The sequence below is a fragment of the Nicotiana attenuata genome, chromosome 12 (genome assembly GCF_001879085.1).
Source record: "Nicotiana attenuata strain UT chromosome 12, NIATTr2, whole genome shotgun sequence".
NCBI classification, from domain to species: domain Eukaryota; kingdom Viridiplantae; phylum Streptophyta; class Magnoliopsida; order Solanales; family Solanaceae; genus Nicotiana; species Nicotiana attenuata.
In genome coordinates, this window is record NC_032000.1 from 21,958,416 (window position 1) to 22,030,504 (window position 72,089).

Here is a 72,089-nt window from a genome sequence, read left to right on the forward strand (position 1 = left end):
AGGTTTGAGGGAAAACCTAGAAAACTAGTATTCTTGGATTTTGACCACGATTTTGGGTATGGAATTTAGAGAAAATCATATATTTGAGTTCGTGAGGCCATGGGTAATCTTTATCTTCGAAAATTTTTGGATTCCGGGCACGTGGGCCCTAGGGCATTTTTGTCAACTTTTCGATCGGGGTTAGGAATTGTTATAAATTGGATTATAATGAGTACCTTAGCATATATTAATGGATTTACATAATTATTGGCTAGTTTTGGAGCGTTGTGCATCGATTCGAGTCTTCGGAAGGGCGTGGAATGCCGGTTATGGACCTTCGGAGCGAGGTGAGTCTCCTTTCTAACCTTGTAAGAGGGAATTGTCCCCATAGGTGAGTTAATTGGTCATGTGCTCCTATTTGTGGGGGCTACGTACGCACGAGGTGACGAGAGTCCGTGCGTAGCTATTATTATGCTATTGTCCGAGTAGTTTAGGACCCAAAGCATGCTATTTTTTGAATATCTGTAACCTTATTGACAGCTTGAATTGCTTAAATCACATTGAATTAGTAGATGAACTTCTAAAAGGATTAAACTTCAGTTTCTTAAATTGTTAAAAGAGAAAGTGGCTTTTATTTGAATAAATATTCCCCGATAAATTCTTAATTGGCTATCTGAGCATGTATTTCTATGTGTACCTGCGTCGCATGTACGGTTCGCGAGCAGGGTGATTGTTTATCTTATGTTGACCGCGCCGCATGGAAAGTTCGCGAGCGGGGTAATAGATGCATCTATGGTTCCGCCGTTCGACCCTCGGCAGTGCACAGTTTATTTTCTGTTGGAGTGGGCCGTACGTACCACGGTGTTATTTGCGCATGCTTGTATTGCTGCCTTGAACTTATTGAAGTTGTTATTGCCTCTTCATGGCTTGAGAATATTTAGATAAATAATGAAAAGGAATTTTGGGAAAACTACCTATAAAGAAATAATTGTTTACTTGTTTCCTCCTATTGGATTAAAAATCATGTTTATAAGAGTCCACGATTTAATGAATTATTGACATCATTATTGGACCATTAGTAAGTGTCGAAGTCGACCATCTCGTCTCTACTTCTTCGAGATTAGACGGGATACTCATTGAGTACAAGTTATTTTCGTACTCATACTACACTTCTGTGCATTTTTGTTGCACAGGTATTTGTAACTCTAGTGGCCTATTGGGCGCAGCAGCACGGATGATTCGGGGACTAGGTGAGTTTCATTATTCGAGGCGGCCCGCAGCTAGTATAGTCCCTTTTAGTATATTGTGTTTACTTTCTGTCCACTGTATTCCGGACGGGTGTTGTATTATATTATTTCTTAGAAATTGCTCATGTACTTGTGACATCGGGTTCTGGGATGTATTTGGGTTTATTCATAAATTTTAAAGGTTGTTAAATGTTTCATTATTTATTCGGAGGAACTTACTATGTATTGTTTTAAATGTATAAAAGAAGTGTTTTCGGAAATATTTAAATGAGAATTTGATTAAGTAGTCTGATTGGCTTGCCTGACAGCGATGTCCGGCGCCACCACGACCCTTATTGGATTTGGGGTCGTGACATTTTATATACTGATATTTTTGGCACGGAGTTGTACGTGCAATTATGATAGAAATATGGGCACAAGGTGCCGTAAAAATATGAAAATGGGCTGAGACCCGTATTTTTATGATTATGAAATGAGGTGTCACAAGGTGACTTTTATTTGAAAGAATTATATTCAAAAATATCATTTGAAAGAATTATAGTGAAGGATATTTATTGGAAAGAATTATATTCGAAAGATATTTATTTGAAGGGAGTATATTCGAAATATATAAGTGATCTTTGACTATCAAATTTTCTTCAATTTTATTTGAAAGGATTAATCCGAAAAACTTATATCCGAAAGATTTATACTTGAAGTACTTACATTTGAAAGACGTATATTTGAGGGACTTGATTAATTGGTTGTATCTATGTTCCTTCTTCGTTTGAGCAATATTTATGGTGTTCTTGTTGCCTTGCTGTTTATATCACTGGTTGATTATTGTTGTTGTCACTGCTATTAGCTTCCTATTATTTTTATGCTATATTGCACATGTTATTAGACTAGTGAGTGTCTTGACTGTACCTCTTCACTACTCCACCGAGGTTAGTCATGATACTTACTGGGTACCGACTGTGGTGTACTCATACTACAATTCTGCACATTTTTGTGTAGAGCCAGGTATTGAAGATATCGGGCTCGGACAGAGTTAGAATGTGATCGCAAAGACTTAAGGTAGAGCTGCTTCGTCGTTGCAGTCCCTTGGAGTCTTTCCATTTTAGTGTCCTGTCTACTTTTATTCGAACAGTATTGTATATTGGATCGTTGAGATTAGTACATGTATTCGGTTAGAGTTCGTGAGTTAGTAATACCAGTCTTGGGAGGTTGTATCACCATTTTCGCTGTTGGTTTTTACACTTGTATCAAATTCTATTTCAAAAAAATGGCTTGAATTGTTATTATGATCGGCTTACTTAGTCTTAGGGACTAAGTGCCATCACGACGCCTGTGTTGGGATTCTAGGTCGTGACAAAAGAGATTTCTGAAGATTTGATCTTGCAGTCAATATATGACGTTGAATGTTTTCACTGTAAGAAGAAAGGGCATTGGAAGAGAAACTGCAAGGAGTATCTTGCAACTCTAAAGGATAAGAAACAAGGTAAGACATTACTGAAAAATATTTTCAAGGATTCTTTAGCTACTAATAATTCTTCACTATGGGTATTAGATACTGGCAGTGGTAATAACATCTGCAATATGTTGTAAGGGTTCAAGATAAGTAGGAGGCTGAAGAAAGGAGAAGTTAATCTACAAGTTGAAAATGGTGCAAAAGTTGCAGCCATAGTTGTTGGATCAATTTCTTTAATAATGCCTTCGGGCAAAGTACTCATGTTGGATGATTGTTATTATGTTCCTAAATTTGTTTTGATCAAAATTTCAGCTTCTACGTTGGACAAGCGTGGGTTTCGCACATAGGCAATGGTATTTGCTCTATTTATTATGGTAATAATTTATATGTGAATGATTATCTCCAACATGAAGTTATGTCTTACCTAATGTGAATGCAAATTCGATTGTGCATGTTTTTAATCTTAAGAGAAAAAGAGATGATCAAGTAAATCATACATACCTTTAGCATTGTAGGCTTGGTCATATTGGAGAGAAAAGAATTAACAAGTTGTTCAAGGAAGGGTACCTTGACAAGTATGATTTTGAATCACATCCAACTTGTGAATCTTGTCTCAAAGGAAAAATGACCAAATCTCCATTTACTCGAAGTGGAGAAAAAGCTTCTGAATTATTGGGGCTAATTCATTGTAACGACCCGACCGGTCATTTTGAGATCTAGAACGTGATTCGGCGATTTGAGGCCACGAGCAGCTACACTTCAGGTATTACGATTTGTTCGCGTGGTTGAAATTGAAATTCAGGAAGTTCGGAGTTGATTTAGAAAGAGAATTCTCATTTCGGAAGCTTTAAGTTGGAAGATTCTGACTAAGGTTGGATTTTGAGTAAACGACCTCCGAATCGGGATTTGAAGGTTCCAACAGGTTCGTATGATGATTTTGGACTTGGTGTATGTCTGGATCGGGTTTTGGATGACCCGGGAGCATTTCGGCACCTATTGTGGAAGTTAGCATTTTGTAAGAATTTCATAAATTTGGGTTGAAGTGTATTTCAATGTTATCGTTGTCTGTTTGGGAGTCCGAGTCTGGAAATAGATCCGTATGGTGATTCTGGTGTTGGAAGCGCGTACGGAAGTGGATTCGGAGGTCCGTAGGTCATTTTGGGGTCATTTGGCGAAAGTTAGAAATTTGAAGGTTTTTTAGGAGTTTGACCGGAAGTGGACATTTTGATATCGGGGTCGGATTCTGATTCTAGAAGTTGGAGTAGGTCCGTAAAGTCAAATTTGACTTGTGTGCAAAATTTGAGGTCAATCAGACGTGATTTGATACTTTCGGCAACGAATATGGAAGTTGGAAGTTCTAAAGTTCATTAACCTTGAATTGGGGTGAGAGTCATGATTTTGATGTTGTTTGATGTGATTTGAGGCCTCGAGCAGGTTTTTGTTATGTTATGGGACTGGTTTGTGTGATTGGACGGGGTCCCGGGGGCCTCGGGTATGTTTCTGAGGTGTTTGGGTTGTATCGCGCTCTTATGTGATGTTTCAACGTCATTTCTTTGGGCATAAAGGGCACTATATTGAGCAAACGACTTTTTATTTGTGATTGGATTGAACCATTAGATCCATATCGTAATTACGGAGCCATAGCAACAAAAATCGTTGAATTTCGATGTCGTATGAGAGAGTTATGCCCATTTTCGTGTCGGACAAAATTGCTGGTTTTTGGGTTTATTGAGTTATGCCCGAGGGTTGACTTTATTGAGTTTTCGAGCGGGGTTAGGAGTTGTTACAAAATTGATTTATTATGAGTATTAGAGTATATTTTTATAGTTTGCACATTGCTTGACTAGTTTTGGAGCAATGGACACCGGTTTCAGGTGTTAGAGCGATATTGGAGCCGGTTATAGAACTTCGGAGCGAGGTAAGTCTCTTTTCTAACCTTGTAAGAGGGAATTTACCGCATAGGTGAAATGATTCGATTTGTACTTCTATTTTTAGAGGCTACGTACGCACGAGGTGACGAGAGTCCGTACGTAGCTACGATTCCTGTTTATGTCCGGATAGTTTTAGGTTTACACCATGCTTTGTGGACACGAGGATTTTTAAGGATTTAAAAGTTTCAAGTTGAATTGTCTTTATTTTGAAAAGAATCAAGAAAGGGTTATGATTTAATGATAAATTTATATTTGACCGTGTCACAAGTATGATCCGCGAGTGGTGAAACTCCTTAAATTTATATTTGACTGCGTCGCATGTATGATTCGCGAGGGGCGTAATTACTTAAATTTATATTTGACCGCATCGCATGTACGATTCGCGAGCGGCGTAAATAGATGAATCTATGGTTCGTGTCGTTCGACCCTCGGCAGTGAACAGTTTAAATATTATGTTGGATCGTGTCGTACGACCTCGGCATGATTTGCGCACGACTTAATTGACTATTTTGGAATTTTTGATAATTGACGTGACCTCATTGGCCGGAGATATAAATTGTTAAAAGATGAAATTAATTTTGGAAATCTCCTATTAACAAAAGAATTGTTTACCTGCTTCATGTTATTGAGTTTACGGTTGCCTTAAAGAAATTCATAATTTATCATATTATAAGTATATTATTGTTGGCTATAGTAAGTGTCAGAGTTGACCTCTCGTCACTACTTCTTCGAGATTAGACTGGATACTTACTGGGTACTCATTGTTTTCGTACTTATACTACACTTGCTGTACATTTTGTTGTACAGGCACATGTACGTCTAGTGGCCTTGTGGGCGCAGCGACGTGGTTGATATGGGTTCTTAGGGTAGCTGCATCTTATGAGACGATCCGCAGCCAGCAGAGTCTCTTTCAGAGTACTTGTATTTTTCTTTTCTGTCCAAGTTTATATTTCGGACCGTTATTGTATTTTATTTTAATTCCTAGTAAATGCTCATGCACTTGTGACACCGGGTTCTGGGATGATTATGGGATATTCAGTATTGAAATTGGAAACTATTATTATTATTCTGTAAAGGTCATCTTTTACTAGTTATGTTGAAGGAAATTTATGACCTTAAAATATAAAAATGAGAGTTTAATTAACAATTTAGTGTTGGCTTGCCTGACAGTGGTGTCCAGCGCCATCACGACCTTTAACGGATTTTGGGTCATGACAACATGGTATCAGAGCACTAGGTTCACTTAGGTCTCACGAGTCATGAGTGAGTCTAGTGGAGTCTTGCGGATCGGCACGGAGACGCCTGTACTTATCTTCGAGAGGCTACAAGGCTGTTAGGAGCACTTCCCTTCTTGATTCCTCATCGTGCGAATTGATCCTTTTGAGGCTTGTAACTTTATTTCTTTCCTATTCAATCTTATACGACGTGAAGCGCTTGTTATGGATTGGGAATCGAGGAATTGTCATGGTACTACAGATATGGTGCAAGATGTTTCTACCTGCATATTCGATTGGGCTATTACCGTCGTCTTTCGGAAGGTCGTCCTGTCGTTTTAGCTCAGCATCAGTATTACCTAAGGTTTTGAGATTTTGCATTGATTGTTATTTTCACGACCCAAGTTCTCCCTCTGTGAATTGTCGTGACGGCACCTAGTCTCTACGACTAGGTAAGCCTAACAATTTACGAAAAATGAAATAAAGATACGAAACTAACAATTAACAGGGTAATTATAATAAAGGAGTTTAAAATGCCGCTTGGCATATACATTAAACACTCTCAAACTAAACATAGCACTCCCAAAACCCGGAATATCATGAATCACAAGCTAAAGAAATACATAGTGTTCTAACTCCAAAAGTCTAAACGAAGAAAGATACAAGAAGTCCATAACTGAAGGGAGAATAGAGAGGGACTTCTAGGTCTGCAGACGCGGCAGATATACCTTGAAGTCTCTGGATCGCCTCGCCTCACGGATAGTGTGGATGAGCAGAAGAACCTGGATCTACACACGAAAAACATGTGTAGGAAAGGGCATGAGTACACCACGGCGGTACCTAGTAAGTGCCAAGCCTAACCTCGGTCGAGTAATGACGAGATCAGGTCAGGGCCCTACCGGTTATACATATATAACAAGGTAAAACAGTATGAAATATGGCAGTATAGTTAAAATACTAACAGTCAATGAAAAAAGGAATCACAGAAAGAATAACTCAGTACACAGAGATAGCAACAGGGGATCTCCCAAGATAACGTCCCGTAGTCCCAAACGTAAATGTACAGAGGATCTCCCGGGATACTGTCCCGTAGTCCAAGTCGTAAATGTGCAGGGGATCTCCTGGGATACCGTCCCGTAGTCCCAAATATAAATGTGCAAGGGGATCTCCCGGGATACCGTCCCGTAGTCCCAAATATAAATGTGCAGGGGGATCTCCTGGAATACTGTTACGTAGTCCCAAAGTAAGCATGCAGGGGAATCTCCCGGAATACCGTTCCGAGTCCCAAAGTAAATACACAACCAAATCAATATACATAACAGTCTCAGCCAGAAAGTCTACAGTTCTTTTCAATTTCGTATCAAAGAAGCAGGTAATTCCTACCCTAAACATGCTACACAGAATCCAAGTAAGCAGTTAAAACAGATAAGACAGTTAAGGCACGTAAGCATGCTTTCCTAAGCTAAATAGGTGGTTACATGAACTAGTATTTCTCAATTCAACACAGATATTTACTTAATGAAAATGGGCGTTTTCAACAATTAGCATGTGTACGCACTCGTCACGTCACGTACACGGCATTCATATAACAACAGTACCAAAATCCTAAGGGGAGTTCCCCCACACAAGGTTAGGCAAGCCACTTACCTCAAACCAAGCTCAAAATCAATCTGATATCACGCTCTTGCCATGAGTATCCAACTCCGAGTGGCCCAAATCTAATAAAATAAATAACATAACGTAAATATAGCTACAAGCAACTAATTTAGCTAATGAATTTAACGCTACGGCAAGAAAATAGGAAAACGTCCAAAAATCCTCCCCGGAACCACATCTTGAAATCGAGTAAAAGTTACCAATTTAGAACACCCATTCACCCACGAGATCACTCGTCCAACAATTATTCAATTCGAACACCTAAAACCTGATCAAAACCCAAAAACTCGATTGGGGAACTTTTCCCCCAAATTCCCATTTTTTCCACTCAAATTCCTTGGTCAGATTGAGAAAATTACTAGAGATTGATGAAATATAAACTAAATAGGGTTAGGAATCGTTACCCACTGATTTCGTCTTCAAAAACCTCACAAAATCGCCTTCTCCCGAGCTAAAAATCGAATTTGATGTTATGAACTTCAAACCCTCAAAATTTCCTTTTTCTGCCCAGCGATGTCCGCATCTGCGCTCCCAAGACCGCACCTGCGGTCAGGGCTCCGGATCTGCGGAATTTCATTGATTCCCTAAGCACCGCACCTGCGCTCAGTTCTTCGCAAATGCGATTCCGCTTCTTCGATTCTTGAGTCGCATCTGCGACAACTGGTCCTCTTGCCTCAGACCGTACCTGCGACCTCCTTCCTCGCTTATGCGGGGCTACACCTGCGGGTTCCCCACCGCAGGTGCGAAAATACCAAAAGCAGCCAACTTCAGAATTTGCCTAAGTCCACATTCTCATCCGTTAAGCATCCGAAACTCACTCTAGGCCCCCGAGACCTCAACCAAACATACCAACCAATCCTAAAACATCATGCGAACTTAGTCGAGCCCTCAAATCACATCAAACAATGCTAAAACCACGAATCACCCTCCAACCAAACCTAATGAACTTGAATTTCCAAAATTCTACATCCGTTGCCGAAACCAACCAAATCACGTCCGATTTACCCCAAAATTTGCACACAAGTCATATTCAACACTACGGACCTACTCCAACTTCCAAAATCGGATTCCGACCCCGATATCAAAAATTCCACCATCGGCCCGAAACTCAAAAAATTCAACTTTCGCCATTTCAAGCCTAAATAAGCTACGGACCTCCAAAACATGATCCGGACACGCCCCTGAGCTCGAAATCACCCAACGGAGCTAACGGAATTGACGGAATTCCATTCTGGAGCAGTCTTCAAACTGTTCTGACTACGGTCCAAATTTTAAGTCTTAAGCTCACATTTAGAGACTAAGTGTCCCAAAACACTCCGAAAGTCAAAATGAACCATCCCAGCAAATCACAATAGCAGAAATAGACACGGAGGGAGCTGTTAATAGGGGATCGAGACGTAAATTCTCAAAAAGACCGGCGGGGTCATTACATCCTCCCCCTCTTAAAACATTCGTTCGTCCTCGAACGAGCATAGAGACATACCTGAAGTGGTGAAAAGATGAGGGTAACGGCTGCGCATATCCTGCTCGGTCTCCCAAGTCGCCTTCTCGATCGGCTGACCCCGCCACCGAACCTTTACTTATGCAATGCTCTTTGACCTCAGCTTTGGAACTGCCTATCCAATATAGCCACTAGCTCCTCAACATAAGATAGATCCTTGTCCAACTGGACTGAATTGAAATCCAACACGTGCGACGGATCACCGTGATATCTCTAGAGCATCGACACATGAAATACCGGGTGAAATCCTGCCAAACTGGGAGGTAAGGCAAGCTCATAAGCAACCTCCCCAACATGCCGCAACACCTTGAAGGGACCAATAAACCTCGGGCTCAAGTTTCCCTTCTTTCCAAATCTCACAAATCCCTTCATAGGCGAAACTCGAAGCAAGACCCGCTCGCCAACCATAAATGAAACATCGCGAACCTTCCGGTTCGCATAAATCTTTTGTCTGGATTGAGCTGTGCAAAGTCTATCCAGAATCACCTTATCCTTTTCCAAAGCGTCCTGAACCAAGTTTGTGCCCAATAACCTAGCCTCCCCCGGCTCGAGCCAACCCACGGGGGATCTACACCTCCTGCCATGCAGAGCCTCATACGGTGCCATCTGAATGCTGGACTGATAAGTGTTGTTGTAGGCAAACTCCGCAAGCGGCAAGAACTGATCCCAAGAACCTCCAAACTCCATCACACACACGGAGCATATCCTCAAGAATCTGAATAGTGCGCTCGGACTGTCCGTCCGTCTATGGGTGAAATACTGTGCTCAACTCCACCCGAGTACCCAACTCATGCTGTACGGCTCTCCAGAACCGTGATGTGCACACAGTACCTCTATCTGAAATGATGGAAACTGGAATACCATGCAGACGAACAATCTCCGAGATATAAATCTCCGCCAATCGCTCTGAAGAATAGGTAATACACACAGGAATGAAATGTGCGGACTTAGCCAGCCGATCCACAATCACCCAAATGGTGTCGAACTTCCTCAAAGTCTGTGGGAGTCCAACTACGAAGTCCATGGTGATCCGCTCCCACTTCCACTCCAGAATCTCTATCTGCTGAAGCAAGCCACCAGGTCTCTGATGCTCATACTTCACCTGCTGACAATTGAGGCATCGAGCTACAAACCCAACTATATCTTTCTTCATCCCCCTCCACCAGTAATGCTGACTCAAATCCTGGTACATCTTCGCGGAACCCGGATGGATGGAATACAGCGAACTGTGGGCCTCCTCTAGAATCAACTTCCGAAGCCCATCAACATTGGGTACACATATCTGCCCCTGCATCCTCAATACCCCGTCATCACCTATGGTCACATCTTTGGCATCATCATGAGGGTCATCATACTGACGCTCCCTAATATGATCAAACAAGGAAGACTGAGAAACCACACAAGCTAGGACCCGAGTGGGCTACGAATTATCCAATATCACAAACTGGTTGGCTAAGGCCTGGACATCCATCGCCATGGGCCTCTCTGCGACTGGTAGATAAGCCAAACTCCCAAACTCTCCGCCCGGCGACTCAAAGCATCGGCCACCACATTGGCCTTCCTCAGGTGGTACAAGGTAGTGATATCATAATCCTTAAGCAGCTCTAACCACCTCCTCTGATGCAAAATAAGGTCCTTCTGCTTGAACAGATGTTGCAAACTTCGGTGATCAGTGTAGATCTCACAAGGAACATCGTACAAATAATGATGCCAGATCTTCAAGGCGTGAACAATAGCAGCTAACTCGAGATCATGAACAGGATAATTCTTCTCATGTACCTTCAGCTGTCTGGACGCGTAGGCAATCACCCTACCGTCCTGCATCAATACCGCTCCAAGGCTAATCCTCGAGGCATCACAATAGACAGTATAAGACCCCGAACCTGAAGGCAATATCAATACTGGGACTGTAGTCAAAGCTATCTTGAGCTTTTGAAAGCTCTCCTCACACTCTTTCGTCCACCTGAACGGAGCACCCTTTTGGGTCAGCCTGTTCATAGGTGCTGCAATAGATGAAAATCCCTCAACAAATCGACAGTAATAACCCGCCAAGCCAAGAAAACTACGGATCTCTGTAGCTGAGTTTGGTCTGGGCCAACTCTGCACTGCTTCCACTTTCTTCGGATCCACCTTGATCCCTTCACTCGATACTACATGACCCAAGAATGGTTTCTATTTTTATCCGTGTTTAGATTGTAGAAATTAGGATTTTGAGCCCCAAAGTTGAAAAATGGTAAATACTTGATTTGAGGGTTGATTCATGGACAAAATTGGATGAATTTCTGGATATAGACCATATGAGTTATGGGTAATATTTATTTTCATTAATTTTCGAAATACGAGCATGTGGGTCCGAGGATTGACTTTATTGACTTTTCGAGCAGAGTTGGGAGTTGTTACAAATTGATTTACTATGAGTATTAGGGCATATTTTTATTGTTTGCACATTGGTTGACTAGTTTTGGAGCTACGGACACTGGTGTTGTGGTGTTAGAGCGATGTTGGAGCCGGTTATGGAACTTCGGAGCGAGGTAAGTCTCCTTTCTAACCTTGTAAGAGGGAATTTACCCCATAGGTGAAATGATTCGGTTTGTACTTCTATTTGTGGGGGCTACGTACGCACGAGGTGACGAGAGTCCGTACGTAGCTACTATTCATATTTATGTACGGGTAGTTTTAGGTTTACACCATGCTTTGTGGACACAGTTACTTGATTGTATTTGTTAATTGTATCAAATGGAACTAAGTTGAGGATTTTTAAGGATTTAAAAGTTTCAAGTTTAATTGTCTTTATTTTGAAAAGAATCAAGATAGGGTTATGATTTAATTTTAAATTTATATTTGACCGCGTCGCAAGTATGATCCGCGAGCGGGGAAACTCCTTAAATTTATATTTGACCACGTCGCATGTATGATCCACGAGCGGAGTAATTTCTTACATTTATATTTGACCGCGTCGCATGTATGATTCGCGAGCGGGGTAAATAGATCCATGTATGGTTCGCGCCGTTCGACCCTCTGCAGTGCACAATTTAATTATTATGCTGGATCGGGCCGTACGGCCTTGGCATAATTTGCGCATGACTTAATCGACTGTTCTGGAATTTTTGATAATTGATGTAGCCTCATTGGCCGGATCTATAAATTGTGAAAAGATGAAAATAAATTTGAAAATCTCTTATTAACAAAAGAATTGTTTACCTACTTCATGTTATTGAGTTTACAGTCGCCTTAAAGAAATTTATAATTTATCATATTATCAGTATATTATTGTTGGCCATAATAAGTGTTGGAGTCGACCACTCGTCACTACTTCTTCGAGATTAGACTGGATACTTACTGGGTACGCGTTGTTTTTGTACTCATACTACACTTGCTGTACATTTTGTTGTACAGGAATATGTACGTCTAGTGGCCTTGTGGGCGCAGCGACGTGGTTGATATGGGGACTTAGGGGAGATGGATCTTATGAAACGATCCGCAGCCAGCAGAGTCTCCTTCAGAGTACTTGTTTCTTTTCTGTCCAAATTTATATTCCGGACAATTATTGTATTTTATTTTAATTCCTAATAAATGCTCATGCACTTGTGACACCGGGTTCTAGGATGATTATGGGATATTCAGTATTGAAAATGGAAAATATTATTATTATTCTGTAAAGTTCATCTTTTACTAGTTAAGTTGAAGAAAATTTATGATCTCAAAAATATAAAAATGAGACTTTAATTAACTATTTAGTGTTGGCTTGCCTAAAAGTGGTGTCCGGCGCTGTCACGATCTTTAAGGATTTTGGGCCGTGACATTAATACAGATGTTTGTGGGCCCATGAAAATTCAAGCTAGAGGTGGATATTCTAACTTCATCACCTTCACTGATGATATGTCAAGATATGGATTTGAGTATCTTATGAAACAAAAATCTGAATCTTTTGAAATGTTCAAAAGGTTCCATAGTGAGGTTGAGAAATACACTGGTAAAAGTGTTAAAGTACTAAGGTCTGATAGAGGTGGAGAATATCTTAGTGAAGATTTTACTAGGTTTCTCAAAGAGAATGGGATTCTTTGACAGTGGACACCTCCAGGAACACACAACACAATGCTGGGTCTGAAAGGAGAAATCGAACCTTATTAGATATGGTGAGATCTATGATGGGTTCATTGATCTCCTAATAATTTTATGGGGATATGCTTTGGAAGCAGCAACATACTTAACAAAGTTCCCACTAATTCAGTCTCTACAACACCATATGAGATATGGAAAGGACGTAAGCCTAACATTAAACACGTTAAAGTTTGGGGTTGTCCAACTTATGTTAAGAGACTATAGTCTGATAAACTTGACTCAAGATCTGATAAGTGTAGGTTCATTGGGTATCCCAAAGAAATGATGGGATATTATTTCTATCACCCTTCTGACCATAAAGTGTTTGTGGCTGGAGGAGCAACCTTTTTGGAAAGGGAATTTCTTTTAGAAGTAAATTATAGTGGAGAAATAAAACTTGTTGAAGTTAAAGAAACTAATGAATCAACACAAAATCAAGATCATGAGACACATGTTGAAGAACCTTTATTGGACATTTTGAAGTTGACAAGGAAGTTGCCATCTTCAACGGTTGAAGTTCAAGAACTAAATATAGTTCAAGAATAGGTTAATGAACCAGTTCCAAACCAAATTGAACAACAACCAAATCCAACACAATGTGAACAAGTTGTACAAGAACCTCTTAGAAGGTCTACACGAGAACATTATATATCAACTAGATTAAATCTAATGGTACAAGATGATGTATCAAATGAGGTTGATCATAATGATGATGAACGTAAGACCTATGAAGAGGCTATACAAAGTTCTGACTGTGAGAGATGGCAAAAGGCCATGGAATCCGAAATGGAATCCATGAAGGAAAATAAAGTATGGACTTTAATTGAACCTTCAAAGGATATAAAACCTATAGGTTGTAAATGGATTTTTAAGAAAAAGATTGGAGCAGACGAAAAGGTAGAGACCTACAAATCCCGTCTTGTTGCCAAGGGATATCGTCACAAAGAAGGAGTAGACTATGACGAGACTTTCTCTCCCATGGCAATGCTCAAATCAATTCGGATTTTGCTTGCTATAGAAACATACTATGATTATGAAATATGACTAATAGATGTGAAAACAGCTTTCCTTAGTGGTAAGATAGAAGAGGATGTGTACATGACACAACCTGAAGGTTTCACATCTCCGTCTGATCATAATAAAATTTTCAAGCCACAAAGATCCATTTATGGACTAAAGCAAGCTTCTCGAAGTTGGAATATTTGTTTTAACAACAAAATTGAAAAGTTCAATTTTGTTAGATGCGAAGAAGGGCCTTGTGTGTACAAAAAGGTTAGTGGGAGCATAATTATATTCTTAGTACTGTATGTTGATGATATATTACTCATAGGAAATAATATACCGGCATTGCAAAGTATCAAGATTTGGCTATCTGAACAGTTCTCCTTGAAAGACTTGGGAGAAGCAACTTATATATTGGGAATAAAGATCTATAGAGATAGATCGAGGAAGCTGCTTGGACTTTCCCAATCTTTGTACATTGGTACCATCTTAAGGAGGTATAACATGGATAATTCCATAAGAGGCTATCTTCCGATAGACACTGGAATTACTCTCAGTAGGGAGGATTGTCCTAAAACATCAGAAGAGATAGAACGCATGAGTAGGATCCCATACGCTAGTGCAATGGGAGCTATCATGTATTCCATGACATGTACACGTCCTGATGTGGCTTATGCAATTGGAGTGACTAGCTAACATCGGGAAAATCTTGGTGAGGAACATTGGAAGGTGCTGAAGACCATTCTTAAGTTCTTAAGAAAGACTAAAGACCAATTCCTTATCTATGGAGATTCTGAGTTGAAACTTGAAGGTTATACTGATGCAAGTTTCGCTTCAGATAAAGATGATAGAAAATCTATTTCTAGTTATGTATTCATCTTTAAGGTGGTGCAGTGAGTTGGAAAAGTTCCAAACAAGCTATAGTAACTGATGTAGTGACTGAAGCAGAGTATGTAGCAGCTAGTGAAGCTGCTAAGGAAGCTGTGTGGATGAATAGGTTCTTAATTGAACTTGGTGTGGTTTCAATAGAAGGTATAGTCCTATTATTGTGTGACAATAATGGAGCCATTGCTCAAGAAAAAGAACCAAGATCACACCAAAAATTTTAACACGTTCTGCGAAGGTATCACTTGATAAGAGAAATTATTGAACATGGAGACGTCGAGATTCAAAAGGTTAATGGAAAAGAAAATGCTGTAAACACATTCACTAAAGCACTTGGAGCAAAGGAGTTTTCCAAGCACAAGTGAAAATTGGGAATGAAGTACAAGAGTGATTGGCGTTAGTGCAAGTGGGAGATTGTTAGGGATATATTAGATATGCCCTAGATCCAATCTCATATTTGATGATTTGAACATATTTTTCTGAACGTCATTTGATATAAAAATATATCGCATCTGATATTCTTTTATCATAGTTATTATTAATTGCTTGATTAACTTGATAAGGTCCTTGATTAAATTTTGAGGCTTGACATTGTGATAGAGATCATGATAATGAGAGTGAAGTTTCTTATAGTTTAATCTAAATTTGTTCTTGATCATATGATTATTAATTTGGACATTAATAATCCGGTTAGATCAATATTTATGTGATCGTCTTTATTGTATAAAGATTAGTTGATCTAATTAACTAAATCACATAGATGGATGATGCATATAAAGATATGATCATTGAACCGGCTCATTGGATAATTCTTAATGGTTATAATTACCATAAACTGTCAATAGGATATTCTCTTGAAGAATGTGATGTAAGAGTTTCCTTTGACCTAAGATTGTCATAGTAATTGACAAGTTATTTATTGTGCTTTGATACCAGACACCTATAGTCCTAGGGCGATAGTTGAAAGGATATTGGGTGTGATTAAATGCTTGTAGGATTAATGATTGATCAAGATGGGATCTGTCAACTCTTGGTAATGAGTTTAAGCTCCATGTTGTCATGAATTATAAACGACTAAATAAGACCTTGGCCAGGGCAAGAAGAAAAGAGTTTCTTAGGTTATTCAATGGTGGATTATACTTGACATGAGCACATAGTTGATCGCCTATTAGGATTTGACAGTTGAACCATATCCCAGGGTGACCTAGAGCTATAAGGACAGAAGGAATTACTACATTATTCTTCTACGGGTTCTTTAGAGTAAATTTTATACTTTATGTTATCCGGGCGTTAAGGAGTGTTGCTAGACGCCACCCTTGATTAGTATATTGATGCGATCAGTTTACTACCGGCTTAATATTGGATCTATGGGGTTGTACACTAACGAGTGTTCTGATCTTTGTAAAAGGATTAATTACTTTGTTATTTGATAATTAAATTAAGAATTTAATTAGTCAAATAAATTTATTTATTAGTCCAAATGAAATATTATTATATTCTTTACCAGCACAGAGGATATAATTAATATTGTGAACAAATTGAACTTTTCTATTTGGAATAGAAAATTGAATTATATCTCTTGGTTGAAATATATATATAAATATATACGATATATATCTAGTACTCATAATTAACATTTATATATACAATGATGTATATAATATTAATAAAGATATTTTTATCCAAATTGGAGTTGGACATGGAAAGTCCATGAAGGACGCGCACTTACGTTACGTAAACCCATTAAGAATGGGATTTGTAATTTTCCATAAAATTTAATTGTGGAATGGTCTTGGAAAAATGTAAACTACTTTCTAACCTTTTTATAACCTAATGGGAAAGTGTTGGTGATTAACAATATATACATATATATGTATCATCAAAAGAAACGGAGGTGTACAGAATATTCGGTAGAATCAAAAGACCAAGAGAACAATATTCATTACAAGAAAAAATACTATACTTACATTAAGGCTGAAGGTTTTTTGGAAAAATTTAGCACTGTATTTTTCATTCAACTTGTTCGCGGGTTTTATTGATCAAGGAGTTGATAGAAAGGATCGGTCTCGGTGTGGATACGCATAGAGTCTTTGCACTATTGATGAAAATTCTGAAACGAGGATCTCTTCACCAGGTACGTCTCAGATTCGATATTTGACATGTAAATAAATTTTAAACACGAAAAAATCTGCCTAGGATTGTTATTGTCTTCCGTTGCGTATTACGAACACCTATACGCAATCCTTCAATACTCGCCCTGCATCACTTGGAAACAAGGCAAAATTTGTCAATTGATAAGACTTGTAAACTATTTAGCAACATAAGTAGAATTAAAAAAATTATTCCAAAACTATGCCCCGCTCAGCAAATCTTATGAAAGATTAAATTTTTCACTCTTCGGGATGTCTAGTTCCGACATTATTTTGGTACATATTCCTTAAAGAGGAAAAGCCCAAAATCATACATCATCTATAGCTTTAGACTTAAAATAATACATATTCTTTAACATGGTGCACTAATAGTAATTTTCTTTAATAAAGTGGTGCACTTTTAATCACAACCCTAAATACCGTTAATTTTTTAACGGGACTCACCTCACGTGCATGTCACATGATTTATTTTCCCTCCAAACGAATAGGTACTTTGTCTCTCCGTCTTCCTTTCTTGCGAAGAGAGTAATACCAAGCCCTGTTGGAGCTAAAACTCCGATCGCAAATCATACCTATCCCTAATCGCATCTGTAGCAGAATCAATTATTAGGAAGTAACAATGTTCTTAAGGCGCAACACTGGAAGAGAATCACCTCATTTTTATGGTGAGAGTTTCCTCTCGATTTTCATATTGAAGAATTTTGTTGTTACAGTACGAGCATTGCGTTTCTCATCTTGATTTTGTTAAACCTTTTTGTATTTCTCTACTCTTGCTAAAAGAACTGTTCAATTGTTAATTTTGCTGGTTCGTTTTCGACAAACAACTATTTTGTATTATTCTTGTCTACAACAACACCTTATGAAATTTACTATTTGTAATTTCAGATTTGATAACCGAGGCTTCATTTGTGACTATGAAAATATATCATGGGGAAATTATGAAGCGTATACCAGAGAAGCACTATGTTGGAGGAAACATAGATTACATTGATTATGTAAATGCCGCAAAACTGAATATTGTTGAGTTCAAGAAGATGGCAGAGCTATGTGATTATTTGAGTGATTCAATAACTTTTTGGCGTAAGTGTGAAAGGCCTGGTAGTAGATGGAAGTTGATCTCTACAGATTTTGAAGCCTCTACAGTTGGTAAAAGCATCCAAAAGGACAATGTGCTTGAGATATACTTTGAACACTTGGACTCTTATTTTAAAAATCGACAAAGTGGATTCAATAATTCAATCCAATATTAAAGTAAATAACAAGCATCAGCTTATGTGTGAAAATTTATCTTTTGGTGATTTTAGTGATTGGGAAGCTGATTTATCAGATGATGTGTTGGTTGATACACATGAGAAGAGGAACCAAAGCATTTTGGAAGAAAGGGAGCTCCTTAGTGACGAAATAAAAAGAAAGAAGGTTGATATAGAAGGGGATCCTGATTGTGTTAATTCTGAAGACGTGCAGAGTTTGGATAGTGTTTCTGAAACTGAAAGTTTTAACTTTCCTAAGTTCAATCTAAAGACCGATGGAGATAACCCAGTATTAGGTTTAGAATATACCTTTGGGAAAAAGCAAGAATTTAAGAATGGAGGCACGTTGATTACATCATCCAGAGTGTAAATGGATAATCATGGCTTCTAGAATGCAAAGAGACAAGGCTTTCCAGATTAAAACTTATAATCCCATACATACTTGTAAGGAGTGGAATCATGAAAATAGAACGATCATATCATCTTTCATTGCAAGAAGATACCTCAAAGAAATTGGATCAAATCGGGACTGCAAAGTGGCTGAATTTAGGGATAGAGTAAGCGTTGAACTAAGAGCTCAATTGACGTTATCTCAAGCTAAAAGAGCTAAGGTGAAGGCTATCACATTAATTGATGGTGACATTAAAGATCAATATAAAATGATGTGGTATTATTGCAATGATATTGATAGGACAAATCCAGGCAGCACAGTTTACATGAAGTTCATTAATAACGAGATTCCCATGGGTAGACTTCAAACAGGTAGACTTTTTCTCCCTCCTTGCTGGAGCAGGTTTATATCTCAAATCTCTCTTGCACCAAAATTTAATACACTTGCTAAATGAGACCTTTGGATCATGACTCCCCCCTTCTTGAAGTTGGTCAAAGGCGGTAAACAGGTATTCACAAGCTCGAGGAGTAATCTTTCATTCTTCTCATTAATACCTATGAGTTCGATAGCTTCGGGCATAAATTTTTCGTAGGGAGAACCTCCAATAGGTAAACCACCAATGGTATGTAAATCCAAAAGAGATATTAATAGTTCTCCGGCTGAAGTAAGTAAGGTATTTGTTGAGGGACACCAAGCTTCAAGACATGCTTGCAAGATGTTTGAATTTCGATCATATGTAAATAAAGAAGCATAGACGACATCATAAATTCTTGTTGTCTCTAAAGCATGTTGACTTCTGCCAACTATGTCTTCATCCCATTCCCAGTATCCCAAGACATGATGATATTCACCGTCAATTCTTAAAGTAACTCCCCAGCGTATCTCCCTTTGAATCGTACGCCGTCCTAGGCAAGGAAGGGTACTCGCAACATTAAGTTTTCGTTGGTAAGGAGTTTGAAGAGACCAGATTTTAGTTGACTTTCGATTGTGCTCTGATGTCCAATCTACCAAATGGAGGGAATTCTGTAGAGGTGGCCACAAATTTGCGTATCGACCAACTAGTGGAGTGTAAGTCAACAACTTGGTTATAACACCACCATTCTTAGCATCAATTATGAGATACTTGCACTTGGAGGATGGAGATGTGTAGTCTCTGAAGTGAACCATTTCTTCAAAAGTGCATAAGCGAAAGAAAATTAGTAAATATTAAGTCGACAACAATTGACGAAAGGAAGAGAAAATTCTAGTCCTTTGTGCTTTAAGCTAATTTCTATATGCGATTAAGAATTTTTCCTATATCTATTCCACCTTACGGAATGGCACCGGCAGAATTGAAGGAGCTAAAGGAACAATTGAAGGATTTGTTAGAGAAGGGTTTCATCCGACCGAGTGTGTCGCCTTGGGGCACACCGATTCTCTTTGTAAGAAAGAAAAATGGATCGTTACGGATGTGTATTGACTATCGACAGCTCAACAAGGTCACAATCAAAAAAAAGTACCCACTACCAAGGATAGATGATTTTTTTGATCAATTGCAGGGTACTAGGTACTTCTCCAAAATTGATTTACGGTCCGGATATCACCAATTGAAGATCAGGGAGCAGGATATTCCGAAAACAGCTTTCAGGACCCGGTATGTGCACTTTGAATTTCTGGTAATGTCTTTTGGGCTAACGAATGCCCCGGCAGCTTTCATGGATCTTATAAATCGAGTCTTCAAGACTTTTCTTGACTCCTTTGTGATAGTTTTCATTGACGATATTCTTGTATATTCACGAAGTCGGGAGGACCACGCCGATCATCTCAGGGCAGTTATGTAGACTCTTCATCAGCACCAATTGTATGCGAAGTTTTCATAATGTGAATTTTGGCTTGAATCTGTCGCGTTCTTGGGTCATGTCGTCTCCAGAGAAGGAATTATGGTTGTTCCTCAAAAGATTGCAGCAGTGAAGAATTGGCCGAGACCTACAACTCCAACAGAGATTTACAGTTTCTTGGGCTTAGCAGGGTATTACCGGAAGTTTGTAGAGGGTTTTTCTACTCTTGCCTCTCCATTGACTAAATTGATGCAGAAAGCGGTTAAGTTCCAATGGTCCGATGCCTGTGAAAGGAGCTTCCAGGAGTTGAAATCAAGATTGACTACGGCACCGGTGTTACCCTGCAAGAGGGCACAGATGGGTTTATGGTATATTGTGATGCTTCAAGGATCGGGCTTGGGTGTGTATTAATGCAACATGGAAAGGTTATAGCTTATGCTTCTAGGCAACTTAAGAATCATGAAAAGAACTATCCAACACATGACTTAGAACTTGCAGGGGTGGTATTTGCGTTGAAGATTTGGCGTCATTATTTGTATGGGGTCCATGTGGATGTATACACGGACCATAAGAGCCTTCAATACATTTTCAAACATAAGGAATTGAATTTGAGGCAGAGAAGATGGCTTGAGTTGCTCAAGGATTACGACATTGATATTCTGTATCACCCGGGAAAAGCCAATGTTGTGGCGGATGCTCTTAGCCGGAAATCTATGGGTAGTTTGGCTCACCTGAAGGCATGTCGAAGGCCGTTGGCCAGGGAGGTTCACTAGTTGGCTAGTCTGGGAGTTCGTCTTGCGGAATCTAATGAAGGAGGGGTAATTATGCGGAATAGGGCTGAATCATCACTTGCGGCAGAGGTCAAGGAGAAACAATACAATGATCCATTGTTGGTACAGTTAAAGGAGAGGATTCATAAACATGAGACTATGGCTTTTACTCTTGGCATGGATGATGGTACACTAAGGTACCAAGGGCGGCTATGTGTTCCAAATGTAGATGGTCTTCGGGAAAGAATCATGGTTGAAGCTCACACTTCTAGGTATTCCGTGCACCCATGTTCTTCGAAAATGTATCATGATCTCAAGGAAGTCTATTGGTGGAATGACATGAAGAGGAATGTTGCGGACTTTGTGACAAAATGTCCAAACTGTCAGCAAGTGAAGGCCGAGCATCAAAGGCCCGGTGGGTTGGCACAGAATATAGAAGTTCCAATGTGGAAGTGGGAAATGATTAATATGGACTTTGTGGTAGGACTACCGTGCACCCCGTGCAAGTTTGACTCAATTTGGGTGATTGTGGACCGACTCACGAAATCATCACACTTTTTGCCAATTAAATCTACTGACACGGCAGAACAGTATGCTCAGTCATATATCAAGGAAATAGTCAGGCTTCATGGCACTCCAGTTTCCATCATTTCCGATCGAGGGGCTCACTTCACGGCCAATTTTTGGAAGTAATTTCAGCAACGTTTGGGCACTCATGTAAATCTTAGCACAACCTTCCACTCACAGACCGATGGGCAAGCAGAGCGGACTATTCAGACGCTTGAGGACATGTTGCGTGCTTGTGTTTTTGATTTCAAGGGTAGCTGGGATGATCATTTGCCACTCATAGAGTTTGCTTATAACAACAGCTTCCATGCTAGTATTCAGATGGCACCATTTGAGGCATTGTATGGTAGGAGATGCAGATATCACATTGGGTGGTTCGAGATTGGGGAAGCTGAGTTGATAGGGCCAGACCTCGTGCATCCGGCCATGGAGAAGGTTAAGATCATAAAGGAGCGGTTGAAAACTGCTCAGAGTCGTCAAAAATCCTATTCAGATGTTCGTCGCAGAGACTTAGAGTTCAAAGATGATGTTGGGCATTCTTGAAGGTTCCCCCCATGAAGGGTATAATGCGGTTTGGAAAAAAAGAGAAATTGAGTCTGAGGTATGTCGGGCCGTACATAATCATTCAAAGGATCGGTCAGGTGGCATACAAACTTGAGCTACCACCAGAGATGTCATTAGTACACCCGGTATTTCATGTGTCTATGTTGAAGAAGTTAGTGTGAGATCCATCGGCTATTGTGCCAGTTGAGACCATTGAGGTTAATGAAGAACTATCATATGAAGAGATTCCAGTTGCCATTCTTGATAAGCAAGTCCAAAAGTTGAGAAATAAAGCAATTGCCTTCGTAAAAGTGCTACGGCAAAACCAACAGGTTGAATAGGCTACTTGGGAAGCCGAGGAAGAAATGAAAAATAAGTACCCTCACTTGTTTAAATAGCCATGTAATAGTTCTATGAAGTTACTTCCCAAAAATTTTGTATCACTTGTTCAGTTGATGTAAAGGTGTTCCTTTTTGGTTATATGTTGCTTATGAGTCCACGGTTGGTGTCGTTTTGTATTATATTACGTCATTTAATCATATATGTTGTTAGGGTGTGTTTTATGGGGTTCACTGGTAGGTGGATAGGCCCAGTTGCAAGGGAGACTCTGGCGAAATTTTTGGAAAATATGGGAGTTAGTCAAATTCGGGACTGTGGGTGTGTGGTATGAAAAACTAAGTTGCATAGGATTCTAATAATGAACCTTGATCCTCATTCGAGGACTAATGATCTTAAGTGGGGAAGGATGTAAGGCCCCATAAATTTTTTTTCCTTAAAACCCGGATTTCGTGATGCCGAAGTAGACGTAGAGGTTAGTAGTAGTTGAAATTCTTCGCGGCAAGCTTGCGAGCCATGGTTCAAACTTTTTGGAGTGAACAGTATGCTGGGGAGTTTAAGGAAATACTTTTGCAGAAGTAGGCATTTCTGCGGCCCATTATGCAGCCGCATAATCACTCTGCGGGCTGCAGAATGACCGCAGAGTGAAGCAATCTTTTTGGCCAATTTTGAGGTCAATTTCGCGGCCAATTATGCGACCGCATAACCATTTCGTGGGCCGCACTTTGGTCGCATAATCGTCCTTGGATTTTTGCGGAGGGAGGTTCTGCGGCGCATTGTGCGACCACAGAACAGGTCTGCGGGCCGCAAAACAGCCGCAGAGTGAAGCTGACCAGCCCAGTTCCCAGGGCCACCTTACGCGTTCATTTCGCGGACCGCATAATATGCAACCTTAGAACCTATTCCGGAGCTTCATTTTGGGGGTTTTTAAACCTGGCCCTATTCCGTTAAAACATCCACCTTAGACCATTTTAAGCCTATTTTCTGATATCTTTAGAGTGAGAAAGAGAATCCTAAAGGGAGAAAGTGTTCTTCATCAAAAATTTCTCTTCAATTCTGGCTTAAACCTTGGAGATTATCAAGGGAGGCACCTAGGTCTTCTTCCCAAGAGGTAAGGTTCTATCACCCAAACTCCTAATTTCAAAATGTAACTAGAATGGACAATTAGTAAGGTAATTCATGGGGATGGGAGTGCTTACCTTGCATGCATGTATTCTTAAGGTATGTGGGGAGGTTGTGAGTTAGAGATGGAAAAGAATGGGGTGTGGGTTGGTGTAGTTATTCGTAAAGAGGGCCATGAAACCTTAATGCACACCTAGTGTTTGATAATGTGCTCAAATGAGCTAGAATCATGATCATCTTTCTAATTTTTGGTTTAACTTGTTATATTCTTAAAATATATTGAAGTTGCTAAGAGTTCCGGAATATTGTAGAATTTAAGGAAGCTCTATTGAGGTATGTATGGCTAAAACCCCCTCTTCTTAGAATTGAACCCCTTGGTATTCATGCAATCGGTGTAAGTCCCAAATTGACGTTATAGAAATTGTTATTCCGAATGTGCTTGCGTAGAAAAATATATGTGCAATATGTTCCCGTGCTTTCATCATGTCATCTTATCAATTGAGGATGTGTTAAAAATATGAGATATGTGCTACAAATGCCTAGACTTTTCAAATTTGAATGAAGATTGTTATGCCAAATTGTGTGAAAAGCCTCATGTTCCTTATATTCTAAATTGCTCACGTGTGTAATCAAAATCATGAATAAAAGGCCTTATTGCTGTTGATATGATAATAAGGTGGAATGTGGAAAAGAACTTGAATTATGAAATGCGGCCAAGTGCCAAGTATGATATAACAATTGTGGCTACTAGTGCCAATGAACTGAAAAACATGAAAGAAGTATGAAATGAGATGATTGATAGAAAATGGTAATGTCTCGGGCGAGACGGCCTAGCTGATCGGGCCGTGATCGGACACCATGCCGTACACATGGTGGTAATTGTGCTGGAAATTAAAACTAGAATTTGAGACTGAAATTATGATTATGGTTGGTGTCTCAAATGAGACGACCTAGCCGATCAGGTCGTGATCGGACTTCGCGTAGTATTGTGGATGATGGTGTATCTGTATCAAAGATATCCTAACCTAAAGCTATGGAAATTTACTTGAAAGCTTATGTGATTCTAATTTGATGTTGTGGTGTTGTTTAAGGCTGTTATTGATTTTATGATTTTTTCCTTCTTGTATTATTGTTCATTCTAATAAGACGGTGTTTAGTTATACATAGTAGTACCATTCAGCAGTACTAACGTCCCTTTTGTCGGGGGCGCTGCGTCTTAATTTGATGTTGTGGTGTTATTTAAGGCTGTTATTGATTTTATGATTTCTTCCTTCTTGTATTATTGTTCATTCTAATGAGACAGTGTTTAGTTATACATACTAGTACCATTCAACGGTACTAACGTCCCTTTTGTCGGGGGCGTTGCATCTTAAATGGATGCAGGTGGTTCCATAGCAGGCAGTGCCGATCACCGTTAGCGGTACATCCTCCTCCCAACAGTCTTGGTGAGCCCCATTTTATTTCGGGGTCATACCTCTTTTGGTTCCTTATGTACTGTACTGAGGTATAGTCGGGACCTTGTTGTTGGCACTTTTGTAGTACTCTTTTGTATCTATTTAGAGGCTCCATAAACATAGCATGAGTTATATGTATATGGGTGCTAGGAAGGTCAAACGAACCATGTTGTGTTTGGATCATTTATTCCACTTCATACTATGAATGGTGTGTATTTTAAGACATTAAATAATGAATTAGCTAAGGAAAATTAATTGGAATCGTATACATGATCTCCTTAATATCTAATTAATAAAAATATGCTTTCTCTTAATGCATGAGCGAGTTTGGTAGAAAGAATCTAACATCCTTGCTTAGCTAGGTTCACCCGGTTGAGCGCCGGTCACGCTCCCCGGGTTTGGGGCGTGACAATAAGTTCAATATATATATATGGACTTAATAAATTAGTCCAAGTTAATTGGGCTAAAAGTGATGACCCACTTTATTAGGCCCAATATGTCATCTTCTTAAAGACCCAGTTTGGTGCCACGTGTCAAATGACGTAGCACACCAGTCAAACGGAAGAGCAAATAGGATCATGCCACGTGTCAAAACAAAAAGGCGTGCCAAGTCAAATTAAAAGGCCAATGAAATGGCACCACATGTACAAGTGACATGTTCTGGCCAATCAAATGCGGCCTTATCACGCTTCAATCTGATTGGTCGGAAAGAGTTTGTTCTCATCACAATTCTTCCCTCCCACAATTATAAATAGGGGTCTTCATAACTCAGAAAGATATAAGAAGTTATAACAAGAAGGCACAAGGGAGCTCGTGAATCAAAGGTCACAATTCTCTGCAAACTGCAAGTGTTCAAGCATTCAAATACTTCAGCACAAATTTCAAGCATTCAAGATCAAGAACGAAGTCAAATCAAATACAAGGCATTCAAGATCAAGACTACTTGTTCGTGATAGAATTTGTGACGACCTCAAAGCGTTCGCGGCGAATAAATCAAATTCGCATTCAAGATCAAGCTCAAAGGCCGTTGACTTTATATTGGAAAAGTAGAATCAAAGGATTCATAGAGATTGTAACACTCAAACTATTTAAAATCAAATACTACGATTGTTGCAATATCTTTCAGTCATGATTTTATTTTCTTGACGCAATTTTATTGTCTACAATGTGATTATTCGACCATTGTGTATTGTTTGGTTTGTAGATCGATCGTCATATATACCAAAATGGAACAAATTTGTTTATTGTGGTATCACAAATTAACATGGTTGGACTTGGACGCATATACTGTTGGGATCTTTACACAAATAGCGGTCGAATTCATTGTTTACTTTCTTAATCCGTATATATAGTTATACACTAATTATGCATGATTATAAATTAATTATACATATAATATTCAAGGAGAAATTAAAAAATAACCATATTTACAACTGGTCGTTCAAAAATAGCCCAGTTTCAAAAGTAATCGAAATTTAGCCACTTATCATGTAAAGATAAATCTGAGCGAAAACACTATTCAAAACCCGAAAAATACGCCAGTATATTATGCTGGAGTTCTAGCATAAGTATACTTGAACTCCAGCATATTATACTGGAGTTCCAGGATAAGTATGTTGGAACTCCAGCATAATATGATGGAGTTCCAGCATAAGTACACTAGAACTCCAGCATAATATACTGGAGTTCCAGCAAAGTATAACGGTCCAGTATAATATGCTGGAAGTTCATACACAATTGGTCGAATCTCCAGTATATTATGCTGGAACTTTCCGTGTGTTGGAGTTCCAGCATAATATGCTGGAAGTTCATACACAGGTGCACCGAACTCCAGTATATTATGCTGGACCGGTCTCTGTTGTAGCAAAATAGTGGCTATTTTTCATTGACTTGGTAAATGCTGGCTATTTTTGAATGACCAGTCCGAAAACTGGTTAGACCGTGCTATTTTTACTAATATTCATCCTACAACTATTTTTTGTTTAAGCAGCTGGATGGACAATTATTTAAACTAATTCTTATATACTGAAGTCAAATAATTTTCCTTTCCAAAGCAAACTATTGACCTCGGGTCGCAACTAAACTTGTCGCTCGTTTCATAGGCCGATTGTCAGACTGGGCTTGACACTGAACTTCAACACTATTATTGTCCTTTGAGAGCTATCCTCCACATATTAGCCCACCAGAGGGTGATTTACACACACAGGATCTTTTGGTATCACCATTTAAATTTTGACCCCGCTAGAAAAGTCTTGGGGGAAAAGCTTCCGTGTCGGATTTGCAAGTATGCTCGTGACAATCACTATGTTCTTAAGGTGATCATCAGGATTTTTAATCAAAAAGTCCAATTTGCCATAAATTCTAAGCAATCATCGGAACTTCTTGTGTTGTGGTTGAAAATTCCGGTGATCGTCACGTTTCCTATTACCATAAAATTTTAACGAGCGCACTTTAAAATTTTGACGCGAGGTTATTTTTCATATCATTTTTAATGGGATGAAAATATAAATGGTAGTTTTGAAAAGATCCATCCAGTGTAATTTGGTGCCCACAAGAATGGTCAAGAATTCGGGTCGATGTCAGCCCAATCATAGAGCTCCTTTGTCTTCATCATAATCAGCCCAAGCTATCGCGGAAAGATAACAACGAAGAAAACACTCATTTTTTTCTTTTTATAATATAGTTAACGGGGAATACAAATTGCTTAATTGGCAGTAATAGTCTCATGGTTATAGGGATTTGAATATTGCAACTTGAGTATTGACTCTTAGACATTAACAGGGAATAGAAAATGATGAATTGACGCAAAGAATATATTGCATGCATGAATGTTATAGAAGCTTTCTAATTTGAAATTTTGGATCAACCTACAACAACAACAATAACTAGACGCTTCATGCTCAAGCAAATTAAGATAGGATATATAGGAATTCTCATTATACATATCGCACCATTTAAGCATGTCTCGGTCTAAATTTTGGATCTACGTACGGCCCAAAGTATAAAATTCTCATTAAAAAAAAAAAAATGTGGAACAGGAAGAGTATTTACAGTAATTCTGAGTTCCATCTGACGGCTAACAAGCATTACCAATCTACGCTCAAAGAAATAGTATTGGAAGACACTTCTAGAAGCAAACAATTAAAGTAATCCCACAAAGATAAATTAATGAATATAAGGATTATTGCTCAAAATAACTTATCAGCATAATGGAGGCTTTCTTTAAGTATACTTAACGTGTATAGAGTTAGTATTTTTCTTACGATCGCACTGGAGCTGACAAATTAATAGCTAGAAAATGTTTGTTTCTGAAGCAAATATTGATAGATGTCTGCTGGACAGCTATCTAATAGATCTAGATGACACCGTATTTTAAACCGCTCTATTTCGACTTAATTATTCTCTTTTTAAAAGAAAATAAATTCAATTCAATGAAAATGATCTAATGAGGTTTAATCACGCTTCCCTCTTAAAGAACTTATACGTCCCAAATTCTATCACTTTCAACATTTTCTTTATCTTACTGAATATGATATCAGATTAACACAGTGCAAAGTAGACAAATGTACAAACATATGATAATTTTTATATTTTGTTGTTGTTGAAAACATATTATAGTTAGCTAAATGTAAAACAAGACATAGTGAGTGAGGTTTCGAGAGTAAACAAAAATCCAACATCACGAGTGGTCAAATCTTTAGAGGAAACCATTAATTGTGCCCTATGAGTATGTCAATCTTGTCTTCTAATGCAAATTCTATACTATAGACATTTGTTTGAAAGCGTTTGTCGCGAAGCAGGACACAATATGTTTCCCGACACATTATTTTTTTAATAACTGGTAATATAATAGAGGAGTCAATTGCTCACATGGTCACTCAACTATCTCAAATTATCTCCTAAAGTCACTTTTCTTTTGTTTGTAACAACAAAGTCACTGAACTATGCCTATTGCACTCAGAAGGTCACTCAGCTATATTTTTCAAATTTTGGATTGCCAAATACCTATTTTACCCTCTAAATTATATCTTCTTTTATTTATTTTTTTAAACTTTTTAATATTATGATTTTCCCTTTTTCATTTATATTATAGACTTACTTATAGAATAAAAAAATATTATTTATAAATTTAAAAAATAAAAAGTATTTAAGCATCTATAATGCTGGAATAACAAAAAAATGAGCATAATAAATTAGTATTAACAACAAAAATTCAAAAATTTATTCACACAATTCAAAATGAAAGAAAATAAAGGTTATAAAATATATATTCGATGCACGTAATATAAAAATATTTTTATAATATACATTATATATTCTTGAAAATTATGCTCAATTATATTATATATTTTCCATGCACAACTTAACATAGCATATTTTACCCTATACAGATAGTCCCTGCTTTCCAGTAACATAACTTTGTGTCTTCGGAAAGTTGGTAGAAACATAGTGATATAATTGAGCATAACTTTCAAGAATATATAATGTATATTATAAAACTACCTTTATTTAAATAATTAGTTTTATATTACGTGCATGAAATATATATTTTACAACCTTTTTTTATTCTGAATTGTGTATATAATTTTAGAATTTTTATTGTTAATACTAAAGTTATTATTACTAACAAATTATTCTAATTAATGCTTTTTTACTATGCTCATTTTTTTGTTATTCCGGCATTATATATGCTTAAATATTTTTTATTTTTTAAAATAATATTTATTTATTCTATAGGTAAGTCCATAATATAAATTAAAAAGGGAAAATCATAATATTAAAAAGTTTAAAAAAATAAAAAGAAGATAAATATTTATAATTTAGAGGGTAAAATAGGTATTTGGCAATCCAAAATTTAGAAAATCTAGTTGAGTGATATTCTGAGTGCAATAGGCATAGTTCAGCGACTTTGTTGTTACAAACGAAAGTAAAGTGACATTAGAAGATAATTTGGGATAGTTAAATGACCATTTGAGTAATGAACTATATAATAGAGTCGAAGTCAATTGCAAGTTTAATTTGTGACTTGCTCAGACGTTTGGGTTGTTTAGTTTAAGGTTTAATTATGCGGCGATATAATATAAAGATTATACTTTATATAGTGAATAATAATGTAAAAACTGCCATGAGATTAATTATTATGTGTGAATTGGTGCGATCACGTGGAAGACCAACTTCGTTCTTCTTATTACTAATTGTATGGGTCAAAATCAGGCTAAAGAAATTCGGCACGCAGGAATGATTGTCATGAGTTACTTGCAAATCAATGTGGGCAGTTTGGCCGAGGTTGATCACTGATCAACAGAACAAACTGTTGAGCGGTTCATCAGCGTCGAGGTTGAACAGCATAGATAGAAGTAACGGCTAGTTTTGCATTGGCATCTTCAAAGGGAATATTCTATTGAATATTCTCTCTGTTTGTACTTTTTAGAATTCTTTGGGAATATCACATATAAATAGTATGAGGAATAAGGCAAAGGGCATCCAATATTCTATATGATAAGAACACTTTTGAAAACTAAGCTCTCGAGATAAATACAAAAGAATAACTTTCTGAAGAGATTCGACCCTTTTGGATTATCCATTGCTATTTCCACCAGATCCGAGAAAGTGCTCGACATTCTCTTATATTCTTGTCATTCATCATTGTCAGAGAGAGGAATCATTCACATCATTCAATATTGGGTGAATCTTCCTCCTTATTTACATTTATTGCCATTTATTTTTCATTTAATACTTGATACTTCATGCACATTATTACCTTCGATATATTTATTGTTAGCACACTAATTTCATTTCTTCACTGCTCATACCTTTCGTACTGTCAACTCAAGATCTGAAGTTATAAGCTTTAACTAGGATTAACCCTCCTTAATAACTGATTAATTAGTTTAACCGAAGATTATCATTTTTTGGTCAAACAATTTGGCGCCGTCTGTGGGAATATTCTAGTTAAAATCCTAGTTTCTTTCAGATCTAAAAGAAAACAACACAAAACCTTGTCTTTTATTGCGTGCATAGTAGAACATGGCAGGTAATGGAGAGGAAAGAACGAAGGCAGTAGCCAGTCTTACTAATTTTAATAATTAATAAAAATATACACCGACCAACTTTGATCGGTAAAATTAAATTAATAAAATATGTTTCCGATCAAAGTTGGTCGGTAAATCATTTAAATTAGTCAGATGGTCGTTTTAAGCTACTGACCAACGTTGGTCGGTAATTTTCGACCAACATTGGTTGGTAATCCATTCCGACCATCAAAATACCGTCCAAGCGAATATGGCCGCATTTTGGTCGGTAATTGGCCATAACCGATCAAAGTTGATCGGTTTTTCTGGTCGGTATTTAGCGAATTTCTAGTAGTGAACCTCTCTATAACAGCCTCGTCTGCTCCCGAATATTTTTGGATGTTTTAGTGAAGTTCTGTTATAGAGAACATATATTATAACAAAACATAAAAATTGGTTCCGAAAAAACTAATTTTTATAGTGAAGTTGTTATATGGGGGTGTTATTACAGAGAGGTCTGACTGTAGTATCCAACATTCTCCCCTAATTCAAAGTTGTACACATCTGACTTTTATTGTTTTAGAGCACATTTCTCTAATTTTTCAATTGTTTTTAGGAATTTTTACCTCCTATAGCAAAGGTTAACACCTTATTTATTTTAAATAAATACCATTTAAAAAATTATATTTTATAGATACCTTTTAATGTTTATAGCAAAATATCTAATTTTGGTAACCTCCTACCCTTAAGCCACTAAATACGCTATTCAGTTACACTATTTTCTTTCTCTCTCTACTTTGATACATGCCATTCTCTTCACCCATTCCCTGAAAATACGATGCTCAATCTCAAAATCTCCTATTTCTTAGAAGAAGGGGAAAAGCTTACTAATGGAATAGCTGAATAAGATCGGCGGGAGGAGTATAAAAACCAAAGCAGTCAGAAAAAGGAATCTGCGTAAAACCTAAAGGGAATGAAGGAGCTTATATAAAGAGGAGTAATAAACGTTAGGGTTTTATTAGAGGCGAGCCCTCAGCCCAGCAGCCTCCTTTTAAATTGGAATTTTTACCCCAAGCCAAAGTTTGCGTCTTTGGGAACTATATTCAGATTCTTCCTGCCTTTCGTAATGGATTCCAATGGTGCTGAAGCATCTCGTATTCGCGAGCAACTTGATTTTCTGTTAATATATTTCAATGTATTTTCAACGTATCATGCTGTATTTTTATGTATTTCATTGTATTCATTGTCTTTTTTTTATCGTAATTCAATGTATCTCGTTGTATTTTATTGTATTCACTATCTTTTTTTCATTGTATTTCAAGGTATCCCGCTGTATTCTATGTATTTTATTGTATTCATTGTCTCGCTATATGCCATGAATGTATTATTATGATTTTTTAATTAATATAATTTATGTATTTAGATGTATTATATAATTTCTCTGAAGATTGCTATATTTTTTGGGTATTTTTCGGTTGAAAATCTTTTTTATAATTGGAAACACAAAATTTGTGTGTTATAATTGAGTTTGTTAAGTTATATTAGGAGTCTATTATATTAATTGATTCACTTTCCGTTTAAAAACAGTGTAATCCCCTGTTTCGCGACGTAAATACAGTCGAATACAATAATCTGTCCAGCTGTAATCCCATGTTTCACGCCATGAATACAGTCGAATACACTCGAATACAACAACTGATTAGCTGGACTTCCCTGATTCACGCCTACTTTTGCTACTGTATTCATGAATACAGTAGCTTAAATACATCTAATACATCTTATCACAACAGAAAACGTATCTACAATCCGTAATATAGCAAATGGTATCTATAGATAGCTAATTACCGCTAAAAGATAGTGGTTTATGAATTATCTTGTTTTTATTGTTGTGTTGGAGTACTTCTTGTTATTTATCTGTATTGCTGTAAGTAAGGCTGTTTGGTGGGCCGGTCTGGTACCGGGACCGGACCGGGCCCGCGGTCCTAACGGGCTAAACGGTCCCGGCGGGCCGGTCCTGGTGGGCCGGTCCCTTAATGGGTAGGAAGCCCGTGACGGGCCGGTCTTGTACACGAGGCCAACGAGACCGGGACCGCTAAGCCCGGGACCGGCAGGCGGTCCTGGGCCGGTTCAACCGGGCCTAACGGTCCTAACGGGCTCCAACGGCTATTTTTTTTTAAAAAAAAAAATTTTTTTTAAAAAAATAGCCAACGGTCAGATTTTAAAATCTAGCCGTTGGCCTTTAATTTTCAACCGTTTGGAACTTTAAAAAATAGCCATTTGGCCCCCAAACTTTATTTTAACCCCAAACTTTATATAATTATACTTTTCCCCAATTCTCAACTATAAATACCCCCTCATTCTTTCATTTTTACTCACCAATTCATCAATCTATCTCAATCTCTCTCAATCTATATCTAATTTCTCTTCTATAATTGCTTATTTTATTATTGCAATTTCGTGAAAAATTGTGAAGTTGGTGAATTGAAGTATTCAAGTCTTCAAGTCTTCAACGATTTTCAATTTTCAAGAAATTGTTCGGTAAACTCGCTCCAACTCTTAACTTTTAAGAATATATTTTTGTGTGTTTAGTTTGCATAATTGTAATTAATATGGCATTTTCTTTGAAAAAAATATTTGGTGGTAAGGGAAAAGCTAAAATTGGTGAAAGTAGTCTCCAACCTACTACCCTTCCCCCGGCTCCCCGACCCAGACCTATTACCCGTCCTGCTGCTCCTATTATTCTTGATAGTGATAACCCTTGTTTTCAATTTTCCGATAGTGAATTTTGCCATAATGTTGCACAAGGTGAACAATTAAATGAAGAAGTTATGAATGCTCTTTATCCTAATCAAACTATCTTAGAAAATGATGAGGAAAATGAGGATGTAGATGAAACCTAACCGGATTTAGATGATTCATCTACTAGTCCTGTTAATAACCCAACTGATGCCCCGCCCGACCCACCTGTAGAAACCCCTACTTTTAATAGACAACCTTCTAAACGCCTAGAAACATCAATAGTTTGGAATTTTTTTACTCAAGTAAGAGAACAAAATAAGGCTAAGTGTAAAACTTGTGGGAAATTGCCGGCGCATAAATATACTGGAGACCGTAGCGGTACGGGTAGTTTGGCTAGGCACATACAAACACACCCTAGAGATAAAGTTAAATATTTACAAATGAAAGCGCAGCAAGAGGGGACAAGTGTAGATACTGCGGTTAACCCTAGTACAGGTTAAAATCTAGTTCAACCAGGAATTAACACTGTGACCGGTGGTATTTTATATTACGATCCTAATAAAGATCGTGAAGAATTAGCAAAGATGGTTACCGTTATGTGCTTACCATATACTTTTCCTTCTAACCCTAATTTTGTGTATTATATTAGAAAAGTTTTTAATCCTACTTATAAAGGTTGGCCTCGCGCAACAGTTAAGAGCGATATTTATAAATATAAACATTGAATATGAACAATATTTGCGGTATTTATTTACTCATATAACTAATCGGATTTCCATTACTACTGATATTGGTAGAAGTAATAATGACTGTGATTATCTAACTGTTACAAGTCATTGGATAGACGAGGAGTGGATAATGCAAAAACGCATTATTGCGTATAGAATAATTAATTCACGTCACACAGGTAAGTTTATTGCTAACACCGTTGCAGATATTTGTAGATATTTTTGCATTAGAGATAAAATAATGGCAATTTCTATGGATAATGCTTCTAGTAACACTAGTGCTATAGGCATACTTACAACAACACTAAATCCTGCATTTAGTAATTGTTTCCATGTGAGATGTATTTGTCACATTTACCATTTAATCGTCGGTGATGGTATGAGAATTTTAAATTTAGAAATTGAAAAGGTTAGAATGGCTCTTAATTGGCTTTTTTATTCAAACCGTAGAAGTAGACTTAGAGAGTATTTTAAAAAATGTGATGAATTTGGCCTTAGAGAAAGAAAGGTTCCTAAACCTTGTCCAACTAGATGGAATTATATGTACGAAAGTTTAGTAGTTGCATATGAATATAGAAACCCAATTAATGCAACGTTTAATGCTCGTGTTGGTGGTGAGGATGATGATGAAATCCTTACAAATCAAGATTGGACGAATGTCAAAATTCTTATAGATTTTTTAGAACATTTTCAAATTGCTACAAATGCATTTTCTGGACAATATTATCCTACTATTTCAAATTGTTTAGTTTATATTGCAGCACTATGTGATTTGTTTGTTGAATTTTCGGAGGGTGGGGAAATTTATAAACTTGCTATAAATGCAATGAAAGAAAAGTTTAAAAAATATTTTTTCCCTATCCCCCCTATTTATGGTGTTGCTGCATTGTTAAATCCTACAATGAAATTAGGAGGTCCTCACTTTTGGTACACAAATATTTATAAGGCTTTAGATCTTTCAGTTGAGGAATTTTCTACACTTGCAGAGGCAAAAGCCTCAATTAAAATAAATGCTCAAACAATTTATAATGCTTATCAACTTGCGTTAGATCATGCTAGGCCAAATGTTCCAACCCCTACTTCGTCTAGTTCACAATCGTCTAAAAGAGCTGCGAGCCTAAAAGCACTTAAATCTTGGACGGAGTTTGGGGGTTCTCAAGGTGATAATTTTGATGAGACTTCACATCTAAATGAGCTTCAAGTTCATTTGTCGCAGGGTCTTGAAAAGGAGAATCCAGACAGCACCTTTGATCGTTTGGAATGGTGGAAGGCAAGGGAAAAAAAATTTCCGGTTCTTGCAAGGATGGCTCGGGATATTTTATCTATTCAAGCTTCAACAGTTGCATCAGAGAGCGCTTTCAGTCAAGCAAGACTTCAAATAGGTGATCATAGAGCGTCTATGAGGGAGAGCTTGGAAAAATCAGTACTATTCAGAGATTGGATCCGCTCGGAAAGAAGAAACTTTGGACTTGTAGAATCACAACCGGAGATAGACGAAGCTTATGAAGAAATGATAGCGGAACTTGCGGAGGATGCTGTTTCGCCCGGAAGCGGTGATGAACAAGCTTCTTTTCCGCCACCACCAACGGAACCTCCTCCGAACCTTGAAGGATTTATGAGATTTGTTAGAGATACAATGTAGATTATGGTGTAACTTGTACTTTGGCATATCTTCTTTAGTTTTTTTTTCCTTTTAATGGTGGTATTAGTACCTTGTTGTGCTCATTCCATTGGGGGGAAGAAGACTAAGAAAGATATGCCATTTTTGGTAATAAAAATTATAAAACATACCCTTGGCCTTGAATATCTCTTCGCAATATTTTTTTGTCTTTAACTTGCAATTATTTATAAGCTATAATATATATACATAACATACAATATATACTACAACAAATTATATAATTGAATATATATACATAACATATAATATATACTACAAGAAAATATATAAGGGAATATATATACATAACATATAATATATACTACAAGAAATTATATAATGGAATATATATACATAACATACAATATATACTACAAGAAAATATATAAGGGAATATATATACATAACATACAATATATAGTACACTATACTAGTATACTATACTAGTATACTATATATATTATATTTACATGAAGAAGTAGTACTATATATACTACAAAACAAGATTTTTCAAAATGAGGGCCCCACCCCCAATGACCACCAACGGTCATATTAATTGCACCAATGACCACCAACGGTCATATTAATTGCACAAATAGCCGTTTTTTTTTAAAAATTTACAAAACTAACCTTCTCTAACACTATAAGTACCCCCCCTCCCTCTTCTTCATTTCAATACTCAATACTCAATTCTCAATCTAAATTTCTCTCAATCTCTCAATCTCCAATTTTCAAGACTTCAAGTCTCAATCTCAATTTTCAAGTTAAATCATGCCTCGTTCGGAAAGAGTGCGCTTATTTGTGTCGCAATACTATGAAGTGCTTGAAGAAAATGAAGAAGGCCAAATATTAAAGTGCAAGAACTGTGGAAGAGTCTTAAATTTTCGTTCAGGGTGTACCACAGGCATTTTAAGGAGGCATATAAAGTATTGTGTTGAGGGTATTTATCCGCAAATTCGTCTTTAAGATTTTTCAACAATTTGTGTTATTTTAAAATTATTAGACGTATTTATGCTTCATGTTGTACTTTGTTATTAATTTATTATGCATGCCAATTTAGTTTTACTATTGATTTGTTATTTTACATTTTCGTCAAACACTTTAATAATTAGATTTCTATATTATATATACCACACATATTTATATAGCCATGCATAAGAGCAATTTATATATATACATACACATATGGTTTACAAGAAATTGCCCTAAATAAAAAAAATTTAAAAAAAAAAGGCCGGAAATAAAAAAAGCCCGTTAGGCCCGCTAAGCCCACGAGCCCGGCCCATTTAGCCCAGGACCATATGGGCTTAGGCCCGTCACGGGCTGGTCCTACCCGTTGAGCCCACGAAGCCCGGGACCGCCAGAGCCCGGGACCGCTAAGCCCAGGCCCGTTTAGCCCGGCCCGTTAAGCCCATTTAGGCCCGGGCCCGGGACCACATACAGCCTTAGCTGTAAGTAAATAAAATAGTAATCTTTCTGAAAAATAAAACAGAAAGTTAGTAGAAATAATTCTGGAAAATAATATTCGAACTTCAAAATAATTTTTGAAACATTGAAGGAACAAATCGAGCCCACTGAATACACAGTGTGTCCTTAAGGAAATTATTCCCCTCAAGTACCCGAGGTTTTGGAATATATCCTCCCAGGATAGAACGATTTAACTCACCAGTGTATCGGTACCTAAAACTCTAGTGATCGGCGAACCACTCGATGGTCGTAAAACACACTGGAATATTTTGTGCAGAAGAAGAAGAAGATTCAGAAAATTTTGTAAGTAAATATTCTGGGATTTGAAGGTCTATTTATAGCCAACTTGGTGATGTTTCTGAAGAGGTTTGCAACCTTTCAGAATAGTCATGACTGTTGGAACAGGTGTGACCCTCTGAAGAGGTTTGCAACCTTTCAGAACAGTCATGGCTGTTGGAAATTTTTGCGGGAGATTTAAAACGAATTTAAATTAATCCGGGAAAGAAAAACGGGCTAGACCGGACCGGGTCGCGGGTCATCCCTCCATCATTTTCCATTCACACCTCTTTTGTTATTATTTCCTAAATAACAAACCCAACAATCCCCCACATGAATGGGGAATGGCTATAAACTCAAAGGAATGCACGGACGTGTGTGTGTTTTACAAGCAAGAATTGATTGCCTCTGGATAAGTGGGTTTCCCTTTAAACTTTCCGTAGTGAACTTATATCGGATATACTCGGTCAATCGGTAGATTTGATATCTTTGAACCGTCGAGCTTTGTTGTATACCTAGACAACATAAGTCACACAATCAATCCTTAACCATCTATGGTTCTCATGGTTGTGTTCGTTTCAGCCATGAACACCGCCTGGTTTCATGAGTGCTTAGAGAATGGGCCTTTACTTTCATTCTCCTTGAAGCGGCTTACACTTCACACTCACATAGGTGATTCCTAAACGTGTAGTCCTAAAGACACACTATCTGGTCATATCCTGCCAGACTTAGCAAATCATTAAAAAGCTTTAAGCTTTATTGACTCATCAAAAAAGCATTAATGCTTTACCTCGTTTTTGAACATTGTCTTCATCACGAGAATGGGTTGAGTTAGTTGACAATGTTGAACCGTCATTCATAACTTTGTTTGATCTCTTTGAACCTAGCTCTTGGGATCTCCAGTCTGCTAGGTAGAGTTACCGCCATGATGACTTGTCCTAGGCCTTTAACCCCATTCCCTTTGATGATCTTTCAACTGCCTCTCTAGATAGGCCTTTTGTAAGTGGATCCGACACGTTATCTCTTGACTTTACGTAGTCAATTGTGATAACACCACTAGAGAGTAGTTGTCTAACGGTATTGTGTCTCCGTCGGATATGACGAGATTTTCCGTTATACGTAACGCTCCCTGCCCTACCTATTGCCGCTTGACTATCACAATGTATACATATAGGTGCCAAAGGTTTGGGCCAAAATGGAATATCTTCCAAGAAATTCCGGAGCCATTCAGCTTCTTCACCGGCCTTGTCTAAGGCTATAAACTCAGCCTCCACCGTAGAGCGGTCAATGCACATTTGTTTGGACGATTTCCAAGACATCGCTCATCCACCGACAGTTTAGAATCGGTTGAACCGGTGATCTAATTTGCATCACTATACCCCTCTATTATCGTGAGATACTTATTGTAGTGCAAAGCATAATTTGGAGTATATTTCAAATACTTCAAAACTCGTTTCATTGTCATGAACGTTCAATGCAAACTTCCTTATGTTGTAGACTAATACGTCTCGATTTTCGATTGCATATCAGATTATTGACTACACTTAATGTAGTAATTATAATAACAGCGGGAATGATTGGCATCAGTTGTGGCCACAACCTTTTAATATATAACACATTTCGTAATCATTCCGCCATTTTCAAGCATTTGTATGCTATTCATTCATATGTCTATATGATATGCAAATTATAGCACCTCCATTCATGAAACAAATCCAAGTTGCAATGGATTTTGGTCATGTTCATCGGTTAGTTCACCTCATTATAGACCAACGTATTAATATATTCGTTCATGAACGGTCATGTCTATACAGACGTATCTTTCTATGAAAAGTCACAACCTTCAAAGTGACATTATTTCATAAAAGAACTAAACAATATAAATTTTCATTAAAGAAAATGACCTTTCGAGAAAGGCATGTGACCAACTTCCGAATTAGTAGTTTCATCAACTAGTCTTTATTAAGACTAAACAACTGATGACTTTACCAACTACTATATCAATGGAGTTCAAAAATTATATAATTTAGACATTACGTCTAACATTGGCTTTTGTCATGCATAAGCTAAAAGCCCCCACATTTTAAATATTTCATCAACATATCATATATAATCAAATAATGACTATATGATTTGAAGTATTCTTAATGTAAACACATTTGTTTACACTCATTAATTTTTGAAACCATTTGACAATATTATTTGGTCAAATCTCGCATGTCATTGTTTACTAAACAATTGTATCCAAACGTTACGACTTTCCCGGTTTCCCGGCCGGAGGAACAGCAGTGCGGCGTGACGAGGCTATCGTCGTTTGCACCAACAGTCGCAGAAGGAATTCCATTCTCATTTGCCATTTCTTACAGTGAACAACAGAAGAGATCAATTAATGGCAAAACCAAAACAGTAAATAATACTGTAATTAATAAACAGTACGTAATAAAAATAACTGAAGTTTTTATATACTGTTTTACAGAAAAAATGATGAAGTTTTTATGTTCTTCAAATCGTTTTCTGAATTTCAATACCCTGATGAAGTTTTTATATCTTCAAATCAGAATAGTAAAATTCAGACAGAATACAGAATATAATAAATATAATTTCCTTAAGATTGTTATTTATCTGTATTGCTGTAAGTAAATAAAACAGTAATCTTTCTGAAAAATAGAACAGAAAGTTAGTAGAAACAATTCTGGAAAATAATATTCGAACTTCAAAATAATTTTTGAAACGTTGAAGGAACAAATCGAGCCCACTGAATACACAGTGTGTCCTTAAGAAAATTATTCCCCTCAAGTACCCGAGGTTTTGGAATATATCCTCCCAGGATAGAACGATTTAACTCACCAGTGTATCGGTATCTAAAACTCTGGTGATCGGCGAACCACTCGATGGTCGTAAAACACACTGGAATATTTTGTGCAGAAGAAGAAGAAGATTCAGAAAATTTTGTAAGTAAATATTTTGGGATTTGAAGGTCTATTTATAGCCAACTTGGTGATGTTTCTGAAGAGGTTGCAACCTTTCAGAACAGTCATGGCTGTTGGAACAGGTGTGACCCTCTGAAGAGGTTTGCAACCTTTCAGAACAGTCATGGCTGTTGGAAATTTTTGCGGGAAACTTAAAACGAATTTAAATTAATCCGGAAAAGAAAAACGAGCTAGACCGGGTCGCGGGTCATCCCTCCACCATTTTTCATTCACACCTCTTTTGTTATTATTTATTAAATAACAAACCCAACACTTCTCTCAAAATCCTAGTTGTTGATACACTTCCTTCAATTATTGGAACGCTTTGCTTCTAACCTTCCAATTTGTTGTTTCTTTTCTCTTAATTTTTAGAAAAAAAGTTTCTTGCTCTTGTGCCGTATTTACTAGCACCACTCTAAATTTGTAATCCTTTTGTTTAATCACTCTAGATGGTTGTCATTATTATCAATTAGACTTCTCTTTTCTATCCCGTTAATTATGCAAGTAAAAATAAGGGTAAAGATCACTTCTGGTCTGCGGCAAAACTATTTATATTCAACAATCGTAGAAGTACGTACACACACACACACACACACACACACATATATANATCTCTCCGATCTTAACCATAGATCTCAAATTCAGAATGAAAAAATATTACTTCCTATGTTCCAGATTATGTGAACCTATTTCCTTTTTGGTCTGTTCCAAAAAGAATGACCCCTTTCTAAATTTGGTAACAATTTAGCTTAAACTTATAATTCTACCCTTAATAAGAAGCTTTTATAACCACACAAATACTTTGGGCTCCTTTTTGGCTTGTTTAGGACCACAGATTCCAAAAGTCTTCATTTTTTCTTAAACTTCGTGCCCAATCAAACAGGTTCACATAAATTAAAACTGAGAAAATATTATTTTAAAAGCGGTTATAAAATGTCATTTATCCAAACAATAAGAACACAAAAGTTATGGATAAATTTTAGTGGAATATTACCGAATATTTTCCACTTGACAGACCCCTATGAAGGGGAAAGTATGACGGACACGGAGAAGAATTCAACAACATATATAGCTTAGACAAAGCTTATTTTTCAGATCCAACAGTTGATATCTTACAGCAGTGGTCCAACTCAGCAACCAACGTGTCATTAATTATTTTATCCCACACGTGGCTCAGAAATTCCGAGTCGCCTCTATATATTTGCTACTAAACCTCTCTTACTTTTGGCTTACTTCTAAATTTAAGTCTATTCTCTCGTTCTCTCTTATTTTCACAAAACATTCAAATATATCCATACCCCTCAATTTCTTAATATCTCTCCCTCTCTTTCCTTATATCTTTTTCCTCTTAAAATTGTTCTAAATTTGTTCCTTTAATTTTAGTCTCTTCATCCGATATTTATTGGGAAAGAAAAGAAAAAGATGAAGGGGAATACAGGAAATCCACTAGCTTTGACATCCTTGAATCACATATCCCTTGTTTGCAGATCAGTTGAAGAATCCATTGATTTTTACAAGAATGTTCTTGGATTTGTCCCCGTTAGGAGGCCTGGATCATTCAATTTTAATGGCGCTTGGTAATTTTATGCAACATTCATTTTTTAACATTAATTATTTTAGGGACTGGAAGCTTGAAAAAAGTAAAAATATAAAACAGCACGATTGATATGATATGATATGATATAATCCGTTTCAATTATAAATAATTAACCATAGATCCTTGTCAAAATTTTGGTAGGTTGTTTGGTCATGGGATAGGGATTCATCTCCTTCAGTCTGAAGATCCAGAAAGATTGCCAAAGAAAACTGAAATTAATCCCAAGGACAATCATATATCTTTCCAGGTTATTATTTTTTCTTTTAATATTTCATCTGTATATTTCTAATAGCTTCATAGTATTGATGCATGATCGTGTTATTTGTATAATGTTAAAAGTTTCAACCACTCTGTCGATAATGCCGTGTGCTGTTAATTACAAGAATTTGTGATTTTTTCTAACACAAATTGTACATCTACTTGTTGATGTACACGCCTCTAATTCTCTACAGAGGAGTAAATAGTTTTCGTCCAAACGGAACTACACAGGGAAAAAGAAAATTACAGATTGAATTGTCATCTCCATTCATAATAAATAGAAATCATAAAGAGGATATAGAACAGAGAAAAGAGAAAATGTGTGAATAATACGTATTGGATTTAGATATTAGTACTGTTATTCGACTAGGGATAACAGATGGGAGGATAAGATTGAATTTGAACATGTTAAATAAATGAGCATGTCATTAATCCGCCAAAAAATTACTTGGACTGAGACAGATTTGGTTAATATGAACTAAATAATGAATCATAGCTAACTAGACATACAATAACGAAAAGTAACTTTTTATAGCAAGTTTGGTAAATGGGAGAGTAGAGTAATTACATACTCCTTCTGTCCAATTTTTAGATGTCCGCTATTACTCGTCCAGATTTAGAAAACCAATGAATAATTTACCTTTTTTTACCCTTCTTATTAAGTACTACTTATTTTTAATTTATTTTTCAACGTATAATAAATAGGAGAAAATAGTAAAATTATCGTGTTATTTATTATTTCTTAAAGGGTGTGCCAAGTCAATAGTGGACAAGTAAACTTGAACGGAGAGAGTACTAGCCAACTGCATTATTAACATAAATTATTTATACGTACATAGGAGTGCTAGCCAACTGCATTTTTAACGTATAAATTATTTATACTATCAGTATATATATATATATATATATATATATATATATATATATATATATATATATATATATATATATATAACTCAAGCTCATGTTTTAATTAAAGTTTGATTGATTGATAAGCAGTGTGAGAGCATAGATGCAGTGGAAAAGAAGCTCACACAAATGGGGATAGAGTACGTTAGACAGCTAGTGGAAGAAGGTGGAATATACGTAGATCAGCTATTTTTCCACGACCCAGATGGTTTTATGGTTGAAATTTGCAACTGTGACAACTTGCCTGTGATTCCATTGGTTGGGGAAATGGCTAGATCTTGCTCCAGAGTTAATCTTCATCAACCTCAGCCAACACAGCAACAACCCATAGTACATGTCCAAGTCCAACCTTTAATTAAACTAGATTAATGTTCCTAGTTTAAGATTATAAGTTGGTTACTTACAATGTTTGTTACAACAGCTTTTTCTTTTTCAGAATGTTGTTGCTTTCTTTGTATGATAGTTTTGGTAGCCCTATTGATTTGAAATGTGTGTTCTGGATTTAGGTCCAAGTGTACAACCTTTCGATTAATTGGACAAAAATACCTGAACTAACTTTGTCAATCACGTGAAAACTACAAAACCTAGATGAAAACAGAAATGAGAAAGAAAAAAAAAACATGTAAAAAGATTAAGTTAAAAAGGAAAAAAGGGAAAAACAGAGATACATGTGACACTTCAATATGTTTCAAGCTTTTCGGGGAGAAAACAAAATAGCAAAATATAAAATTGGCTCGCGACCGAACTAATAACATTTGCTAGCCAAAAAATATATAAAATACGTATATTTTATATATATATATAAGAAAAAGCTCAAGTGCTTTTTTACCTTTGATTCTAGTCATGTTTGACCAAAAAATATAGATCTTGGTTTAATTAATTAAATTTATGTAAATGAGGGTCAATCTTAGTTAACAATAATATTTCAAAGTTGAAGTTCTCAGAAGTGCCCTAAATGCTACATAGATATATTTCAATAGCGGCGGCAGCACATAACCAATATTTAAGAAGTCAAACGAAATATTGTAGCATTAAATATTGTTGAATAGCAATAAATGGCATTTAAGTAAATAGAATGAATGAGTCATCCAAGAAAGGATGGAGCCGGTGAGTGTTTTTTCTGACAATATGAGTAATGGACAATCCTTTAAATATCTGAGTTATTCTCGGATCTGGTGGAAAAGTGTAGATGATGATAGGCTATAATAGCATATTTTAGTCGCTTATTACACTCGAATTTACTGCACTTTAATTGAGTTTGCGCTTTAATCGCTAGTGTTTTGCACTAATTGTGTGTTTTATGCGTTGTAGGTGTGATTCCGAGCTATATAGATGTTATGGAATGAATTTAAGTGATTTGAAGCTTTGAAGTCTGAGTAAAAGCTCAAGGAATTAAGCCGGGATCGTGTTCGGAGGTCAAATGATAATTAAGTACGAACGAAGACTTGAGGAGGCATATTGCGCATTGTCTAGTAAAATAGATATAACTTTTTTCTCAGAACTCCATTTGGGCTCCACAATATATGGTTGGAAACCTAACTCAAAGGGCTACAACTTTCATGTTTTACGTTTTTCCAAATTCCAAACGGTATAGGGTGAAAAACCGCGGTTTTTCCGCGACCGCGGCAGAACCGCGGCAGAGTGTACTCGCGGACAACTGAAGAATCAGAGGGCATGTTTGGCCGCGGTTCCACCGCGACCGCGGCAAAACCGCGGCAGGAAGCGAAAATTTCAGGGACTAAAGTGCAAAACATGGGATTTTAAGTCCTAAACCCTATATTAAACAAAGGAGGCCGGCCAAGAACAAGAAGAGGACATATTTTGGACACAAATTAGACCTAAGGAGGCGGAGAGACACTACTTTAGGGTTAGACAACACCCTTGGAGGCAAGAACACTTGGGAGCAAGGCGGAGAATTCTTCTACGAGTTTTTTTCCTTCCTCTTCCTATTTTTAATTGTTGGTTATGACTTTTAGTATTGTAGTTTTACATACTATTATGAATAGCTAATTTGTTGTCTAGAGTTTTGATAGAACCTTTTGTAGGATAAATTCTTGTTATGTTTTTATATAATGAGCCATAGCTTTTCTCTATTTGTTCAACTACGTTTATATTCTGGTTGATTGAAGAGCTCTCAATTAGCTGTGCCTATTTAGTATGCATAACTCGGGAGAGAGTGCATATTTAGGTAGTTGTTAAACAACACCACTCCCAAAGTATATGGGGGATCAATAACCGAGGGTTTAAAGGCGGGATTAGGGATAACGAAGCCTTGGGTGCGATCTGAAGTGAGCTGTATTAAAAGCCAGCTAGCGTAGCTCGGGAGAGTGCGTCTAGTAAATTGTCGTAATAGCTCGGGAGAGATTTACGGTAATAAGAGTGCTCATGATCGGTAGAGAATACTTAGGCGAAATTATAGAAGACATAGCGGGAAGGATTCCGACAATAGGGGAAATCATAACTCTAGACCTCCTTAATCTTTTCTATAACCCTCAGTATCGTTAGTTGTTAATTTACTATTTTAATTTGTTAGTTAAGTAGTTAAACACAAGAATCTTAATATCTACAAGTTAGAAATTGTTCAAGCTTGTCTTCTTGGTGATAGTGAACAGCTGTAGCTAAACCTTAGTTCTCTGTGGGATTCGACTCCGGACTTGTAAACCGGATTATATTTGCAGCGACCGCATTGTCCTTTTTATAAGGCATAGTTGGGAGTGATCAGTAGACAAGAATCTTTGGCCAAAAAGTTATGTTTTTCTCCTTGCAATAAGTTCTAATTCTCCTCTTTAAAGTCAAAGAGTATTTTACACATGAATATCACATGTCCCCTATCATTGTGTCTCTATCTTTTTTATAGATAACATGTTCCTAGAACCCTAATAGTATAAGTGCGGAGAATATCCATTAGAATATTCTCCTTAGGTCCTAGCTTAAAGCTAGTCGTTATAACTCTGTCATAGGCCCACGACCTCGGCAACGGTATTGACGACTCCTCGACTTCGATCTTTGCTGACTCTTCGACCATGGCCTTCATTGTTGATTAGATCACTTCGACCCATGGCAACATGAAGATGCTTTACCGATATCATTTTGACTTATATTCTAGAGATAGATTTCGACCCATACAGTTAGTTCCTCCGCTTATTGAGGCTAATTTTGCGGGCAGGTTCGATGAGCGGTTCATGTTGTCGGTGGTCGAGCTAATCGATTGTACCACACGAGTCATGGTTATTATGACGAACAGGTGATGTGGCCTTCTGTGAGGCTAATATTTCAAAATGATTCGAATTTCTCGGGCAATTCGTTGGAGTTATATCATCCACAGGCCAGGATGATGTCATAATATCATGTGTCATTATGACACATGTTCCCGATGCATTGCTTTGTTTTTCGTGTGTCCTTTGATTAGACCTGCAGCTTCGGTTCTGAAGCTAATGATGAACCATTTTCGGTTTCGGTGCCATGACCTTTATAAATAGAGATCATTGAATCCGATTTTGGAGTTTAAACTTTCTAGCGTTTTTAAGACACCTTATTTCTTTCGTGCTTTCTTCTTCTCTAAATTTCTTCTGTTTTAAGTGACCTATATTCTTCTTTATTCCTTCTTGTTTGTTACTTCACTGCATTGAATCATGTCTGAAGTGCCTTTTAACGATGGTGAGGGGAGCTGTGTTATTCCCTTGGCAGTGTTATTCCCTTCTCGTAGGGAGAGTGTTTCCACCACCGTTGAGGATGAAACTTTCCTGTCGGTGGAAGAAATAGTCTCACGCAACCCTAATTCCATATCCGATTTTACCAAAGCTCCTGGGGCCGTACCTGGAGATTTTCGATCAGTATGATGATAAAGGAATTAGCGGAGTTCAAGTCCAAATCTATCCTTCCTGATCATATCGAGTTGATCCCTACTAAAGGGGACGCGGTACAGGTCCACCGTCCCGGGTATTGTGACCTCCATGCCTATCCTTTCCAAGTTGGCTATTCTTTTCCTCTCTTTCCGCTGGTCGAGGAGTTCTGTCATTACTATAGCATTTGGCCAGCTCAGCTTGCGCCGTACGTCTATAAAATTATAAAGATGCTTACCAATTTTGCCGAGCTAGCCGGGGTCGAATTGACACTTTGGCATTTGATACACCTATATTCCCCTAGCTTTTATAGGGAAACGATGTTGAATCTTCATCACCGAGGGGGTAAATGCTTGGTGGTGAAGATGGATGACAAGGCCAACGATCAATTCTAGTTCAACTTCTTTTTTGTCAGAATCGAGAATGTGGTGGCCAATGTTGACAGTTTTCCTGAGGCTTAGAACTATACTTGTAAGTACCTGGTTTCTAGAGTTTGCAGCGGATATATGCCTTTTTGTTGTAGTCGTTGAGGTCTAATTGAACGGGGTCATGGTCTTCTATAGTCGAATCCGCAGCCTCGACCATTTCGGGATCCATGATGACGTCCCCGGTCATTCCTTGCGTCGACCTCGGCCCTGTTGATTACTATGCCTCTTTTTCCTTGTATTTTCTCTGTTAGGTTGTTGTGTTCTCTATGGCAATTTGGTAGCATTCTCGAGACATGCGCTATTCCCGATGTATTGATAAATGGGGATTTTGACTGCTTATTAGCACCTTTTAGCCTTTGTTTTAGTCCGAAAGTATTGAATTGTGTTCCCGAAACTAATGAAATTGTGCAAATTGCAGGAACGCTGGAAGTTTGGTCTCCCACAATGAAATCCAACTCAAAAAGGAGTGTTCCGAAGCACAAGGAGATAAAGGGCGTAGAAGCTAAGATGTGCGGTCCGCATAAGGAATTCTGCATCCGCAGAAGAAATTGCGGATCGCAGAATTCCATATGCGGTCGCAAGTCAAGCAGCAAAACCCAATAGGATTTTTAGCAATGTGCGGACCGCATATGAATTGTGCGGCTGCAGAGCTGGGCTTTCATTGACAAAGATTCAAAGTTCAGAGAATATGCAAAAAGACCAAGTCCTGAAGCCTTTGTGAAGTCTCGCGGCCGCAGTCCAAATGTGCGGCCGCAGAACTCACCTTCCTGCCAGCTGAAGAAATTTGCGGACCTTACGTGGAATTTTGCGGCCGCAAAACCTCCCGAGAGGCATTTTTGTTCGCGATTTTTGGCCCTGTATAAATACACGAGTTTCACAAATTTAGGTCAAGCTTGAACATTAAAAGTTGTTGTAGCCGTTTCTTTTTACTACTTTAGGAAGTTTTACATTATTTTGATGTTTAAACATTAGATTTCATCATTTAATCTTTCATTATGAGTTTAATTAGCTTTTCTTCTTTATTTTCTTCAGAATCTGCTATGAGTAGCTAGATTTTTACTAGTGTTGTGACCCAACCCTAGTGTGTAAATCTTATGGGTGATTAATTTAATGATTGTTGATGATTGGGTGTTGATTATTTAGCTTAGTTCATGCTTCAATTTTAGAATTAATGGTTACAAACATTGATTCATGCCTATTTGACTTAGTCTTTACTTGAGAAAGAGGTACCTAGTCTAGGACAACTTGGCTAACAAGGGATTGGTTTAATTGAGAAATTGATTTACCTAATTAAAGGGTTCAAACTAGAGATAGTAAGAACTCGACTTGAGCTCATATCAACTATTTTGTTTGATACCCATTTGGACTTGAGAAAGCCAAATTGGGCAAAATCACTCTCTGACCGAGAGGTATTGAGTATGTAACGTAGAGTTGAGAGATACAATACACCCCAATCAACAAAATAAGTATTAACGTCTTTATTCCATTAGGCAAACACCTAGGTTATGGTCACATCCCTAGGCCTTTAAACTATTTGGAAAACATCAAAAAACATTCATCTCTTGTTTATTTACCTTAGCTTGCAATCATTAGAGTAATAGTAGAAGTAGAAATCAAAACTCTGTTTGGAAGTACAATTTAGGTAGTCCATTCACTTGCTTCAAATATATACTCCTGACACCCCTTATTACTCCCAGTGGATTCGGCCCCGACTCATAGTTGGGTAACTATTATTGCATACGACCGTATCATATCTCTTATTGAGGTGTGTTGTGGATGTCATCAATTTTTGGCATCGTTGCCGGGGAGTTAAAACAGTGTTAGCTATATATTTGGGTGTGTTTTTGGAATATCTTCTCTTTCTTATGTGTTACTAACTTGTGTGAGAAATCGTAGGTACAACCATGGCAAACAATAAGCTCGGAAATTTTCCTTTGGGGGATGTGGACGTCGAGGATAAGCAAGTTTATGAGGTTCCTCTTGAACCTCAAGCCAATAGAAGAGGCTAAGTGCCTCATGACAATGTCCCGCTCCAACCCCACCTCCACCATGAGTGGCTCCACACCGGATATTACCCAATGAAGGATATGCAAGTGCAATAGTCCCTCCCCGTATTAGGCGGGCAACTTTCAAATCACCAATGTGATGCTCACTTTGCTTGAGCAATGGGTTTCTTCACCGATGCTCCAACTCAAAATGCGTACAAACGTTTGAAGGGGTTTGTGGATACTTGTTGGGGGAGAAAACAAGCAAATGTCTCAGAGGATGCATTGAGGCTAAGGCATATTCCCTTCTCTCTACGGGGAAAAGCTTTAGATTGGTTGGAATAATTGCCAAACTAGTCCATTCACACTTGGGATGAGTTGGCAGAAAAGTTTGTTTCTAAGTTCTTCTCTCCGGGGCACATGGTTACACTTCGAGATCAGATTTTGGCATTCAAGCAAGAGCTGAATGAACCACTATACGAGATATGAGAACGTTATAGAACAATGGTTAAGGAATGTCCCAACAACGATATGACGGAGAACGTGATTCAACAAACTTTCTATAGGGGGATTAACACAACCAACCAACATGTAGTGAATCAACTTTCCGGTGGGAATTTCATGACTACGCCTTATGCGGAGGCGTGTGAGATTTCGGATGAGATGGCGGAAACGTCATCGACTTGGCAATCCCGTGCCAATGTTCCACAAGGTGACCCAAACATGATCCACCTTCACAAAGAATTGCAAGACCATGGGCAAGCCATTTCCTAATTGACAACTACCATGACGCACTAGCAAAGGCCCAACTAAATCAAGTGCAAAATCCAAAGCAAGTCAATGCCATGGAGGGAATGAACATGATGGCGAACAAGAGGAGGACCAAAGGTCCACGAGTGCAAAATCGAGTGGAGAATTATGTGCAAGAAGATAATGGTTTTGAGCAAGATGATTCCTATGGTGAACAAGAAGAGGAGGTGCAATATGTGCACAACTTTCAAGGGCAAAGAAACAACTTCCAAGGCCCAAACCAAAACCAATGGCGACCTCAAAACAATCAAGGCAATTGGAGCGGAAACAACAATCAAGGAAATTGGCATAACAATAATCAAGAAAATGGAGTCGAAATAATCAAGGAAATTGGGGGTAACAATCAAGGCGGATGGAACAACAATCAAGGGAACCGGGGTTCGGGTTTTCAAAGGCCCCCGATGTATCAACAACCGAGCAACCCGCCTCCTTATCCTTCCCATGGTTCAAGTTCTTCAAACAACGAGATGGGGCGTATTGAAAATATGTTCAAGCAAATGATGGAAAAGAATACCGATTCGGATGCCCAACTTGCCTCACACAACACATCAATCCGCGACTTAGAAGTTCAAATGGGGAAAATCTCTCAAGCTCTAAATTCTCGTCTAAGGGGGCACTGCCAAGTGACACGGTAGTAAACCCAAATGGTGGAAACAACACAGGGCATGCCATGGTCGTTACTACAAGAAGTGAACGAGGTGGGAATGCACCCACCTCAAGTTAAAGGCAACTTGCGGATGATGATCAAGTGGTGCAAGAATAAGAGATCCCGAACAATGTGGTGCAACCTAATGATGAATTTTGGATTGATATTGATGATAGTGTGGAAGATACTCAAGAGGAGGTGAACTCGTCTAGGGAACATATTATTGACATAGCGGAGCCGGTAGTGCAAAAGGCTAAGGCACCATTGCCTAAGCCTCCACCTCCATACCCTCAAAGACTTGCCAAGCAAAATAGTGAGAATCGATTCAAGAAATTCATTCAAATGATGATGAGTCTCTCAATAAATGTGCCATTAGTTGAAGCTTTGGAACAAATGACCAGTTATGCTAAGTTTATGAACGATCTCGTGACAAAGAAGCGGTTTATGAATTTTGAAACTATCCAAGTCACTCATCAAGTGAGTGCAATTTTGCATTCAATGGCTCCTAAGTTAGAGTATCCCGGTGCTTTCACGATTCCTTGTACAATTGGAAGTGCCAAGTTTGCTAAAGCTCTTTGTGTTCTTGGGGCAAGTATCGATTTGATGCCCTATTCAGTTTTTAAGACTTTGGGGATTAGACAACCAAGACCCACCTCTATAAGTTTGCAAATGACCGATCGTACTATGAAAAGGCCTTTGGGAGTGATTGAAGATGTCTTGGTTCGTGTTGATAAATTTATTCTTCCGGCGGATTTTGTCATTTTAGATTGTGAGGTTGAGTATGAAGTGCCGATTATTCCTGGGAGCCCTTTCCTTTCTACGGGAAGGCTCTTTGTGATGTTGAATCCAGAGAACTTACATTCCGTGTTGGTTATGAAAAAGTGGTATTCCATGTGTGCAAGTCCATGCGGCAACCAAATAGCAATGAGGTGTGTTCTTTTGTGGACTTGGTGACCGATGTTATTGTTGATGATACAAGTGCTACAATCAATATTGGTGGTATGTTGGAAGCCGTCTTGATCAACTTTGATGATGATGAGATGGATGGCTTCATGGAATGTGTGAACTCTTTTCAAGGAATGGGGTTGTACAACTATGCACCCCGAAAATTATCTTTGGATCTTGAAAATAGGACAACTCCTCCTAGAAAGCCTTCTATTGAAGAGCCTCCTACCTTGGAGTTGAAGCCCTTGCCCCACATCTTCGGTATGAATTTCTTGGCCCTTGTTCTACTTTACTGGTTATTCTTTCCTCTTTTTTGACTAACGTGCAGGTAGATTTCACATTTGTGGTGCTACAATAGAGAAAGAAGGCTATTGGGTGGACATTGCCGAATATTCGGGGGATAAGCTCGCCTTTTGCATGCATAAGATCAAATTGAAGGATGGTGTCAAACCATCTATTGAACATCAAAGGAGACTCAATGAGGCTATTCAAGAAGTTGTCAAGAAGGAGATTATCAAGTGGTTGGGTGCCGGGGTTGTCTACCCCATCTCGATAGTTCATGGACTTCTCTGATTCAATGTGTCCCATAGAAGGGGACATGACTGTATTCACCAATGACAAGAATGAGTTGATTCCTACAAGAATGGTGACCGGATGAAGGGTGTGTATGTACTATCGCAAGCTCAACAAAGTATCAAGGAAGGATCACTTTCCACTTTCTTTATTATATCAAATGCTCGATAGATTAGCCGACCATGCTTTCTATTGCTTTCTTGATGGGTATTCGGGCTACAACCAAATTTTTATTACTCCGGAAGACCAAGAGAAAACAACCTTTACATGTCCCTATGGTACTTTCGCCTTCAAGCATATGCCATTTGGTTTGTGCAATGCACCGGCGACTTTTCAAAGGTGTATGATGGCTATCTTCACGGACATGGTAGAGCTGCCTTGAAGTTTTCATGGATGACTTCTTGGTGGTTGGAGATTCTTTTGATGATTGGGAGAAATGCCATTTCATGGTTGAGGAAGCATTGTCCTTTGGCCACAAAATCTCAAAGAATGGAAATGAATTTGACAAGGCAAAGATTGAGGTGATTTTTAAACTTCCACCTCAAACTTCGGTGAAGGGTGTGCGGAGTCTTTTAGGCCACGCGGGGTTTTACCGGCGTTTCATCAAAGATTTCTCTAAGGTGGTGAACCCGTTGTGCAAGCTTCTTGAGAAGGATGCTAAGTTCAACTCAATGATGATTGCATGAGGGCTTTTGAATTGTTGAAGTTCAAGTTGACAACTACTCCCATCATTACCGCTCCAAATTAGAGTATCCCTTTTGAACTCATGTGTGATGCAAGTGACATAGCGGTTGGGGCTGTTTTGGGGCAATGCATCAACAAAAAATTCCATTCAGTCTACTATGCTAGTAACACCATGAATAGTGCCCAAGTCAACTATATCATTACAGAGAAAGAGCTCTTTGCCATTGTGTTTGCAATTGAGAAGTTCCGCCCGTACTTAATGGATGCAAACGTCATTGTCCACACGGATCATGCGGCGCTTCGTTATCTTATGATCAAGAAGGACTCCAAAGCTCGGTTGATGAGATGGGTGCTTTTGTTTCAAGATTTGATATTGACATCCAAGATAGAAAAGGGAGTGAAAACCAAGTGGTGGACCACTTGTCTCGTTTGGAGGAGGAGGGGAGGCCACATGATGGACTTGAAATCAATGACTCCTTCCCCGATGAGCAACTCTTGGCTATTTCAATAAAAAAGGTGCCCTGGTTTGCAAATCTAGCAAATTTCTTATGTGTGGAATCATTCCGGATGAGTTCTCTTCAAACCAAAGGAAGAAACTCAAACGAAATTGTCAAGATTATTATTGGGATGAACCATACCTTTTCCGGATTTGTATAGATGGTGTGATTAGAAGATGTGTACCGGACGAAGAGCAAGGTGAAATTCTTGGGGCTTGTCATTCTTCTCCATATTGTGGTTATCATGGTGGAGCAAGAACGGCGGCCAAAGTGCTTAGTTGCGGCTTCTATTGGTCCACTCTTTACAAGGATGTAAGTGAGCTAGTGAAAAGATGTGATGAATATCAACGGGCTGGTGGAATATCAAAGAAGAATGAAATGCCTCCTCACAACCATTCTGGAGATTGATATTTTCGATGTGTGGGGTATTGACTTCATGGGCCATTTTGTGAGTTCTTGTGGAAACACCTACATCTTGGTCGCGGTTGATTATATGTCTAAATGGGTTGAAGCCGTTGCTTTACCCAACAATGAGGCCAGAAGTGTGGTGGCTTTCTTGAAGAAGAATATTTTCACAAGGTTTGGTACTCACGTGCTATTATAAGAGATGGGGGGTCACATTTTTGCAACAAGGCTTTCGACACTTTGCTTTGCAAGTATGGTGTTACTCACAAAGTCATGACTTCTTATCACCCACAAGCTAGTGGGCAAGTGGAAGTATCCAATCGAGGGATAAAGAGTATCTTGATTAAAACGGTGAATGCTAATCAGATAGATTGGTCCAAGAAGCTTGATGATGCATTATGGGCTTATCGGGCGGCTTACAAAACACCTATGAAAATGTTGCCATACCGGTTGGTGTTTGGAAAAGCTTGTCATCTTCCGGTGGAACTAAAGCACAAGGCCATATGGACTCTGAAAAAGTTGAATCTTGATTGGGATGTAGCCGCTAACTTGAGGGTTGCACATTTGAATGAATTGGATGTGTTTCGGTACCATGTTTATGCAAGTTCGTCCTTGTACAAAGAAAAGATAAAATATCTTCATGACAAATACATTTGGAACAAAGAGTTCAAGATGGGCGATCTTGTATTGTTGTTTAACTCAAGGTTGAGGATGTTTCCTGGGAAGCTAAAGTCTAAACGGAGTGGCCCTTTTGAAATTGTGGGTGCAACACCTTTTGGTGCATTAGACTTGAAGAACAAAAACAACGAAGTATTCCGAGTCAATGGTCACCGGGTGAAATACTATTTGGGAAAGGTTGGAGATATCCACATCATGGCAGTCATTCATTTCAATTGATGGTATTCTGTGTCGTGTCGCGACGTTAAATCAGGCACTTCTTGAGAGGCAACACATGTTTATTCCTTTTTTTATTTTGCAGTCAAGGGTAATTTTTGTTCTAACTTGATTTGAGGTGTGCTACCGGGATGAGTGTGACTTACAGGAATTGTGGACCAAAAATTTGGCTAAGTGCTCTAAAAATTGTGGACCGTAGTTGATTTGTGCGGACCACACAATTATGGGTGTTGTAGCAAAAGTGCAATGCGGCTGCAATATTTTCTTGCGGACCGCACAAATGAGAGGTTGAAAATACCCACTCTCTGAAGTTTAGCCCGTCAGAGAAAAGGTCGATGTGCGACCGCACAGGAAATCTGCGGCCGCACACAAAATTGTGCGGACAGCAAATGAGATGTTGAGATGAATTCACCAGGTAACAGAGTGATCGCACTCGCTTTTCTTTCCCTTAGCAAACCAACTGTATAAATAGAGGAATAGGGCCATTTGTACATTTTTCACTCTCTGAACAAAAAAAAGTGTCCCCTTGAAATTTCTTGGTGATTTCATCTGTCCACACACACAACATCTTTGATTAGTTTTATTACACTCATCCATCTGGTATGCTTCAATTTCATGTTAATCTTTTTCTTTTAATTTGTAGATTTTTATTTTTTTAAGGCAATTGGTCATTAGAATTCAATTGTGTATCCATGTGGGGGTAAATTTATAATGGGTTAACTAATACATGCTCTATGGGGACTGGGTTAACATATTTTTATGTTTCTATGATGTTGCCATGTCAAATTGTGCAAGAAATTAAAAAACCTAGATAGAAAAAATTAATCTGTTCGTAATTTTTGAATTTTGCGGCTGCACTTGAATTTGTGCGTTCCGCAGATTTTGCTTATAGGGCAACATAGTGAAAAAAGGGATCTGCGGCCACAAGTTAAAATGTGCAGAAAGCAGATTTACCATTGCGACCGGAGAATAGTACTTTTATTGTCATGAGAGAGTTGGCATTTGTTGGGTATCAGAGGTGCGACTGCAAATAAAATTGTGCGGACCGTACTTCACTTTTGCGGCCGCAAAACAAAATTGTGCGGTCCGCAAGTCTTCATCTGCGGCCGGAAGAAAAAATTGTGCGGACCGCAGTTCTTGTTCCCTACAAGCATGCTTTGATTGAACACCATCACTGTGTAATCTGGTTATCCTTTACTTGTATATCTCCTATGTATGTCTGAACATTTATTTGCAACTAACAATCGCCTTTGTTGATATAGACAATGGTTCGATCTAGAGGACGCGGCAACATATCAAAAGGGAGAGGTGAACCTTCTCGGGTCGAGGCAAGAGTTCCTTACCCCTTGGCCAACAAAAGACAATTAGAAAGAAAGCAAAATCCCGTAGAGGGAGAGGTGCATATCTCTTCGAGACGCCACATATGTCCCGTCTAGGGAAGCATTAGAGGGAAACTCAGCCTCTGTTCAGGAGCAGTCGGCCGTACAGTCAAGGCCGGAAGGGACATACCAACTCAGGGACGAGCCGTCCTCATCTCATAGCACTTCCGAAGGATTGGAGAGTGCTAACCAGGCTTCAGAGCCATCGGCTACACCAGTCCCTAAGGCAGAGGATGCACCAGTTCAGGATATCCCCAATGATGGTAAAGGGGGAGATGCTACAGCTGTCGGTCTTGAAAGATCAAAGAAGAAAAAGTTTTGGGAGGACCGCTTTGTTAGCCTGGCAGCCTTCATCAGCTTCCGTGTGTGGTGGCTAGTGAGGTCGCTAACTCTTGAGCGACAACTTTTTATTACGAATTTTGAGAGGTACAACCCAGCCGTTTTGAGACAGTACAGGAAATGCAAGGGGTGGATGTGGTTCACCCATAGTGTAGTAGATGCCAAAAGGTACCTTGTCCGTGAATTCTACACCAACGTGGATCATATCAAAAAGGGGACGAAGGTGACCAAAGTACATAACTTCTAGGTGAGGTTTGATCAGCATACACTCAACATGTACTTGGGCTTCGAGGATGTTGAGCCAACGGAGTATTTGGAGAAATATGCACTAAAGGAGGCAGTCCATCCTTGGCTAGCTGAGATTCTTGCACCACCAGGACCACCACCACCACCACCATGGATTAACACTGGAGTTTCTATCAGCCAGAGCGCTCTGTGTTTTGAGGCGATGGGGTGGCAAACCTTTGTCTGCAGCAGACTAGACCCGAGCTAGAATCAGACTCACCTTCCGATTCCTCGGGAAGTTCTAGTTGCTTCTATTATGGCCGGGTACCCTATCAATGTGGGTGTCGTGATGTCGACAACATCTTAGTGATTTCTCGACAAAATGACTCGTCCTACCCGTATCCCAACACTGTTATATAATATCTCACTGATGCAAAGGTAGAGCAGAGGGATTATGACAAAAAGGTGAAGCCGAAGAAGCCTTTTACTCGGTATTCACTAATGGATGCGAACAATCCGAAGAAGAAAGTTCAGCCTCCTACCACCGCAGGCCAGTCTAATGAGCCAGTTGTGGTAGTTGTTGAGGCAGTTGATGTTCCATCCACTTCAGACGAGCCTTCCTCCAGTGCCGCAGCTATGCCTCCATCATCTTCCACAGCCCCTACTGCAGCTCCTGCCACAGCTCCCACCTCGGCTTTGAAGCCAGTGCCCGTGCCTCCTCATCGACTATCTGTACTACGAGTCCCCCAGACATTGGTGAGCTCAACAACTGGATGCAGACAGCCACCGTAAAGCTGTCTGACTTGTCTAGTACTATTGCAGCGCAGTCCACCTCACAAGCATCACAGGTTCCTTCTGACATTGAGGAGACATTAAAGAAAATCTTGGAGAATCAGAAGACTATTATGGACACCTTGGTACAACATGGATCGGTGATTGAAGAGTTGGGAAAGGAAGTAAAGAATATGAGGAAGTCCCAAACCAGCTAGGAGTCAGTGGACGAGCTCCCGAGAGAGGTGAACAGGATTGCTACAGCCGGAGATCTCCCATTTGATATGCTGCTTGACCACACCATTCCGCCCCAGATCCTTCAGCACCATCTGCACCGGTGGCACCAACTCGCCAGTCTGTAGAGCTAGACCTTGCTGCCGACACTACTGAGGCAGTGCATCAGATGTTCGCCAACCCTGCCATACCTAGAGTTGAGGATGATGAGATTCAGTTGGTTGATCCTAAGGGAGATGACATTGCTGGGGACACAAATATTTCCAAGGAGCCATAGGGAGTTTTCTTCACTCTTCCCTCTTTTACTCTTATTTTGCTAAGCATTGGAGACAATGCTTATTTTTATTCGGGGAGGGGGTGGAGTTTATTGACACTTTTGGTACTTTGATACATTTGGCCTATAATAATTTGATAATATTCTCTTTTTATTTGTATGTATATATCTTCTCTCTCTATCCTACTATGTATATTCATTCTATCTTTAGTAGTTTCGCTCATTATCTTCTTTATCTTTGTTTTTGCTTATTAGCTTCTTTTTATGTTTTAGTAGCGTATTAGCTCTTGTTTTTTTTAGTAGCTTCTTTTTATGTTTTAGTAGATAATAAGACTTTGGTTCTTAATGCCACGGTTCTCTCCAAAGGTAGTTGTTGTGTGAACCGGGTGACTCATCCCAGCGATAGATGGCGTGACAACCTTCTTAAGGGAATGAGTCAGCTTTTTGTGTTTAGGTAATAATAGTAGTAGTAATGAAAAAAAAGACCTAATTAAGTCATGCTCGAAGAGTCAACCATGCTTCAATTAGCACCAACACACTTAACTACGCGCTTATGGTTAGAGACAAGGTTTTTGAAAGAAATAGCTCTAGTTAGTGACTTTGTGACTCTTGTTGACTTTGGCAATAATTTAGTGGTTTAATTGGACCATAGTGATCTTTAAACTTAAATGTGATCGTTGTGGGCCCTCGACCCTGTCCTCTTTTGCAATCTAGTTGCGTGAGGGGTGAGATGAATTGTTGCTAGTTCAAGTATCCGTGCGAAGGGTCTAGAACTTGCCCTGAATATGTTTCAAGGCGAAATCGTAAGTTTTGCTTGGTTTGAGAAGTGATTGTAGGATCTCCTTGGCCCGTTTGAGTTTTCCATTTCCAACCAATGTCATTATCTCAAGTCAACCCCTTTGAGCCTCTAGCCTTTCTCATTTGATAACCATGTTACAAGCTTTTACCCATTTTGTTGTGATCCTCTCTTGGCACCCGAGCTTTCCTTAACACTCTTGTAAAACAAATGGATTAAAATGTAAGTTTGGGGGAGAGATGAGGAACTTAAAAAAGGTATAAGGCACAAAAGACAAAGGAAATGATCTCTATGAAAAGAGAAGGCAGGAAAAGAAAATAACAAAATGAAAAATGCAAAAAGAGAATAAGTGGAAGGGTTGAATGGATTCAAAAAGAGGTAATGATCCCAAACATTGAGAAATAAAAAAGGGATAAAGATAATGAAATGATCTAGAAAGAGTGATGCTAAGTCTCTCTAGTCCCCAATGAAAAGAAAGTGCCTCTAAGAATTGGCAAAGTGTGAGCCGAGAAATGAAAGATGGAGTGCTTAAGAAAATGTGTAACCACTTTATCATACGGTATCCTACCCTAACCCAAAAGCCTTCATTACATCCCAAAAGAAGTCCTACTTGATTCAAACCGAGTGAGCTTATATTAGTGGCAATCTACATGAGAAACAAACCTATGGTACTTGAAGCCTATGGTACTTGTGACATTCTCTTGTGAGAGATGAGTGAACCCTTCATGAATCTTTGTATTGAGTGCTAAATTCTTAAGTGAGCTTGGAAAACGAAAGTAGATGAGGAAGAGCTTGAAGTCCACCATGGCCTACATGATAGAACAAGAGTCCTTGATGAGTAAAGTCAATTCTTGAAGCTCAAATGTCACAGTAGAACTATATGTACATGAATGCTTAACTTGTCGCCTTGTTGATAATGCATGAGTAGTGTGGGTAATTGTTGTCCCAAATGATGTGTGAATGGCTGACCTTTGACTCGCTGAAATGACTCTTAACTTTTGGAGGTGGGAACTAGCTTGAGGACAAGCAAAGACTTAATTTTGGGAGAGTTGATAAGTGGGGATTTTGACTGCTTATTAGCACCTTTTAGCTTTTGTTTTAGTCCGAAAGTATTGAATTGTGTTCTCGAAACTAATGAAATTGTGCAGACTGCAGGAACGCTGGAAGTTTGGTCTCTCACGATGAAATCCAACTCAAAAAGGAGTGTTCCGAAGCACAAGACAATAAAGGGCGCAGAAGCTAAGATATGCGGTCCGCAGAAGAAATTACGGACCGCAGAATTCCATATGGGGTCGCAAGTCAAGCAGCAAAACCCAACAGGATATTCAGCGATGTGCGGACCGCACATGAGTTGTGCGACCGCAGAATTGAGCTTTCACTGACAAAGATTCAATGTTTAGAGAATATGCAAAAAGACCAAGTTTTAAAGCCTTTAGCAATGTGCGGACCGCACAAGAATTGTGCAGCCGCAAAAGTTGCCTTGCGGCCGTAGTCCAGAAATGTGCGGCCGTAGGACTCACCTTCCTGCCAGCTGAAGAAATCTGCGGACCGCGCATGGAATTGTGCGGCCACAAAACCTCCCGAGAGGCATTTTTGTTCGCGATTTTTGGCCATGTATAAATATACGAGTTTCACAAATTTAGGTCAAGTTTGAACATTAAAAGTTGTTGTAGCCATTTATTTTTACTACTTTAGGAAGTTTTACATTATTTTGATGTTTAAACATTAGATTTCATCATTTAATCTTTCATTATGAGTTTAATTAGCTTTTCTTCTTTATTTTCTTCAAATCCCATTATGAGTAGCTACATTTTTACTAGGGATGTGACCCTACCCTAGTGTGTAAACCTTATGGGTGATTAATTTAATGATTGTTTATGATTGGATGGTGATTATTTAGCTTAGTTCATGCTTCGATTTTAGAAATAATGGCTTCAAACATTGATTCATGCCTATTTGACTTAATCTCTACTTGAGAAAGAGGGACCTAGTCTAGGACAACTTGGCTAACAAGGAATTGGTTTAATCGAGAGATTGATTAACCTAATTAAAGAGTTCAAACTAGAGATAGTAAGAACCCGACTTGAGCTCATATCAACTATTTTGTTTGATATCCATTTGGACTTGAGAAAGCCAAATTGGGCAAAATCACTCTCTGACCGAGAGGTATTGAGTGGGTAATGTAGAGTTGAGAGCTATAATACACCCCAATCAACAAAATAAGTATTATTGTCTTTATCCCATTAGGAAAATACCTAGCTTATAGTCACATCCCTAGGCCTTTAAACTATTTGGAAAAACATCAAAAAGTATTCATCTCTAGTTTTTTACCTTCGCTTGCAATCATTAGAGTAATAGTAGAAGTAGAAATCAAAACTCTGTTGTGGAAGTGCAATTTAGGTAGTCCATTCACTTGCTTCAAATATATACTCCTGACACCCCTTATAACTCCAGTAGATTCGACCCCGACTCATAGTTGGGTAACTATTATTGCATACGACCGTATCATATCTCTTATTGAGGCGTGTTGTGGACGTCATCATGTATGCTGAATATTCCCCATGATGTTGGGAATTTAATTATTTGATATAGGCTGGGGGATGTCTCTCATGGGATGTATCTATGGTCGTCCTACTATGGTGTTGTATGCGGTGGCCTGATCCATGATGTGGAATATCGTCTCTAGTGTTACACCGCCGGCCAAGACGAGGAGTGTAATTTCCCCTGACATCTACTCAACTGCATTATTAAAACTGGTTAGCGTGATGCAGCGCGGCACTATCTTATCCTCGAGTCTCATTTGGGTAAGGACTCGGGAATGGATAATGCATACACCGCTTCCATCTCAATCATGATATGTTTAACATCGGTATGTAAAATGCGTAAAGTAATAATATTACAAAGGCATCATTATGAGAAAAAGTCAAACCGTCGGCATCCGACTCCTCAAAAATGATACTTCTTTGAGTCCGTCGTACCGTTCGCGGGTGATAGACCGCTTGAGCTTGTGAGTGGTGGTGAACTTCACGCCGTTGATATAGGCGTCATCGCCACCACCGATGATCATGTTGATAGTATGAGCTGGTTATGGCGGCTTTGGTGGGCCTTGGTGTTCGCGTCCTCTGGCAAAATTATTTCTACCCTTATCACTTAGCAGCTACTTGAGGTGTCCCTGTCGCAACATGTTTACGACTTCTTGTCTGAGGGCAATGTAATCTTCTGTTTTATGCCCACATTCCTGGTGGAACTAGCAGAGGGCATCGGATTTTCTGGTGTTCGGGTATGATCTCATCTTCGGCGGCCACTTCACCTTTGTTCCAAGTTTCTTAAGAGCGTTGACTATTTCTATAGGTGGCACAAAAAAATATGAGCAGATAACAAAGGGGGCATACCTCTTTCGTTCTGGTGAGTCCCTATTCTTGGCGTGGATGGGCCTTCTTCATGGGGAGGGGGGGGGGGGGGGAAGGTGCGATGGCCGCCCTAACATATGGCTGGAGTCGTTCCCTATTGGGTCGCGACACCTGGTGATCCCTCTTAATGTTGTCTCTTCGCTCTTTTCTAGATTAGGTTTGTACCAAGATTAGTCGGTGAGTTGGTCCGTTGAGGTCGTTTTCGTCTGCTTGGACCTCGGCGCAATAGGCACTATGGATTTTTTCCCAAGTGGTCGGAGGATATTTTATCAATCCGTGCAATAGTTTTCTTGTCACTCTCGAACCATCTCTACACAACCCGTTCTGGAAGGCCGCGACAACCATCCCTTCGGATACGTTCGGCAGAGTCATCCTTACTCTGTTAAATCGGGTGAGGAAGTCCCTTAGTCCCTCTCCTAAGGATTTCTTGATAGCGAATATGTCGTTTACTCTTGCTTCGGCTTTTTTGGCTCTGGCATGGACAGTTACGAACTTATCGACCATTTCCTCGAAAGTCTCTATGGAGCGGGCTGATAATTGTGAGTACCATGTCTATGCTCCTCCCGTAAGGGTTTTGCCAAACTTCTTCAGCAAAATAGAGGATACTTGTTCCTTGGCGAGGTCATTGCCTTTCACGGCGGTGACATAATGGATCAAATAATCCTCATGATAGGTCGTCCCGTCGTATATCCTGAGGTAAGGCGGCATTTTGACGGTCTTTGGTATGGCGTACGGGGCTGTGTTATTGTTGTACGGCTGCTCTACAAACCTACCGGCGTCCCTTTTTGGCAATAGCTTTGGAGTGCCCAGTATCTTATCGACTCGTTCTTGGTGTTCTTTCATCTGATCTTGGAGTGCTTCGTTTCTATTCTCCATTTCTTCCATCCTCTTTAGAACGACATCGAGGGTGCTATCACCTGCACTGTTAGTAATATCGTGAGTTATACCTGTCGTCGTAGGGCTTGGTCGGTTGCACTGCTCGTCCGTTTTTTGTATCATGCAAGCTCTTGCGATTTTTGAAGTCGTTCCTGGAACGGGTCTGTTGAGGACAGTCACTAGTGTGTTGGTCGGCCATGCTTCGAGGAATTTTTTTCACAGCTGGGGGCGTCCCTTCTTCTGCGGACGTGGAGGCCCCTTTTCCACTGGGTTTTGTTATGCTGCAGTAGGGGAGGCGACTTCTCGCGCCTAGGGTAAGCATTGGGCGTCACATCCTCGCCTACTATTTCGCAGCTCTCGTTGATAACATTCATGAGGTTGTTGGGGATATCACTTGTTATTCTCGTCTTCTCTCTTTGGTTACATGCAATGTTGGTTTCCGTACGTACAAAGAGAGAAGAAGATCTTTGGGGTTTGTGAAGTTAGTGACTTGTGTTAGTTACAGATCTGGAGGAAACTATAAAATTAACAAAGAAGTCCCCACAGACTGCGCCAAATTGTTTGACCGAAAAATATAGATCTTGGTTTAACTAATTAAATTTATATAAATTATGGCCAATCTTAGATAACAATAATATTTCAAAGATGAAGTTTTCAGAAGTGCAATAAATACTACATAGATATATTTCAATAGCAGCGGAAGCACACAACCAATATTAAAAAGTCAAAAGAAATAATATAGCATCAAATATTGTTGAATAACAATAAATGGCATTTAAGTAAATAGAATGAATGAGTTACCCAAGATAGGATGGAATCGGTGAATGTTCTTTCTAATGATGAGTGATTGACAATTCTTTGAATATCTGAGTTATTCTCGTGGAAAAGTGTAGACAAGAATGGTTGCCAAAAGGTTATTTTTGTCTCCTTGCAATAAGATTTGATTCTCCTTTTTAAAGTCAAAGAGTATTTTACAAATGAATATCACATGTCTCCTATCATTGTGTCTCTTTCTTTTTTATAGGGAACATGCTCCTAGAAACCCTAATAGTACAAGTGCAGAGAATATCCACTACATCCACTAGAATATTTTCCTTTAGGTCCTATCTTAAAGCTGGCTGTTATAACTCTGTTAGAGGCTCACGGCCTCAACAATGATTATTGACGACTCATTGACTTCGATCTTTGCTGACTCTTCGACCACAACCTTCATTGTTGATTAGATCATTTCGACCCATGGCAACCTGAAGATGCTTTACCGATATCATTTGATTTATATTCTAGAGATAGATTTCGACCCATACAGCAAGGAACTCGAAGGATAAAGTGGAAAGGACTCATGGCACCTCATGTTTTTCTTTTCATTTTAATTTTAATATGTAAAATTTACTGGCCAAATTAATTCGATACCTCATTTTTCAGTAATAATATTTGAAATTAAATGTCCAACTAATTGGAACCTGCATCAATGTGCTACCTCATGTTAGGTTACGTGAAAATTTCCAAATTTCATGAAAATAACTTATAGTCTTATAATATTCCAAAAAGGGAAAACGATAAATGACAGGAAGTTATAGCTCTTCCATCTGCTCCATAACTATTTGAGATTTATTTTACGTAACAATACATGAAATGAACCTGAGCTATGGGTGACAATTAGGCGGATTGGAATTTTGAACAGGTTAAATAAGTTCAGTTAATAAATGAATAAGTCATTAATCCATCTAAAGTTGACTTGGGTTAAGGTGGACTTATCAAGATGGGCTAAACAATGGATCATAATCAAATATATCTAACTTTTACAAGGTTTAATTTTGGTTTCTTATAATTTGTCTAATTACCAAACAAAACTAATAAGTCTTTTTTTTCCTTTATTATGGCCATGTAAAAAATATCAAACAAAAGAAAGTTCTTTCGTTTTTTAATATTTTGACAGGTTTTCTGATAGGTCAATTTGCTTTACATATTTAGCCCAAATTAACTTAACTTTTTGATGGACTTAACTGGACAGATCAAATGTCACGACCCCAACCCCGGTCGTGATGGCGCCCAACAAATTGCTAGGCAAGCCCGACCAATTCAACAACCTTAACCCTTTTTATACAGTTCATGATTCAATTAACACAAATAATTACTAAGTCATAATACTGAAACTCTGAAATATAATTAAAACATGCGGAAAACCCAAGTAGAAATACTACTACACAACCCGAAGAATCCGGTATCACAAGTCTGAGTCTCTAATACACGGGTGTCGACCTACTACATATTGCTCTAAAGAAATGCGAAAATAAAGCAAATAGGTTAGATGGGAAGATCAGGACTGCGGACGTCATGCAGCTACCTTGATGCTCCCAGATATGATGCTCGGCAGAGAAATCCTCACTCAGCCTCAGTGGGTGCACCTAGATCTGCACACAAGGTGCAGGGAGTAATGTGAGTACTTCCACCCAGAGAGTAATAAACATAAATAAAGGCTGAGAGTAAGAAATCCTGGATAGGCGCAATATAAGCTATTATTACAGCAGTTTAAACCAGATAATATCAAATCAGTAAACCAATGAAAGACAATAATGCTACAACAGGTAAGTAAATGAATGCCAATCAAATAAGAAATGCAACCCGTAATACGGTACTCTCTAGTACCCGTTGCGGCGTGCAGCCCGCTCCATTTATTTATCGTCGACGACGCTCACTGGGGGTGTGCAGACTCCGGGAGGGGCCCCTTACGGCCCAAGCGCAATATCAAGCCATCTCGTGGCATCCATTAGGCCCTAAGCCTCATATCAATATCAATATAATACTGATGCGGCGCGCAGCCCGATTCCACACTCAGTCCAAAATCACATAAGCCCCTCGGGCACAATAGCATATAAAATATTCAGCCCAAACTTCATTAGAAATATTATTTAAGTTCCAAGTTTTGAGAAAAAGTGGCTGAGTTTGCAAAACAGTATTAAACACTAGGACTGAGTTCAATTATCTGTAAATATGGTAAGAAACCAGTAAAAACAATCCCTGAAGGATTCAAGCAGTTGGCACGAAGCTCAATTATGATAATTAATTCATTTTATAAGGATATCTACTAAGCTTCAATCAATTAGGTAGTAATTTTATTAAGCGGGACGGACCAAGTCACGATCCCCGACGGTGCTCTACCCCACGCCCGTTATCCGGCGTGCAAGTCACCTTAACATAGCACTACAATGTGCAAATTCGGGGTTTCAAACCCTCAATACAGCATTTACATCTATTACTAACCTCAAGCCGGCCAAAATCCTAGCTCGCTATTCCCTTGCCTCTCAAATCGACCTCCTCGCGCATCGAATCTGACCAAAACCACAACGAATACGTCACATTATGCTATAGGATCAATACCCAATCGAAAATAATCGAAAAACATCAATAATCCCGAAATTGACAAAACCCGAGCCCCGGGCCCACTTCTCGAAACTCAGAAATTTTTATAGAAAAGTGTTCTTCATCTTCTCCCGATTCCGTACATATAAAGAACACCAAAATCGGAATCCGTTTGACCCCTCGAATCGACCCCTAAAGGTCTCATAATCTCAGGCCCCAAAATCCTATTTTTCTACTGTTTTTCATGAATTAAAGGTTGGGATTATGGTCTATAATCACCCATAAACGAATTTTAATAATCAAATCACTTACCTCTGTGATACCCACTGATTTTCTCTCTTAAAAATCGCCTCAGAAGCTTCTTCCCGTTCAAAAATTGGAAGAAAACTCGACCTGCTCATTATAGGTATACTGTTCACGCGTTTTACTGCTCCCAATGGATTCCTTGTGAAATTCTAATAAATTTAGGCTTTTGAATCACTCAATTTGACCTTACAATGAAGGAGATATGTAGGTTTTAAGATTTGCAAATAGTGCAAGTTTTTAATACGCTGTCAGGGGCAATTTCGTCATTAACCTAAAAATCTGGGCAACCTTGGTAAAATGGCCATAAAATCCTCATACGATGTCCAAATTCGACGATTCTTTTTGCTACGGGTCCGTAATTACGATACGGATCTAATGCTTCATTCAAAACAGTAATCGGAGCTCATTTGTTCAATATGATATCATTTATGCTTGAAGAAACGACGTCGAAGCATAAGAAAAACGAGCACAACGCAGCCCAAACCTATCCGAAACTCACCCGAACTCCTCGGGACCGCATACAAACATACTAACACGTCACATATGATCATTCAAACTTAGTTGCACTCTCAAAACACCAAAACTAACATCAAAACACCAAATTTACATCGGATTCAAGCCTAAGTTCTTCTAAAACTTCCGAAACACGCATTTGATCAAAAACCCAACCAAATCACCTCCGAATAACCTGAAATTTTGCACACACTCCCAAATCACCTAACGAAGCTACAGCAACTCTCGGAATTCCATTCCGATCATGGGATCAAAATCTCACCTAACAACCGGAATTCGCCAAAATACTAACTTCGCCAATTCAAGCCAAATTCTACACCGGACCTCCAAAATCACTTCCGGTCACACTCCTAAGTCACAAATTATCCCCCGAAGCTAATCGAATCGTCGGAATCCACATCCGAGCCCTCTAACTCATATGTCAACATCCGGTTGACTTTTTCAAAACAAGCCTTCCTTAAAGAGACTAAGTGTCTCATTTCCTTCCAAAAATAAACCCAATTCAACTCGTTCACACAAGACACTGATAATGAAGCATAACGAAGCAAGAAATGGGAAAAACGGAGCGGTTCTCATGAGACGACGGGTCGGGTCGTCACATCAAAATAGGCTGAATACATACTGGTGTTGGAGTATTGAAGCAAAGTTTTTAGTTTAATTTCTGTAATTTCCTCTAATTCCTTGTAACAGTTGGTTTACTGAAAAGCAGTGGAAACATTTCCCAATTGAGTCGAGCTGATTTGTTATTTAGACATTTACAGATTTAGTGGTGGAACTTCAATAATAGTCTCTTTGTAGTGCAAAACCGACTATGTTAAAATCATGACTCATTTTTCAACGGGGCGGAGCTAGCCCTTCAGATACGGATTCGACTGTAAATCTTGTCCAAATTCTGTATTTTTTAAAAAATTATTAAATAATGCACAAATTATTAATTTAGAACCCAATAACTTAGATGAATTAAAATACTAAACTCATAAATTTCAAATCATGGCTTTGTCCCTGAATTCTCAACTAATAAATTCAAGATGTAGTAGTTTGCTTTGCTAAATTCTTGTAAGCTGATATATTATCCTGCCTGGTCGCTTTAAGGAATTAGGCAGTTTCTTCTATCCAATTTGTACAACCTACATAAAATAAAAGGGATTTTTCTTACCTATACCATATATGAAACCTTATTATCAAAAATGTGCATAATTTCTAAATTACCCGCCCAGTCCACATTATTTCTACAGTTTTTGTACCAATCATTAAAAGCTAATTAATAGCAGTTGTATCTTCCTATTTTTGCGAGCTAAATTTTAGGAGCAGAATATTCTGAACAGATTTGGCTTGAATAAGATCATATCATACCACGGAAATCGCTCATCTTCAATTTATAAACAAATTCTGTTCGTCGAAATCAAAATATCAGTTCGTCGCTACAAATCAAACTATCAGTTCATCGAAATCAGAAGCTCAATTCCAAATTGTAGAAATCAGTTCTACAAATCTCAGTTTGTCGACTTTTTTCATCAATCCCTAATCAAAAAGTTCAAGTCAAATTGTAGAAATCAATTCTGCGATTCTCTGTTATTCGTCTTTCTTTTTTTTTCTGAATCCAAAAAATAAAAAAAGCGACAAAATATTAAACAATAACTCTGCAACGACAAGCAATCATGTCCAAAACCCCAATCATGCTACATTTTAATGGAAATTGGGATAGCTATGGCAGCCTCTCCCGTCATAGAGGAATATCAAAGTGAGATTGTAGATAATTTGTAGACAAATTGTAGTTAATTTGTAGATTGTAGTTAATTTGTAGATATAATTGTGGATACGTTGTAGATAAATTGTAGATTAACTATTTTATGATTGTAAATATTTTTATTGTTGTTTGTTATGTAATTCTATGTGAGGGCTTCAACAGATCATATTCATACTGTAATAGATGGTGTGAAGCGGTACATGAATCCTACATTATAACTACTATTAACTACAAAAACTCTACTATTATGTATAAAACCAGCTCTACAATTTAAACAAATTTACCTACAGTTTATCTACAGTGAATGTATAAATTACCTACAGTTTAAGTACCTAATATAAAAATAACTACAATTTACCTACAGTTACAGGGCAAACAGGCAACACATCATCCACAATCATGTCTACATTATATCTACATTTTAGACTATAATTAATCTTGTAATGTTCTACATAAACTACAAACTAACTACAATTACACTACAAACAGTAAAATACAGCAATAAAACTATTTTGTCCATAAAATATCTACAACTACAAAAGGCAGAACATCACAACTACTGGTTAAACATGCTCAAATCCTCCACAACATTTTTACTGGGTATGGGTAAAAGAACGTGGGTACGGGGCTGAGGGATTCGGAGAGAGAAAGTAAGGGAGGAGTGGAGATACTGGGCGGGTAACGGAAACCCTTTAATTAAGGAGTAAAAAATATCTCATTAATTATACCCTTAATTAGTTATGGTATTGAAATGATAATTTGGTATACTTAGTGTAATTAAGTCAAACCTTAAATATTGAGGGTAAAAAGGTTTCCTATGTGGTATAGGAATATAAAAATCCCAAAATAAAAAGGACAGCCCGGTGCACTAGCTCCACTAATCATTAATCATAAATTTGTAATGATTAGGTTTATTAGGGATGTCATTTTGAAGTTGTAGTTAAAAGTTGAAGCTATTTGGTGAAGATTTGAGCTATCTAGTGATGTTTTCTATCCATTTTGGATGGAGTTTGATGAGTTAAAGTTCGTAAGGGATGGAACTCAATTTTATATAATTTTATATAACAATGTATAATTTTGTAATAACAGTATAAAATGTGTATAAATACCTCTTGTACATTTTTATACAAGGTTGATACATTATTTATAATAAGTATATAATATTATATAATAATATATCAAGATATATATATACTGTTACAAAAAAATGACTACATAAGTGCCATAAAATGTCTTGGGCTGTATATTTGTGCAAATTTCCCTTTATCTCAATATATATTTGATGTAGCTTTGAATTGTCAAGATGCCATCAAGTAATCATTGATTCGACCCTTGAATTGAATCCAATAAAATGTACTTAATCCTTTAACCCGCTAGATTGATTGACCACCGTTAAGTTGAACTTTAATCTTCATTTAAGTCCACATAATTTCGATTAAAAAGTTTGACTCACAACTTCATTTTAGATAAAGGTATTGAAGGACTTAATCAGAGAATCTAAAAGTTCATAATAAACAATTATTTATATCTTCTATACTATATTAAAAGCACAAAATCCCTTAGCGAAATATCGTTTGCCTTTTTTACCCTTTAAGAATATATGTTATATTGGATAGAATAGTAATTTTAGTTATTTTCCTTATATACAGGAATAGTCATTAATTATTTTTCTAATATAAGGGACAAACATCTAATTAATAGCCTAATATTTAGGACTTTGATATGAAAAATCATATAATTATCTTTTTGTTATGAAATTTTTTGTTTAAGAGTCCTTGACGTGCTCTATTTTTTTTTTTTTAAGTTTTAGGTTTAGTGTTGTTTATTTTCTTTTTCTTTTTCTTTTTCTTTTTCGGAACACCTTTTCATCGTATAAGTTATGTAATTTGATTATACAATCAGCTACAATAATTTATTCATTTTCTAATATGTTTATAATAATTCATATGGTATTTATTATTAATTAAAAAAAATTAAATCAGTTGCATTTTATTTTTGAAAATTTTTATTATTTTCTATCAATTTGTTAATCCTGTTTGAGTCTTCTAAAATGAACTAGGCAATAACTTTTCAAAAATTCTTAAGTTTTCGAGGATTATATGTGATTGCTGAAATTGAAAAAGAAACATGATAACTTATGAATTTAAAATGATTGAATTAAAAAATTAAA

At 38.1% G+C, this 72,089-nt stretch overlaps 1 protein-coding gene across 1 annotated transcript; it reads left to right on the forward strand.

The window, feature by feature from the left end:
• LOC109235415 lies at nt 42,424–44,544 on the forward strand. The gene is made up of 3 exons (XM_019401513.1): nt 42,424–42,793; nt 42,955–43,060; nt 44,071–44,544. Exons 1-3 carry the CDS (start codon nt 42,639–42,641, stop codon nt 44,347–44,349), a joined length of 540 nt encoding a protein of 179 aa, XP_019257058.1. The 5' UTR covers nt 42,424–42,638; the 3' UTR covers nt 44,350–44,544.

Bases quoted from the DNA above. Each gene is read 5' to 3' on its own strand.
- LOC109235415 (XM_019401513.1), top strand. From the start codon at position 42,639: ATGAAGGGGAATACAGGAAATCCACTAGCTTTGACATCCTTGAATCAC. The intron at 42,794-42,954 runs GTAATTTTATGC...AAATTTTGGTAG, and splicing joins TTCAATTTTAATGGCGCTTG to GTTGTTTGGTCATGGGATAG. The intron at 43,061-44,070 runs GTTATTATTTTT...ATTGATAAGCAG, and splicing joins ACAATCATATATCTTTCCAG to TGTGAGAGCATAGATGCAGT.